This window comes from Gossypium arboreum, chromosome 10 (assembly GCF_025698485.1).
Source record: "Gossypium arboreum isolate Shixiya-1 chromosome 10, ASM2569848v2, whole genome shotgun sequence".
Classification (NCBI taxonomy): domain Eukaryota; kingdom Viridiplantae; phylum Streptophyta; class Magnoliopsida; order Malvales; family Malvaceae; genus Gossypium; species Gossypium arboreum.
The window spans coordinates 121,935,628-122,007,716 of NC_069079.1; the positions used below are offsets into that span (position 1 = coordinate 121,935,628).

Consider the following 72,089-nt stretch of genomic DNA (forward strand, 5'->3'; position numbering starts at 1 on the left):
AGTAATTACAACAATAATAGTACATATAAAATAGTTGAAATATTTAACAAGACTAAAATTTAAATTATAATATTATATATAATTAAAAAATCGTAAAATCTTACTACATCATAATTCGTAAATATCTTCATCCACATCCTGGCGAACCCATTGAAATTGTGCACTAGTACTAGGGATATTTTCATTTAATTTTTGTTCTGGAAAAGGAAAATTTTCTGATCTTTCGACGATATCATCTCTACTTCCATTGCCCATGTCAAACAAGTCTCTAGGGGTGTTTCGGAGTACAACGTACCAACCCTCATCAGTTGGATCTTTCGAATAAAAAACTTGTTTCACTTGAGAAGAAAATACATACGGCTCGTATATCAATTGTTGTCCAGTGTGAATCAAGCGAGAGAAATTCACCATTGTAAAACCAAATTGATCTTTTTTAATTCCGCGAGCAGTATTAACATCAGCCCAATCACATCAAAATAAGACAACTTTCCATTTCCATAGTAATCCAACTCAATAATGACAGTAAGAAGTCCGTAATACTCCACATTTCCTTCAACAGGATTACTGTCCCTAGCACTAGCATAACTTGTAATTAAAGAATTAACAACAATTCCACAATTTTGAGTTTTCCTCATTCTCTCGCGATATTTTGTATAAAATCTGAATCCATTGATGAGGAAGGCACTATATCTCTTTACTACTCTATTTGGACCTTGGAAAAGCCATTTAACTTTGTCATTGACGCCCTTCCCACTCTAAACCTATTGAATCAAAAGTAAATTGAGTAATTATAAATGTTATGAGAAAACATTATTATTTGATAGAAAAATATCGCGATTATGTATAACTCATTAACTTCAGTTGCATACCGTTTGGCTTAACCATTCACGAAAAGATTCTGTGAATAACTTATTAATCTCTCGATGTTGTAATCTTCGGGAACTTGAACGAGATCTCAAGATTTGTTTGTACTCACTATGTTAAAAATAGGTTTAATTGGTTAGAAGATAAACAAATCAAAAAGATGAATATTTATCAAATTCTATAACTTACTTGCGTAATGGTTCAATTGAATCATGGTGAAAAAGAACATATCGATGTGCTAGTATCCGAGATCTATTATCTAATTCTGCAATTTCAAATTTATCGATTGGTTCTCCATAACTTTGAAATAAATAAGTTTTGGCCAAGTTATGATCAGTGAGCCCAGCATTTCTACTTGGTCTATTCAGTCTTATTTCAACATCTTCTAAATATCTAGAACAGAAAGTCATACATTCCTCTGCCAAGTAACCTTCAGCAATTGATCCTTCTGGATAACACTTATTACGACAATAAGACGTCATTTGCACAGGAACCTAAACACGATATACAACATTATCAAAAGTTATAATTAAAGGTATAGAGGTGAATGAATGAATACTTTACAAATAAATTAGCACCTTTCTATAGGATACATCCATCGATAGAAAATTGGTCCACCAAGTATTGCTTCACAAGGGAGATGGATTAGCAAGTGCACCATAATAGTGAAGAAGGAAGGTGGAAAGATCTTCTCCAAATTGCAAAAAGTCAAAGCGGCTCAATCTTGTACTTTCTCAAGTTCGTCAACATTCAAAACTTTGCCACAAATAGCTTTCATTATATTGGATAGTTCAATTATACAGGACATCACCTTTTTTGACATACAGCACCGTAAAGCAACTGGCAATAAATTTTGCATCAAGATGTGATAATCATGTGATTTTAAGGAATATAGTCTTTGATCTTTAAGACTCACACATTGAGATATATTTGATGCATACGCATCTGGGACCTTTATATCCTTCAACACCATGAAAAACACTTTTTTCTCTTCCTTCGACATTGCAAAAATAAAAGGCGGCAACCGATATTTCCCATTTGGAAGTACTTGGGGATGAAGATCACGCCGAATTCCCATGTTAACTAAATCAAGTCGACTCTGAAGATTATCTTTCAATTTTTCATCGACATTCAAAATTGTCCCAATGATGTTCTCGCAAACATTTTTCTCACTATGCATGACATCAAGGTTGTGTCGTAAAATCTGATGCTCCCAATAAGGCAACTCAAAAAAAGTACTTCTTTTTTTTTCCACAAGTCCGCCTCATTAGGATCATCCTCTTCATTAGATTCATCATCAAATTCATCCCTCGATCTTCTCTTTGTTTGCATGTTGGGTGGTTGATTCATCTTCCCATAACTGAAATTGATATCTTTCAACATGAATAAGATTTCAGATCCAATGGTCTACTTAGGAGCTTTTCTGAACTCTATAGTACCATCAAATAGAGTCCTTTGAAATCTAAATTTATGATTTCCATCTAACCACCGACGATACCCCATATAAAAGAACTTTTTCCCATTATATAACCACTTCGAACATGTTTGTGCAGCACAACAAGGACAATCATAACGTCCGTTGGTACTCCAACCAGATAAATTAGCATAAGCCAAGAAATTATTAATAGTCCACAACAAAGCTGCACGTAAATAAAAGTTCTCCTTTCTCAATACATCATATGTCTCAACACCCGCCCATAACTGTTTTAACTCTTTAATAAGTGGCTGCAAATAAATATCGATATCATTTTTGGGACCTTTATCTCTAGGGATAATCATAGATAAGATAAAAGAAGATTGCTTCATGCAAATCCATGGAGACAAATTGTAAGGAACAAGCACTACAGGCCAAGTACTGTATGAAGTGCTCATGATTTTATAAGGATTAAATCCATCATATGCTAGCCCAAGCCTCACACTTCGAGGATCACTTGCAAAGCTTGGAAATTTACTGTCAAATGATTTCCAAGCTAAAGAATCCACAGGATGCCTTAATAATCCATCATTAGTTCGTTGATCATGATGCTACGTCATAGACTCGGCTGTCTTTGATGACATGAAAAGCCTTTGAAGCCTTGGTATTAGCAAAAAATATCATAAAATATTTATTGGCTTCTTTCTTGACTGTGCCTCATATTCATCCTCATTCACATCTTCTGTATTTCTATTCATCCAACGAGATTTACCGCAAACGTGACAAGACTGTTGGTTTATTCGATCACCCCAATACAATATGCAAGCAAAGTTACAGTTTCTATGCCATGGAATATAGATATATCTTATCAAATGAGTCTAGAATATGCGCCAAAATCTCATTAAAACATAGCATGAAGTTTTAGCAAGGATAATCAAATAGTTGGGCTGCTTAGACAACTTGGAAAGTTGATACTCCTACCTGATTCAATACAAGAGTTGCTCAAAGTGGCTGGTAAATTTGGCAGAAAAGAGCACTTGAATCCAAATAGGTTAAATTAAAGAAATAACTAACAGGATTTTTTCAAACCACGAACAAGAACTAGAAAATCACCTTTGTTTATTCACCTGCTTTTGCTTTATTCATTTCTCATTCCTTAACCTTGTAAATGGCAACATAACTTTTCTTTTGTAGTCGACCAAATCACTGGACGTTGAACACATGTAAAGTTAAGCCACCACCTCATTAAACCGGATCCTTAGTAAATAGCATGGAATGCTTTCATAACAATATATTAATGTACAAAAAAATTACGTACTTGCAAGTAGGCATGGTGAAAGCCTCCTTCTCATTTTGTTGTTTTGCTTTTGATACTTGTTTAATGCGCCAAAATCAATTTCAAGGCTGCCGATTTAAGGAAAAATAGTTGGGCTGCTGATTTCAGGTGGAAATTAGGGATTTCAGGGGGAAAAAAGAATAAAGAGATAAGGTTGGGGAAGAAAAGCAAAGGAAAAAAGGGTGTGCTGCAAATTTTAGGAGAAATTTAGGGATTTCAGACTTTGGTTAGGGAAAAAAAATAGAGGAAAGAAGAGGGAAATGAATACATTATCATTGGGTTTGTTGGTTGGAAAAAGGGGGAGAGCAAAATGATGACGTTTTGACTAAAAGAAATCATCATCTTTTGTGGCGTTTATCCACTCACGCCGCTAAATCCCTACCTATTGCGGCGTTTAAGCAAAAATGCCACTAAAAAACCTACAAAATGGCATCGTTATGGCTAAAACAAATAAACATTTTGTGGCACTTTTAGGTAACGCCGCTAAATCCCCACCTCTTGTGGTGTTTTGATGAAAAAGCCACTAAAAAATGTTATTAAATTGCGCCATTTTGATTAAAATAAAGTAACCATTTGCAGCGTTTTTATAAAAAAACACCACTATTTCTTACCTTTTGCGGTGTTTATCATAAAAACGCTGCTAATTTCAATCTAAATTTCTTCTTTGTTTCTATATTTGAAAGGTTTAATTATTTCTTAAATTCCTTTAATTTGTAAAATTTTATAATTGTGTCTGAAAATAATTTTAAATAATATGAAAATCATAAACCCTAACCCCTAAACTCCTAAACCTTAAACCACAAATCCTAAACTATAAATCCTAAATCTCAAAACCCTAAACTCAAACCCTTATTCTATAAACCACAAACCACTAAACCCTTAATTCTATATCTTAAACCCTAAATTAGTTAGATAAATTTGAATATTTTATATTCTTTCAATATTTTAGGAAATCTAAATAACATTTTCAATTTACTAATTAATTTTGTTTCTCTAGAGATGCACAGTTACCATTTTTTAAATTTTAATATATATAAAGTTTATCTATCATCTCTTAAATAAATTAAACTATAATTATAATTTTAATTTATTCATATTAATATTATCTCTTTTACAATTATATAAAAATTATGTACTATATAAATTTAAAAACAATCAGTCATATACCCAAAAACTTTAAAATTATTTTAAATAATAGTATTTTAATTTTTTCATATTTAAAAAATACTATATTCAATCCATTATTTCGATTCAAAAAAATCTATATTCAGTCCATTATTTTGATTTTTAGGATTCATTAACTCAAATACTACTTTACGCACTTTAAATTTTATTATATTTATGGCGATATATAATTAATGATTCACAACTTTAATAGATATATGTTTTAAATATTTACAATAAGTTAAAAGAAATATTTTAAAATTTGATTATGTATATAATTATAAGTATTTGCTTTAATTATAAGTTCGGTCGATTTAACTTCTGTGACCTTGTTCTGTTTTGATGAGGAAATAGAGCTCTTTTTGCAGTATTAGTTTTGGCATCTTGGTTGGGTTGAGAGCTCAGCTATTTGTTTTGGGGCTTTTGATGTTTTTTTGGTTTCTCGGGACTGATGTAGTTTTGTTGCCCCTAGTTTTCTTGACCAGGCCTTTTCGTCTCTCTTGTTAATGGAAGTCAGTTTTCTACCGTTCCAATAAATATAACCACTCCACCACGCTAAGCTTTCCTCTATGTAGTGCTTAATTTTTTTTTGTTTTTTTTGCAGCGTTGTGGTTATTTTTTTTAGCACAGTTGAGCAAATTTTTTCGCGGCGTTTTTGAAAAAGCGCCGCTAATGCTCAATCTATAGCAGCAATTTTCAAAACGTCGCTAAAGCCACTAAAGCTCGACATAAAACAAAAGACGTTGTGTTTAATTTTTTTTGCAGCATTTTTCGAAAAGCGCCGCTAATGCTCAATTTATAGCGGTGTTTTTCAAAAAGCACCCTAATGCCACTGAAGCTCAACATAAAACGATGTCATTGTGCTTAATTTTTTTCGACATTTTTCAAAAAGCACCTCTAATGGTCGACCTACATGAAAGAACATTGTATTCAATGTGTAAAAAACTGTTTCAACAAAGAAACAAACAGTGGAGGCTATTGAAGACAACAATAAGCAAATAGCATTGCTTACAAAGATCATAAAGAGATTCTCTAAGAAGGGAATTAAATTAGATGCTAGAGGGACTAGTAACCGTGACATAAAGACTCACTTAAAGAAAGAGAGTTCAAAAAAAAAAGTTCAATGTTATGAGTATGAAGGATTTGATCTCCTTCAAGCCGTATACACCATAGTCAAAGAATTGAAGAGAATTTTGTGAAATTCATGAAATTTGAGTGTAGAATTGTAGAAGGGAGAAAGTCCGTTCAAGTTTCGGTTAAATTATGAAGCAAGAGGACTCGATAGCTTTGGGTTTGGGTTAAGCTTAGAAAGGCGAGAAAGTTCGTTGATATTTTTTTGCAGGTAAACTACAAAAATAGTCACTTTTATTTGTTTCATGTTACATTTTAGTCATTTATGTTTGAAATGTTACGTTGTAGTCACTTATGTTATTATTTTGTTACGAAGTGATCACTCTTACGTTAAGTTCCGTTATCTCCTTAATGGTAATCCTACGTGGCAATCCAACTAGATTTTAAGTGCCAACTTGGATTTCCTAATGGGATGAGAATAGATTTTTTTATTAAATAAATTTAATTAATTAAAAATTTTAAACCCTAAATATTAGTTAAAAAACCGTTCATCTCCCCCCTTTTTTTAGTTTTCTTTTTCAATGACTAAAAAAGCTATTATCATCAAAAAAATTTATTCACGTACAAAAACAAAAGAGGATTCAATGGAGGGTCCAGGTATATCTTCTTCACCGACAAATTTATGTTCTAAAATTTAAAATGAAGTGATTGTCGAAAAATAAGAATATGGTAATCATTTTTGTTCTTAATCATTGTAACGCCCCAATTTTCAGGAATTCTGTGAATGTTGGCATAGGTTTAATTATGTTAGTGGGCCTCTAGAAGGCCAAAACTTAAGATAGAACCCGACAATTTTAGTTAATTTTTGTTCCATAAGAAAAAGGGGGTGAAATTATGAAATAGAACCTATGTGAAAATGTTTGAAAATGCTATAGGCTAAATTGAAGTGGCCAAATAAATAGGAGTGCAAAATAGGAGGATTTGCATGGAAAACCCCCCATTTTACATGAAGTGGCTGGCCATCATGTTGTTGTAGACAAAATGTGCACTTGATATCCATAATTCATGGTAAAAATTGATAATGGGTTAGGTAAATGTTCCATGATAATGGATTAGGTAAATATTCCATGATAATGGGTTAGGTAAATGTTCCATGATAATGGTTTAGATAAATGTTCCATGATGGGCATTTCATGTCTTTTGTACTAAAGAATTAAATGGATGAAATATGAAATTTTATTAAAAGAAACAGGGGTGAAAAGAACAAAGTTTTGTCCATCTTTGTTCATCATAGCCTAAAGTTAGAGAAGAGAAAGGAGAGGAGATAGCTCTTGAATGTTCGGTCACTTGGGGAAGAAAATTGAAGGTAAATTCATGGTAGTTTGCTTCTATTTTGAGGTTCATGAGTTCTTCTTGATTCTACCTTAACTCTTGAAGCATATTTTGGTTTTTAGTTGTGTTGTGAGCATTTATTCATGAATTAAAATGAAGGAAATGGTTGTTGTTTCATGTTCTTTTGATGAAAAATGGAAGATAGGTGAAGTTGAGCCAAACAAATGAGCATGCATGTGCCTTAGATGCTAAGGGGAAAAATCGGCTAACATGTTGTGCTTTAAAATGATGAAATGGAGATTATACTTATGTAAAATCATAGATATGTGATGATTGATTGGTGATATACATGTTTAAATAACATGCATGCAAGTTATGTGTGAAAGAGTGAATTTGATAATAAATCTGCTTGGGACAGTAGCAGTAATGTGACTTTGGAAAATCGCCATAAATTGTGGGAGATGAATTAGAAGCTGAATAAATTATGTAATTAAATCTTGTTGAGTCTAGTTTCAAATGAAATAAACGAGAACATATTTTGAATTCTGTACAATGAGAAATTTGATTCGTAATGAAGAGTGGTCAGATTAGTCAAACAGTGAAACATGGGAAACTTTAAGAAAAATCTGGTATTGATAGGCCAAACAAAAAATTATGAAAATTTTATGTATATAAGATATATGAGTCTATTTTCAGGGAAAATTAACGGCACTTGATTTGGAGTTTTGTAGCTCCAATTATAAATGATTTAGTGACTGTTGCTCAGGAAGACAGCTTGCAGTGAAATTATGATTATGTGGTAAACATTGACAAAAAATTGTTAATGAGTTGCTTATTGATTTCTTATAAGCTTACTATGATCTGTAGGTGTGGTTGGCCGAATATTGTAAGGGGTTAATACGTAGTTTGTATTTGAATAGTTAGATTAACGTGTTAGTAATCCAATTGTAGGCGGTTCGTGTGGGGATCTCGTCAGCATATCGTCGCAAACAGGTGTGTAACTAACACCCTCTTTCTTAGTCTGAATCGGCAAAAGTCGAAAAGCCGAAATGCCGAAAACCGGTATTTTGTAGATTTGCGAGTGTACGAATGCTCGTGAGGTAAATCGATTAATGTTTTTGGTAAGCTGCAAAATTTGGACTGCAAAGTGCATGATTTCTATACCCTCGATATTTTTGGGCTTAATGGGCCAAAATTGGAATGATAGGCCAACGGGCCCAATTCGGTAAGAACCATCGGTACGTGATTCTGTTAGTACGTGAAAAGTAGGAATATGCGTGAAAAACCCTAAAATAGATAAATTACTGAAATACCTTTAAAAGTGGAAAATTTACAGTTTTACCCCTAGTAGATAAATTACCGAAATACCTTTAGGGTTAAATTGACCCAAATGCATGTTTGACTGTTGTTATTTACTGCATGCCATGTTATTATTTGATGCATGCGATTGGGATATTGACGGAGGAAGTACTGAAAGTGGCTTGTCCACGTACTGGAGGCTTTGCCTCAATTTATCGATAATCGAGCAAAGAAGGTCAAAATCGTGGAGTGTTAATGGGTGGGTTGAGCTATTCCCACATGGAGTGTAGGGCTGGTACGGGTGGAGTGTAGTGGTTGGTGGGTTGAGTAGTCTCCCCAAATGGGCTTGCATATGTTATTGATGTTGCATGTATTTTGAAATAGGCCTATGGGCCACACTGTTATCTGAATAATGGGCTAAGGCCCAGTTTATTGTAATCTGAAAAGGGCTCTGGTCTAGTACCACTATTATCTGAATGGGCTTAGGCCCAATAGGCTTGAGCTGACTTGGGCTTTGAATGGGTTTTCCTTACACACTGAGTTTCCCCAAACTCACCCCTTTTATTTTCATCCACGCAGAAAATCCCCAACCATAGTGGGCTTGGAGTCGTGAGGGATTCGGAGTGGCCACCGCTCGAAAGTTTGGTTTTCTTCTGGTGAACTGGACATCCTATTATTTACGTTGAGGTTTGGGTTTTTAAATGTAATAAGACCGCTTAATTATTTTTGATGGTTTTAATATGTATTACTAAGATAGGTATTACTTATTTTAACTGTTGAAATTGGATCGCTTTAGGGCGCGTTTTCAAAAAAAAAAAAACAACAATTGATTTCAAAATAACACGACAATAAGCAAAGCTTCCGCAATGAAAGTATTTTCCAAAATTAATCACTTTTCCTAAAAATGACTTAATCAAATTGGTTTCCTAGAAATATACATGACGTTAAGGTGTGGCAATGGCGGTGTGCATGTCTAGGATTGGATCCGAAGGGAGCTTGGTACTTAAGTAGTCCGATAGACTCACCTCCTCTTTTCCGGTTTCCTACCTGGTGCACAGCTTCCATTCACTTTAACCTATAATGAAATTATCTTTTAAAACACTAAGTAGGTTTTTCTGGATAAACAATATAAAATGTTTTGAACGCTTCAATGTGGCATGTCGGATCTGGACATAACGTCTAGGCTAGGTTTGGGGTGCTACATTTAGTGGTATCAGAGCCTAGGTTGCAACAACTCGGCTGTGGAATGGGTTTACAAAAACAAAGATTTTTGAAAACGAAAATTTTATAAAGAATGCGAAAAACTCGATTTTCAAAATTTAGATCTTTAGAAGGTGGCATTCCGAATCTCCGTCTCAAGTCTGTAAGTATTACTCTGAACTCTTCTGAATATTTTTTTGACTTATCTGCATCATCAAATCCTGCTAGGATACTCTAGATAGGATGATATCGAAACCATAGGAAAATCGAAAAGAGATCAAACTGTAGCTAGACTTCGATTCTACAAAACAAACTCGAACTCTTCATTCGATTCATAAAACATCTATAATAAACACTTTGGAATATTAATTGATGCATAAAATTCGTAATCAAGATAATACGATATGAGTACAAGAGGTCGTGAACGAGCCGAGGAACCGCCGAGCGAGATCTTCGTCTTGAGACATATCTTTGGCGGTGGATGCACCGTACCACCGCAAGATGAGAGGTAGAGTCTCATGACCACGGTGCCGAGGATGATGCCCTGTCACAGGCAATGCTTCTTGTTCTGGAAAGGGTTTCCGGGGCAAGTACGGGTAATGAAGTTCGGGGATCTATTTCTGAACGACTTCAGGCTAACGGAGTGAAGATCTTTAGGGGCGTGTCTGGTATAGCCCCGAATGTGGCGGAATATTGATTGGAGGCCACAGAACGGATTATGGACGACTTGGACTACTTTGAGGAGATTATGAGTGGGGTATCTGTACTAAGTCCTTTGGGTCACTCGGTTAGGGTAAACAAACTGTATAGGGATGTACCCTTAGAAATTCAAGGTAGGATTTTCCCTGGAGATCTGATGGAGTTATCGGAGAGTTTGATCTCATTTTGGGAATGGACTGGCTTGTTAAGCATAAGGCGACCCTGGATTGTGCTGCTAAACGAATGGTGTTAAGGACCACAAAGGATGATGAGGTTATGGTGATAGGTGAGCGAAGGGATTATTTGTCCAATGTGGTGTCGGCATTAAGAGCCGAGAAGTGGATTCGGAAAGGTTGTGAGGCCTATTTGGCATTTGTAAGTCAGTCGGAAGAGGAGGGACTAACAGTGGATAAGGTTAGGACCGTAAAAGAGTTTCAAGATGTTTTTCTGGAGGAGCTTCCAAGATTGCCTCCGAACCGAGAAGTTGAGTTTGGAATAGATTTATTGCCTGGAACGGCGCCTGTGTCCATCGCACCGTATGGGATGGCACCGAAGGAGTTAGTAGAGTTAAAGGCTCAAATTGAAGAGTTGTTGGATAGGGGCTTCATTAGGTCAAGCGTGTCTCCATGGGGAGCACCGGTGCTATTCGTGAAAAAGAAGGATGGTACGATGCGGATGTGCATTGATTATCTCTAGTTGAACAAACTGACGATTAAGAATAAGTATCCACTACCAAGGATTGATGATCTGTTTGACCAGCTTAGAGCAGCTTCTGTATTTTCCAAGATTGACCTTCGATCTGGATATCATCAGTTAAGAGTCAAGGAGGTAGATATCCATAAGACGGCATTCAGGACTCGGTATGGTCATTACGAGTTTTTGGTTATGCCATTTGGACTAACGAACGCTCCTGCAGCATTTATGGATCTGATGAATCGGGTGTTCCAACCATTCTTGGATCGATTCGTAGTCGTCTTCATTGATGATATCCTGCTATATTCTAAAACTGAAGCGAAACATGATGAGCATCTCCGTATAGTGCTGCGAGTGTTAAGGGAGAAGGAACTCTTTGCGAAGTTCAGCAAGTGTGAGGTAACCTTCTTAGGACATGTGGTCTCTGCCGAAGGGATTAAGGTGGACCCCCAAAAGATTGAAGCAATTTTGGAGTGGAAGCCACCTAAGACGGTGTCGGAAATTTGAAGTTTCCTAGGGTTGGCAGGATACTACAGAAGGTTTGTGGAAGGTTTTTCTGTGATGGCAGCACCTCGACAAAACTCATAAGGAAAGGGTACCGCTTGTATGGATGAGACCCAGCAGGAGGCTTTGAGAAGTTGAAGAAAGTTCGATCAAGCACCTATGTTAATTCAAATGAGTCAGGAAGGATTTTACTGTGTACAGTGACGCATCACATGTAGGCTTGGGCTATGTGTTAATACAGGAGGGTAAGGTGGTTGCATATGCATCACGACAACTTAAACCTCATGAAGGGAACTATCTTACTCATGATTTGGAGTTGGCGGCAGTGATATTTGCACTTAAGATTTGGAGACATTACTTGTACAGGGAGAGGTGTATTATATACACAGACCACAAGGGTCTTAAGTATTTGTTGACTCAGAAGGAGTTGAACCTTAGACAAAGGAGATGGATTGAGTTGCTTAAGGATTATGACTATTCGATCGAGTATCAACAAGCAAGGCTAATGTGGTAGCCGATGCTCTAAGTCGTAGAATCAGATCGATCCGAGAGCAATGTTTTCTCGTCGAGTCAGATGATGATAGAAGTCTGTTGGCTGAGTTGCAAGTGAGGCCAACCTAGGTGGATCAGATTAAGGAAAAGCAGTTGAACGATGAGTCTTTGGTCGCTCATTTTCAACGAGTTAAGGAAGGGGAAACTTCTGAGTTCGGTTTAAATAGTGATGGAGTTCTGTGTTTCCGAGGAAGAATTTGTGTTTCGAGGGACTCTGATTTGAGGCAGACAATATTGAAGGAAGCTCATGGAGGACTTTGTGCCATGCACCCTGGAGGGAACAAGTTGTATCACGACTTACGAGAATTGTACTTGGTGGCACGGACTTAAACGAAAGTAATGTGAGTTTGTAGGAAATGTCGACATGCTAGCAAGTGAAAGTCGAGCATCAATTACCCTCCGGATCTATTACAGTTAGTGAAGATACCACTTTGGAAGTGGGAGAGGGTAACTATGGACTTTGTGAGTGGGCTGCCCTTGACACCATCAAAGAAAGACTCGGTGTGGGTGATTGTTGATAGGTTGACCAAATCGACCCATTTTATACCTGTTCGTACTGACTTTTCACTTCAAAAGTTAGCCAAGTTGTATGTGGCGGAGATTGTGCGACTTCATGGAGTCCCAGTTTCAATTATTACTGATCGGGATCCCAGATTTACGTCTCGATTTTGGCAAAGGTTGCATGAGGCGTTGGGGACGCGATTGAATTTTAGTACGGCTTTCCATCCCCAGACTGATGGTCAATCGGAAAGGGTTATTCAGATTTTGGAGGACATGTTGAGGGGATGAGTGATTGACTTTCGAGGTAGTTGGGAGGATTACTTGCCGTTGGCAGAATTTGCGTACAATAACAATTACCAGGTGAGTATTCGAATGGCACCGTATGAAGCAATGTATGGACGAAAGTGTCGTACACCTAGTTGTTGGGCCGAACTAGGAGAGCGACAAGTTCTTGGACCAGAGTTGGTAGCTGATACAGAGGATAAGGTCAGAATAATTAGGACCGGTTAAAGAAGTATCGATAGGCAAAAGTCGTATGCTGATTTGAAGCGTAAGGAGATTGAGTACTCGAGGGTGATATGGTCTTCTTAAAGGTTTCTCCTTGGAAGAAGATATTAAGGTTGATAAGAAGGGCAAGTTGAGTCCGCGGTTCATTGGGCCTTATCGGGTTTTGAAGCGAGTAGGCCCAAGTGGCTTATCGCTTGAATTGCCTCGAGTTAGACAGATTCACGATGTTTTCATATCTCCATGTTAAAGCGTTATCGTCTTGACCTGCTCATGTCCCGCCATTCGCGAAATTGAAGTTCGATCGATTTGACCTTTGAGGAGGAGCCTGCAAATATTGGCTTGGCTCGAGATGTTAAGGTTCTCAGAAGGAAATCTGTCCCGTTAGTGAAAGTACTTTGGCGTAATCCTGGAAGGGAAGAAGCTACTTGGGAATCAGAAGAGACTATACGTCAACAATACCCTCAACTAGTTGGATCAGGTAAATTTCAAGGACGAAATTTCTTTAAGGAGGGTAGAGTTGTAACGCCCCAATTTTCGGGAATTCTGTGAATGTTGGCATAGGTTTAATTATGTTAGTAGGCCTCTAGAAGGCCAAAACTTAAGATAGAACCCGGCAATTTTAGTTAATTTTTGTTCCATAAGAAAAAGGGGGTGAAATTATGAAATAGAACCTATGTGAAAATGTTTGAAAATGCTATAGGCTAAATTGAAGTGGCCAAATAAATAGGAGTGCAAAATAGGAGGATTTGCATGGCAAACCCCCCATTTTACATGAAGTGGCTGGCCATCATGTTGTTGTAGACAAAATGTGCACTTGATATCCATAATTCATGGTAAAAATTGATAATGGGCTAGGTAAATGTTCCATGATAATGGATTAGGTAAATATCCCATGATAATGGGTTAGGTAAATGTTCCATGATAATGGTTTAGATAAATGTTCCATGATGGGCATTTCATGTCTTTTGTATTAAAGAATTAAATGGATGAAATATGAAATTTTATTAAAAGAAAAAGGGGTGAAAAGAACAAAGTTTTGTCCATCTTTGTTCATCATAGCCTAAAGTTAGAGAAGAGAAAGGAGAGGAGATAGCTCTTGAATGTTCGGTCACTTGGGGAAGAAAATTGAAGGTAAGTTCATGGTAGTTTGCTTCTATTTTGAGGTTCATGAGTTCTTCTTGATTCTACCTTAACTCTTGAAGCATATTTTGGTTTTTGGTTGTGTTGTGAGCATTTAGTCATGAATTAAAATGAAGGAAATGGTTGTTGTTTCATGTTCTTTTGATGAAAAATGGAAGATAGGTGAAGTTGAGCCAAACAAATGAGCATGCATGTGCCTTAGATGCTAAGGGGAAAAATCGGCTAACATGTTGTGCTTTAAAATGATGAAATGGAGATTATACTTAAGTAAAATCATAGATATGTGATGATTTATTGGTGATATACATGTTTAAATAATGCATGCAAGTTATGTGTGAAAGAGTGAATTTGGTAATAAATCTGCTTGGGACAGCAGCAGTAACGTGACTTTGGAAAATCACCATAAATTGTGGGAGATGAATTAGAAGCTGAATAAATTATGTAATTAAATCTTGTTGAGTCTAGTTTCAAATGAAATAAACGAGAACATATTTTGAATTCTGTACAATGAGAAATTTGATTCGTAATGAAGAGTGGTCAGATTAGTCAAACAGTGAAACATGCGAAACTTTGAGAAAAATCTGGTATTGATTGGCCAAACCAAAAATTATGAAAATTTTATGGATAAAAGATATATGAGTCTATTTTCAGGGAAAAATAACGGCACTTGATTTGGAGTTTCGTAGCTCCAGTTATAAATGATTTAGTGACTATTGCTCAGGAAGACGGCTTGCAGTGAAATTATGATTATGTGGTAAACATTGACAAAAATTTGTTAATGAGTTGCTTATTGATTTCTTATAAGCTTACTATAATCTGTAGGTGTGGTTGGCCGAATATTGTAAGGGGTTAATACGTAGTTTGTATTTGAATAGTTAGATTAACGTGTTAGTAATCCAATTGTAGGCGGTTCGTGTGTAGATCTCACAAGATATCGTCATAAATGATGTGTAACTAACACCCTCTTTCTTAGTCCGGATTGGCAAAAGTCGAAAAGCGAAATGCCGAAAATCGGTATTTTGTAGATTTGCAAAAAGCGAATGCTCGTGGGGTAAATTGATTAATGTTTTTGGTAAGCTGCAAAATTTGGACCAAAGTGCATGATTTACGTGCCTCGATATTTTTGGGCTTAATGGGCCAAAATTGGAATGATGGGCCAACGGCCCAATTCGTAAGAACCCTCGACGTGATTCTCGTTAGTACGTGAAAAGTAGGAATATGCATGAAAAACCCTAAAATAGATAAATTACTGAAATACCTTTAAAAGTGGAAAATTTACGCTTTACCCTAGTAGATAAATTACCAAATACCTCTAGGTTAAATTGACCTAAATGCATGTTTGATCGTTGTTATTTATCGCATGCCATGTTATTATTATCGATGCATGGGATTGGGATATTGAAGGAGGAAGTACTGAAAGTGGCTTGTCCACGTACTGGAGGCTTTGCCTCAATTTACTGTTAACTGAGCAGCAAGGCTGCAACTGTGGAGCGTTGGGTTGGGTGGGTTGAGCTATTCTCCACATGGAGTGTAGGGTTGGTACGGGTGGAGTGTAGTGGTTGGTGGGTTGAGTAGTCTCCCCAAATGGGCTTGCATATGTTGTTAATGTTGCATGTATTTTGAAATGGGCCTATGGGCCATACTGTTATCTGAATAAGGGGCTAAGGCCCGGTTTATTGTAATCTGAAAAGGGCTCGTCCAAGACCACTGTTACACTGAATGGGCTTAGACCCAATAGGCTTGAGTGACTTGGGCTTTGAATGGGTTTTCCTTACACACGAGTTTCCCAAACTCACCCTTTTATTTTCATCCACGCAAGAAATCCCCAACCATAGTGGGCTTGGAGTCGTGAGGGAATTGGAGTGGCCACCCGCTCAAAGTTTGGTTTTCTTCCGTGAACTGGACATCCTATTATTTACGTTGAGGTTTGGGTTTTTAAATGTAATAAGGCTGCTTAATTATTTTTTATGGTTTTAATATGTTTACTAAGATAGGTATTACTTATTTTAACTGTTGAAATTGGATAGCTTTAGGGCGCGTTTTCAAAAAAAAAAAACAACAATTGATTTCAAAATAACACGACAACAAGCAAAGCTTCCGCAATGAAAGTATTTTCTAAAATTAATCACTTTTCCTAAAAATGACTTAATCAAATCGGTTTCCTAGAAATATACATGACGTTAAGGTGTGGCAATGGCGGTGTGCATGTCTAGGATTGGATCCGAAGGGAGCTTGGTACTTAAGTAGTCCGATAGACTCACCTCCTCTTTTCCGGTTTCCTACCGGTGCATGCTTCCATTCACTTTAACCTATAATGAAATTATCTTTTAAAACACTAAGTAGGTTTTTCTGGATCAACAATATAAAATATTTTGAACGCTTCGATGTGGCATGTCGGATCCGGCCATAACGTCTGGGCCGGGTTTGGGGTGCTACAATCATTGTATTTTCCAATTCTTCACGTTCTTGAATAATTAGTTTCTCAATCCGATTTTTTTTTATCTGAATCGGCTTGTTTGTTCACAATCCCTTTGTGGGTATCCCTTTTTTTCTGATCTAAAATTCTTTTAGTTGTTAATATTCATATCAAGATTTTAATTTAGGGTTTTCATTAAACAATAAAAAATCCAATCTTTTGTTTTTCAGTATTGAATAAAAGAGATAGAGGAATGCAAAGAAGACATACCTGAACCCTCCATTGAATCCATCTTTATGAAGCAGTCAATTTGATTTCAACTATTTTGATCTTAATAATAGTTTTTCCAATCAAATGAAAAAAAAACCATTGAAAAAAAAAGAAGATACTAAAGAAAAATTCAAAAGAGGAGATGAACAGATTTTTAAGTTAAGGTTTAGGTTTAAAAATTTTAATTAATTAAAATTTTTAATTAAAAATCTATTTTCATCCCATTTAAAAATCCAAGTTGGTATCTAAAATCTAGTTGGATTGCCATGTAGGATTACCGTTAGAGAAATAATGAAACTTAATAGTAGAGTGATCACTTCGTAACAAAATAGTAACATAAGTGACTAAAACGTAACATTTCAAACATAAGTGACTAAAATGTAACCTGAGGCAAACAAAAGTGACTATTTTTGTAGATTGCCCATTTTTTTTGCTTTCATGTTTGAATTTTGGTTGCTAAATTTATTGATAGTTAGTAATTGTGGATCGAAATATTTGGTGTTGGGAATTTGAGTTTTGGCATAATGTAATACTTAATACTTGCATGAGAATAAGGTAATATTTAGCCTAAAATTCTGAACTTAATTTGATATATTGATTTAATTATTTCATATTTGGAAATTTTATGTTATATTATGGAATTAAATTTTAATCTAAATTGAGTTAATATTTGACCATTATTGCAAATTCGAATTATAGAAACAATCCGTTGCTAAAATGAGATGTCTGCTTTACTCGAATTTGAAACTTTTGGTATGTATATAACTTCAATGAATTTTATTATGTTTAAATCTTATTTGAATATATGCATGTGAATATATGTCATGAACTTGGTAAACATAAGTTAGAATAGTTGAATATAGGTGGCACTATCACTAGGATCTAGTAGTATTTAGAAGCGAATTCAGGGGGTTTGATAGAGGTTGGGGCCTCCCCTAACAAAATAAATTAATTTAGACTCTTTTATAATTTATAAAATTTTAAATAAATAATAAAATTATTCTTTCACCCTAAAAACTTATAAAATTATTAATTTAATTTTTTAAAAATTATAAAAATATAGATTATTAAAATGATGAAATTACATATTTACTATAATAAATATATAAAATTTAATTCCGACCCCTTAATAAAAATTTGGCTTCATCCCTCACGATATTGCCTATTTTTATTATTTCGTGTTTGGATGGTTTTGTATTATGTGTACGAGATATGTGTGCATTTCTGGAGTTTAGGCACTTATGAGCTTGGTGTATTTGGTTGGGGCGTTGTAAGTCATTTCGATATTTGAAATTCCATCATCTGCATGTTCACACCAATTTTCCAATTGCTAACCATCGCGCTTTGTTATATAAAAAAGAGTAATAAAATAATCTGGATGATTAGATTATTTCTTAAACAATTATTAAATAAATGTATTCACAAATACAGGCATTAAATTGAATTACGTTAGTTAAGTGATAAAATGTTAAGAAATTTGATAAGATACATGCAATATATGTTTAATTGTAATGTGATACCATCACCTTATTGATTTGGTAAATAAGTGGTCAAACTGATAAGTATGCTTGTGTGTAATTTATGTGCCATGCATGTGACTGCAATTATATTATGTGTTTAAAGTCCTTAGAAAAACCATAATTAAATTACTATGTTCTTCACTGATTAACATTTCACTTCATTTCTGTTTGGAGGTCGATATTGACAAATTACTTCTATCTATCTAGAATTTATCTCAAAACATTAAAAATTTGTCAGAAAGAACAAATAATAATAATTAAAATATAATTGATGAAGAGTGTTATATAAATATTTTATTATTAAATTAATATCCATCAACATTAAAATGAGTCGATGTACTTTAATATTTTAATAGTAATTAAACGTAGAGTTTTATATCGTATATACTTTTTATGTCTATAAATATAAATTTTGGAGAAGCTAATCAATAAAATGCATACTTCTCTTTTGTTCTTATATTTCTCTTATTATTTGCTCTTTTTATTCTTTTAGGATAAATCTCAAAATTCTACATGAACTTCAAATTTGTGCAATTATACACGTTGTTGAGTATGATTCCTATTTCAGTCAAATTTGAGAAATAATTTTTCAATTAAATTTTGTTTATTTATTTCAATCAAACTCTGATTAGTCTAGATTCTTTTATTATTATTTGACCTATGAATTGAACCTATGAATTGAGCCTATAAATAGGCTCTTTTACAACCTCAGAAAACACAACCATTAGAGATTAGAACTCATAACATTTTTAGAAAATTTTGTGTTTACGTTTTGAGGGTTCTTTATTTTTAGGGTTTAGTTTTTATCTCTATCTTTTGTACTCTTTGTTCTTTTTCCATTATAGTAAAATTATCTTTACCCGTGGTTTTTTATCCTCTTTGGATGGGTTTTTCCACATTAAATTTGTGTGCTCAATTTCTCAATTTCTTCTGTTATTTTTACTTATTTGTTGCTTAATCGGGTCAATTAACAACATGTGATATTAGAGCTAATTCAATTTTTGTAGATCAGCCCGTTCAGAGATGACAGCAACAAGGTTTGAAATTGAGAAGTTCGATGGTGTCACAAAATTTCAATCTGTGGCAAGTTAGGATGATGACAATTCTAGTTCAAACTGGCCTGAAAAAGGCTGTTATCGAGAAAAAGCCTGAGAATCTAAATAAACCAGAATGAAAGAACTTGATGAAAAGACCTTGTTTGCAATGCAGTTGTGCCTCGCGAATACAGTATTATAGGAGGTATTGATGGAGAAGACCTCATCTGCCTTATGGAAAAGGTTAGAAACTCTTTATACGACTAAGTCTCTGCCTAACTATTTAATGTTGAAACAACGTCTATTTACGTTTTGCATGAACGAAGGTGAGCTTCTTAGATATCACATCAATCAATTTATTACTTTTTTAAATGATTTAAAGAACGCTAAGGTTTAGATTGACAATGAAGATAAACTATTATTGTGCTCTTTACCCCCTTTATACAAGTCTTTTAAGGAGATCTTGATTGATGGAAGAGACAAACTCTCATTCGAAGATATGAAGGGTCATTTGTTGAGTAGAGACAAACTTGACAATGAGCTTGGTTCAGAAAGCAAGACAGATAGGCAAGTTTCCGTTTTGGTAGCGTCAAAGAAGCAAGACAAAATGTGTCGCTATTGTAAAAGGTTAGGTCACGTCAAAGCAGATTGTTATAAACTGCGAAATAAAAGAGCTACTAAAAGTAATGAGGAAGATGTAGCTGCTGCTAATTTGACCGATGAAAGTAGTGATGATTTCTTGTTAGTGTCAACAAGCGATAACTCCAAGCTTACGTCCAAGTGGATCCTAGATTCGGGATGTTCTTTCCACATATGTCCCAATAAAGAATGGTTCTCTACATACAGTTTGGTTGAAGGTGGAGTTGTGCCACTACACCAAAATAGGGTTTTAGGGGTATTTTTAGCGACGTTTGAATAGAAAACACCACTAAAAATCGAATAGATCGAGTATTAGAGGCGTTTTTATGAAAGCGCCACTAAAGATCGAGCATTAGCGACATTTTTAAGGAAGCACCGCTAAAGATTGACCTATAGTGGCGCTTTTTTAAAAACGCCGCTAAAAGATTAAAGAGAACGACATCATTTTTTCTAAGCTTCAGTGGCATTAGTGGCACTACCCAAAAAATGCCGCTATAGGTCGATATATAGCAGCGCTTTCTTAAAAACGCCGCTAAAAGATTAAACAGAACGACGTCGTTTATTTTGAGCTTCAGTGGCATTAGCGGCGCTTCCTCAGAAAATGCCGCAATAGTTTGGGTTTTAGCGGCGCTTTTTGAAAAACGCCGCTATAAATCTAAACTATTTTAAGGTTAATGGATTATGAGTTTAAGGGTTGGGGTTTAGGCTTGATGGTTTATGTTTTATGATTTAAGGTTTCAGAAATTATAGTTAAGGATTTAGGGTTTAGATTAATTTTTGTTTTTAATTTATATATGAAATTAAATAATCTCTTATATAATTGTAAAAGAGATAATATATTAAAATTGTAACAAATTATTTATTGAAAAATAAATAAATAAAAAGTAATGATTGATATGGATATATAGGTAACTATCTATTTTGGATAGGACCAAATTATAACAAATTAAATAAGGTCTTATTTTTATTTTGAATTGATTTTATTTTGATCATATCTAAAAGCGACTTTATAAACAATATAAATTAACTACACCATTCACTTAGCTATAGGAAAGTTAATTTCATTTTAGTTACTTAATTATGAAAAGTTACACTTTGATAAATAAACTATTTAGAAGTTTTCATTTAATTAAGTTACGAAGCTGTTAAAATCAATGTTATATGGCTTTCTCTAAACCCTAACCCCTAACCCCTTAAATCAATAACCCTTTAAATCTCAAACCCTAAATCTATAATCGTAAATCATAAATTATAAACCTTAAACCCTAAATATTAAACCTTGAATCTTAAACCATAAAACCCTAAACTATAAACAGTACTAAACCCTTAAACCCTTAAATATAGATTCCTAAATCATAAAACTGTAAACCTAAATCAGTAGACCTTAAATTATAAAACATCTTAAAACTATAAACCCTAAATCTTAAACCTTAAACCCTAAATCCAAAACCATAAAACCTTAAACTATAGACAGTAAACCCTCAAATACTACTTAAATACTAAATCCTAAACCTGTAAGAATAAATTTCATATGGATATATATTGATATATATATTAATGTGAAAGAACGACACAAACATATAAAAAATGGGAAACCACATTTCAATCTCTATTCTCTAAATATTCAAATTTTATATTACCATGTAATGTTTTAATAAAAAGTTAATATTATTAACTGCTTAGATTAATTAATAATATTATAAAAATATATAGACTAAATGATATTAAAAATTAAAGTATATGCAAATAAATCTGAAATTTAAATATATTAGAGAGACCAAATTAAAATTTAACCATGTATTAATAGTAAATAATAATAACAATAATAATAATAATAATAATAATAATAATAATAATAAAAGAGAAAAAAAAGGATTTATATTGCATACTTAGTGGCGTTTTAGAAAAAAACGCCGCAACCATGTATTAATACTTTAAACTATGTCGTTTTGAAGCTTTGTTATTAAACGTCGCAAAAGGTGTGATTTACCGGCGTTTTCACTAGAAAACGCCACAAACATCTATTAGTAGATTGCAAAACGACGTTGTTATTACCAAGTTATTAGTGGCGCTTCTTGGAAAAACGCCACAAAACATCTAAAGAGATCTCAAAACGTCATCATTTTATAGCCTTTTATTAGTGGCGCTTTTATAAACGCCACAAAAGATGTGAAATACAGGCGTTTTCGCTAGAAACGCCACAAAAATCTATTAATAGATTGCAAAAACTGCGTCATTTTATAGCCTTTCTAATTAGTGTCACTTTATAAAAACGCCACAAATATTTTTGAATAGATTGAAAACGTCGTCGTTTTTTTGAACCCCATTTGCCTTTTACTTTCCCCAGTTCAGTTTACCCCGATTATTTTCTTTACTTCATATGTTTTAGAAATCCCTAAAATTTCCCATTACTTCCAAACCCTAATTTTAGAAATCCCCTATAATTTCCCCCAAAGAGATATCCTCAAATCATTTTCCCCGAAGTCCCTTTGATTTGCTCAGGTATCAGTATTTATCCCATAACCCCAAATCAAAAATTTTTATTTTGCACCCTAACTGCGTCTTCGTGTTCCCCAACTTAAACTCGATCTCATTCCCCCATTTACCTAATTTCTTCTCTCATTTTCCCTAACTGTGTCTGCGTCTGCGTCTGCGTCTGCCTCTTCTCTACGCCGCTGCAGCTGGAATTTCGAGTCCTATACTATAGGTATTGTGTTCATGTTGTTCATATACAGCAGTTACTGTTTGCCCATTGATGCCATATTGTTTATATATTTAATATATTACTAATTCATGTTTTAATCATTTCATTGATGCCACATGTATTTAAATTATATGCAGGCTAAATGACATGAGAGCTGAAGTTGTGATTAGGCTTTTAATTTTGACGAGAATTACTTACGCTTGTTGATTAGACTTCGTATTCTAGTAGCTTTCATAAGAAATTTCACTTTTGGGCTTTGACTGCTTGATTTGCTTTGCATTCTCTCTTGCTTTGCTGTTGTTGCTGATTTATTTTGAAAATAACAATCGAGCAAGCAGAAAATCTGTTTTTCCAATAATATTTGAATATGGTTTGAAGTAGACATCTATATCGTGTCACCTGTTTAAAATTCTTAAATTGGCTGAATCGAACTACTTAATATGTTGGTTGAGAAAATGTAATCTTTGTTGGCTGTTGTATTTCATCTTTATAGTTTGATTCCATTTTGTTTTTATAAGTAGCTTGACCAAACCAAATTCCGTTTACTAGTTTTTCATTTTCTATTCGTTGACTTGGGCTATAATCATTTTCATTTATTATTCCTCGTATTATTTTTTTTCATCTCCACAAATTCTTTATATGGAATGCTTTGTTTATTACCCTTTTAACGTGAATAATTGATAATGGCTCATGATAGTTTATGCATGCATCTGGTTATAATTTTAACATACGTTTTTTCAGGAAAATATGGAGCTTTGGAAAGATGGTTATCAGGGTGATGTTATCGGGGAGCACACAACAGATGTTCTTGTCACTGAATTTGTATGTTTCTTGTTGTCTAATCTTTTCTTTTCTTTTTTTCTTACTTTTTTCCACCTTAGAAAAGGTTATCAAATCCTAAAATCATTACTGTTGGGAGGGTTTTACCTAAATACTATCCTTGAGACCGTAAAATGAATGAGTATACATATGGTTATACCAAGAAAAAGAAAAGCTCGATGTTTCCACATATCATCACACACTAATTATGTCAGTTATCTTAGTGTAATTTCATTTGCATATGTTTCAAGGACTAGTCTAGGGACTAGGAGTATTCATTTTCTTGGTAATTTGATACTAGCCTGCTAGATGTAAGCATCAAAACCATGTGTTGTCCTAAAAATCAAAATCATGAAATCCAATGAAATCGATTTCATTATAGCGATTAATTAGATTGTTTTGGTTTAAAACAATTACATTTTGAATTACATTTTATTGGTTCAAAATCATGTAATTGTATTGAAAAAGGTAAAATTACCAGCAGTCCCTATATTATATCTAGGATTACATTTTGGAAAAAATTAACAAACCGATCCCTATATATTAGATCAAATAAGTCTTTCGCTAAAATTAAGTGAATTAAATATTTTTCTTCAATAAAAGGATCAAAATGCAATTTGAAGTATAAAGTAAGGAACCCATCCCTATTTTCTTCTAGTTTTTCTTCCAATTGCTTGTGAATATATGTATATAAGTTACCATATTAAGCAAATACATATAATATGAATATATGTATAATAATATACCACGCAGATAGTAACACCGTATTTAGTAAACCCATGTTAATCTAATTTCAAAGGGTTTTGAATTTCCATTTTAGTCTATAAATTTTCAAGTTTATTACTGTACATTTTTTAATGTAAAACTCAAATTACTATTCTTGTTTATCCTCGGATTATTTTTTAATTTCATGGTCGTTCATTGTTTGCGGTGTAATTTAATTTGCTGGAATTGACTCTACCATCCAATTTACAATTTGTAAGAGGTATGTATATTTAATTTGCTAAATCTTTATTTGATGTCTCTCCATTGAAATCTACCATGTATTCCATGAGCTAAGTGAATTTTTGCTCAATTTGAAAACCTTTTAATTTTTGCTAAATATCCTTGTCTGAAGCACCTAGCAATCTCAGTTCATTCAATTTTTGTTCAATAATTTTTTTCTCAAAATTAATGTCTAATATAGGGACTATTATACACTTTTACCAAAAAAAACCATTATTTTTCGCCAACCTGTGGATACATGATCCAAAACTTTTAATTTCACACATTTCTTGGCGAAATTTGCAACAAATTTAGCTCCAAATGTATTGAGACCAAGTCCCACATCATATCTACATGAAAAAATAAGAATAAAAACATCAAATATAATTTAAATTATAATTAAAAAATAATTTTCTAATATTTAATATACTGACAACATACATTCAAAGGCATAGTTAGAGTGGCAGACATTAACTATCATTTGATTTACTGAAAGACAATATATATAAATATATATATATATATATATTACCTTTCGTCAAAGTTGGTTGTTGCAGCAAGGTTAACCACATCAACTTCATTCAACATCTCTTGTACTAAATTACAATCTTTAATGCCCAAATCTTCATGAGATATATCTCCAGGAATTAGTGTAATATTCTCAGATATAAATGAATTGAAATTTTTCTCGCATTTTTCTTTCAGAACTTTGAACAAATCCATTCCTATAATCTATCACGAATAAAAAACGATATCGTATGTTATTTAATTTTTTAATTTCATGGTTGTTCATTGTTTGCAGGTGTAATTTAATTTGCTGGAATTGAGCTGGAATTGACTCTACCATCCAATTTACAATTTCTATGAGGTATGTATATTTAATTTGCTAAATCTTTATTTGATGTCTCTCCATGGAAATCTGCGGTGTATTTGTCACGTCAATTTTTCTACCCTATTTTTGTAATTTGTGATTAAATATTTCTATATTTCTATCACGATTTTTAATAAATTAAATTATTCGTATAATATGTCCCATCTCCGATACAAATATTTAATATATTTTTATAATTAAATTTAAATTATTATTGAAATATGCTCGTCTGCTTTTTCACAAATATTATCGTCCGTTTATGATTTAAGTTAAAACTTTTATTCAAAATAAATCATAGCTTTTAAACTAAATACGGATGTTCACACAATGCTTTAACATGTACTTAAGAAAAGATGACTTGTAAAAAGAAATTAAATTAAGTGTGGACTATTGTACATCTATATTTTAACTGCACATGTGATTTGTCAAATAAAAGCAAAACACATGTCTATATTAAAACAATGTTCAATCTTATTTTAATTAATATAATTTGGATTAATTTATTTAAATATTATTTAATTAATATAATTTGGATTAATTAATAATATAAATTGGATTAATTTATTTAAATATTATTAAATTAATATAATTTTATAAATATTATTTAATTAAAATAATTTTTTTCCATGTGATTTTTCACATTGTCAAAATTTATTTTTATTTTTTTTCCGAGGTATAAAAATGGAATGTTGAAGTAATAAATTTATTGTCAAGTTTAATATATAAGAACATATTAAATCTAAGAAAATGGAATGTGAAAATAATTAAAATATTATATCATTTTAATATATAAGAATTTATACTTGTATAAATTATTAATGTGCAAAATTTATAAGATTCTAAAAATATATATACTTGAATACATCACTAGTACATAAAATATATACTTGAACTTACATAACTCACATAACTTACATAACTTACATAACTTACATAACTCACATAACTCACATAACTTACATAGCTTATATAACTTACATAACTCATATAACTTACTTACATAACTCACATAACTTACATAACTTACATAACTTACATAACTAATACAACTTACATAACTTACATAACTCACATAACTCACATAACTCACATAACTTACATAACTTATATTTACATAACTTACATAACTCACATAACTCACATAACTTACAGAACTTACATAATTTACATAACTTACATTATACATAAATATATATCATATCATAACTTACATAACTTAATTAGAGTTATAAATAAACAGCTTACCCGTGTAATTTATTGTCAACTTTAGAATTCAAGAACTACGAAATGGATAGGAGTTGGATGAAATTGTCAAGGGTAAGCAACGCCTATCGAAATGGAGTATAAACTTTTCTAAATTTTGCATTTCAAAATGCAAGCCAAGAGAATATGATTCTTTGCCTGTGTAAGAAGTGTGGCAACATCAATTGGAATTTACGTGAAGTTGTCTACGAACATCTAATTGTTGATGGCTTTATTCGGGGGTATAAAAAATGGATTTTCCATGGAAAGTGTACATCTAGTGGAACTTCTTCAACGATTAATCTAACTTATCCTGACACTGATTACCACCAGTATGTTAGACAAGATGACATGGAAGGTATGTTGCGGGATGCATTTAATATGCACAGTCATGGTGAGCAATCGTTTCCACCTGACTTTATTGCATCCGACGATTGTAATATTGGTGGCAATGTTTTTTGCGAAACGGGAACAAGTGCACCTGATGAGGAGCCAAATGAAGAAGCGACGGAGTTCTACAATTTACTTAATGAAATGAACGAAGAACTTTACTAGGGATCAAAATATTCGAAATTGTCCTTCTGCATTCGTCTATTTCACTTAAAATGTTTGGGAGGGTGGATCGAAAACTCTTTTACAATGCTGCTAGAGTTTCTGAGAGAGATGTTTCCATTTGCAAAAATCCTCCAGTCTTGTCAAGATATGAAGAGACTAATAAAAGATTTGGACCTTAGGTACGATAAAATTCATAGTTGCCCAAATGACTGCATGTTGTACTGGGGTGATCAGAAGAACCAACAATCTTGTCATGTTTGCGGTAAGTCTCATTGGATGAATGGGAAAACAGAAGATGTGAATGGGGATGAAGGTGGGGTACAATTAAGAAAGAAGCCAGTCAAGGTTATGCGATATTTTCCCCTAATACCAAGACTTTAAAGGCTTTTCATGTCGTCAAAGACTGCCGATTCTATGAGGTGGCATAATGAACAACAAACCGATGATGGATTATTAAGGCATCCTGCTGATTCTTTAGCTTGGAAATCGTTTGACAGTAAATTTCCAAGCTTTGCAAGTGATCCTCGGAATGTGAGGCCTGGGCTAGCAGTGATGGCTTTAATCCTTTTAAAATCATGAGTACTTCAGACAATTACTTGGCCTGTAGTGCTTGTTCTTACAATTTGCCTCCATGGATTTGCATGAAGCAATCTTCATTTATTTTATCAATGATTATCCCTGGAGAGAAAGGTCCCGAAAATGATATTGACATCTATTTGCAGCCACTTATTGAAGAGTTAAAACAGTTATGGTCGGGTGTTGAGACATATGATGTATTAAGAAAGGAAAACTTTAATTTACGTGCAGCTTTATTATGGACAATTAATGATTTCCCTACTTATGCTAATTTATCGGGTTGGAGTACTAAAGGACGTTATGCCTGTCCTTGTTGTGCTGCGTAAACTTGTTCGAAGTGGTTGTATAATGGGAAGAAGTTCTCTTACATGGGCCATCGTTGGTGGTTAGATGGAAATCATAAATTTAGATTTCAGATGACTCTATTTGACGGTACTAAAGAGTACAAAGGAGCTCCTGAGCAGACTGTTGGATCTGAAATCTTGTTTATATTAAAAGATATCAACTTTAGTTACGGAAAGATGAATCAACCACCTATCACGCAAATAAGGAGAAGATCGAGGGATGAATCAAATGATGAATCTGACGAAAAGGATGATCCTAATGAGGCAGACTTGTGGAAAAAATGAGTATTTTTTTTAGTTGCCTTATTGGGAGCACAATATTTTACGCCATAATCTTGATGTCATGCATATTGAGAAGAATGTCTGCGAGAACATAATTGGGACAATTTTAAATGTCGATGGAAAATCAAAAGACAATCTTCAGAGTTGACTTGATTTAGTTGACATGAGAATTCGGCGTGATCTTCATTCTCAAGTACTTTCGAATGGGAAATATCGATTGCCGCCTTCTATTTTTTCAATGTCAAAGAAAGAGAAAGAGGTGTTTTGCATGGTGTTAAAGGATATAAAGGTCCCAGATGCGTATGCGCCAAATATATCTTGATGTGTGAGTCTTAAAGATCGAAGATTATAGTCATTAAAATCACATGATTACCACATCTTGATGCAAGATTTACTCCCAATTGCTTTACGGTGCTGCATGTCAAAAATGTGGTGTCCTGTATAATTGAACTATCTAATATAATGAAAGCTATTTGTGGCAAATTTTTGGATGTTGAAGAACTTAAGAAAGTACAGGATCGAGCTACTTTGACATTATGCAATTTGGAAAAGATCTTTCCACCTTCCTTCTTCACTATTATGGTGCACTTGGTAATCCATCTCCCTCACGAAGCAATACTTGGTGGACCAATTTTTTATCGATGGATGTATCCTATAGAAAGGTGCTAATTTATTTGTCAAGTATTTATTCATTCGCCTCTATACATTTAGTTACAACTTTTGATAAATATTGTATATCGTGTTTAGGTTCCTAAGCAAATTGAAATCTTATTGTCGCAATAAGCGTTATCCAGAAAGATCAATTGCTGAAGGCTACTTGGCAGAGGAGTGCATGACCTTCTATTCTAGATATTTAGAAGATGTTAAAACACGATTGAATAGACCAAATAGAAATCTGGGCTCAATGCTCATAACTTGGCCGAAACTTATTTATTCCAAAGTTATGGAGAACCAATTGGCAAATTTGAAATTGCAAAATTAGATGATATATCGTGGATACAAGCACATCGATATGTACTTTTTCACCACGATTCAGTTGAACCGTTACGCAAGTAAGTTCTAAAATTCTTCACATATTTGTCGTTTTGATTTTTTTATCTTCTAACTAATTAAACTTGTTTTTAACATAGTGAGTACAAACAAATTTTGAGATCTCGTGCATGCTCTTGAAGATTACAACATCGAGAGATTAATAAGTTATTCACAGAATCTTTTCATGAATGGTTAAGCCAAACGGTATGTAACTAAAGTTAATAAGTTACATATAATCGTGAAATTTAGTTAATCAAATAAGAATGTTTTTCCATAATACATTTATAATTACTTAATTTACTTTCGGTTCAATAGGTTTGGAGTGGGAGGAACGTCAATAACGAAATTAAATGGCTTTCCCAAGGTCCGAGCAGAGTAATAAAAAAAATATAGTGCATTTCTCATCAATAAATACATATTTCATACAAAATATTGCGAGAGAATGAGGAGAACTCAAAATTGTGGAATTGTTGTTAATTCTTCAATTACAAGTTATGATAGTGCTAGGGACAGTAATCCGGTTGAGGGTAATGTGGAGTATTACGGACTTCTTACCGATATTATTGAATTGGATTATTATGGCAGATGGAAAGTTGTCTTATTTCGGTGTGATTGGGCTGATGTTAATACTGCTCGCGGAATTAAAAAAGATCAATTTGGTTTTACAATGGTTAATTTCTCTCGCTTGATTCACACTAGACAACAATTGATGGACGAGCCATATGTATTTTCTTCTCAAGTGAAACAAGTTTTTTATTCGAAAGATCCAACTGATGAGGGATGGTATGTTGTACTCCGGAACACCCCTAGAGACTTGTTCGACATGGGTAATGGAAGTAGAGATGACATCGTCGAAAGATCAGAAACATTACCTTTTCCAGAACAAAACTTAGATGAAAATATCCCTAGTACTAGTAGACAACATCAATGGGTTCGACATGATGTGGATGAAGATATTTACGAATAATGATGTAGTAAGATTTTACGATATTTTAATTATATGTAATATTATAATTTTAATCTTGGTAATGTTATATTATTTAACTATTTTATATGTACTATTATTGTTGTAATTTGTTACTAAAATTTTAACTATTTTATGTGTATTGCAGGAAAAATGCGTAGAAGAAGATTACGAGATTTAAGTATTGTCCGAATACTCCAAATTCGGAAGAAGCAAATAGTGAACAAAGAGACAGCTTGTTGGATCTTGAATGTGCCGAGACACTTGACGAGCCCGCAAATTTCAAAGTAATGTTAAGTTTATTTTACATGTGTTGACTTTTATTATTGATTTATTTGTCAATTTTAATATAATAATAATATACCATTTTTCAGCTGAAAGTGGTGGGACGCGCAGAGGTCGAGGACGTACGCTGCTTAAAGATTTATACGAATTAAATCCTATCGAGCGTGTCAAAGTAAGTAGAAATAGTTATGGTCAGCCTATTGGATCTGAAGCTCGACTTTTAGCAGGCTATTTGGGCATTATATCATGAAATGCCAATATGTTGCCTATCAACTACGAATCATGGCATCACATGCCTGATAGCAACAAAAATCAAGCTCTGGATAATATTAAGGTAACAAAACATGAATGTAATTTATAATACTTTGGTTTAAGTTTCATTTATATTTACATTCTAAACTTGTGTTTTTTTAGGAGAGATTTGCTTTAGAGGTCTCCGATGACTATATCAAGAAGGCATTGGGAAAAAATGGAGAGACCATAAAAGCAGTTTGAAAAAACTATATTTTAAGAAAGACATAAGCCTCGAGAAAAAATTGAGAAATGTCCCGCCGGGAATGCTGAGGTACCAATGGGAAGATGTGATTAGATTCTGGAATTCAAAGAAAGGAGAGGTATTACGTATTTCCAAACTCTTATATATAGTGTTTACTATATACATAATAATAATTTTATTATGTAGGACCGTGAGCGGGTTGGAACAAGCTGCAGACAAAAACAAAAATTCACACACATGGCAAGGCCGAGAAGTTTTTCTTCTGTAGCTGAGGCCGAGGTATTATGAATTTATTAATTCTTTCAAATATTAATAACTTTCTACTATTAAATAATATTTTTACTACTTTATTGTAGGAAATCTCTTCTGGTAAAAAAGTTGGACGCCTTCAGCTTTTTGAGATTACGCATAAGAAGAAAGATGGATCTCCTATGACATCTGAAGCTGGAGAAATTATGGTATATTTACTTAATAAAATTTGATTTATTATAAATATTTTTAATGTTTAATTAATTATGGTTTAATTCGTCATTAATAGTTTTAAATAATGTTAAGTTTATGTTCCATTCCTTTTTATTATATATTTCGTTTCTAACTCTTTAATTGATTTTTTAGGAGAAACTAAAGGAGAAGAAGGCGGAGTATGAAGCGATTGCTTCGACTGATAGTTCTGTTAATCTTGAGAACATTGATAACAGAATTATCAATGAAGTTTTAGATCCTGAAAGGTACAGTCGGGTTCGATTTCAAGGATTTGGTGTTACCCCGACCCAAAATTTTGGATCCAGCTCCCAGCAATACATGCCTTCCGGGAGTCAAGCTCAAGCTGAAGTTCAAAGATTAAGAGACCAGATAGCTCAGATGCAAGCGAACATGGTTGAGCAAATTGCCGAGGTTCAAAGAAAATATGAAGAACTCCAGCAACAACTTAGAGCGGAGGCAGCAGAAAAAGAGGCAGCGGCAGCAGCGAGGGAGGCAACGATAGCAGCAAGGGAGGCAGAGCAGAGCAGAAAGTACGATGAGCTTCAATTGCGGCTTGAAAAATGATACTGATGTTTGGCGATTGCAAAAAGTGCCATCTTAGGCATTAGTTTTCTCCTTGTAAGAATGTTTTTAACATTGTCATATTTAACATTTTGTAAGAATATTACTTAATTTATTAATTATATCATAGATCTTTCATTGAATTTGAAGTATCATTTAGATTTAATGTTTTTGATTATATTTTTTATGCTATATTTGCTGTTTTTGGTTGAATTTAATGTAGGAAGGGCTGAATATTGGTGAAAAATGTACATTTCAAATCTGCCAAAATTAGCGGCGTTTATGAAAAAAGCGCCGGTAAAAGTCTTGATCTTTTGTGGCGTTTTTTTCAAATAAACGCCGCAAAATTTGACGGCGTCTCCTATAGCGGCATTTTTTGCGGCGCTTGGGAAAACGCTGCTAATAGTTTTTGCAGCACTTTAAAGGTTAAAAAAACGCCTCTAAAAGTCTGTTTTCTTGTAGTGTGCACATGGGAAACGATTCATCCAGTAAAGTAATTGGTATTGGTACTGTTAAAATTAGGATGCACAATGGGACGATTAAGACACTCTCAGATGTCAGGTATGTACCTGATTTACTAAAGAATCTCATCTCCTTGAGTATTTTAGACTCGTAAGGATGCACAATCAACATTGAGTTGAGCGACATTAAGGTATCTCGTGGAGCTCTTGTTTTGTTAAAAGGTAAAAGGACTGACAGTATTTATATTCTAGAAGGTTCTACAGTGACTGGTGAAATCGAACGTCCCTCATCCATTACGGAGTTGAAGTCAACTCGTTTGGAGCGGAGGCAACTTGGTCATAGGAGGGAAAATGTATGACTGTTTTATTGAAGAGATGTTCTCTTTTGGATGCAGGTTTTGAAAAGTTAGGACACTGTGTTCGTGAAAATCACACCCAGGTTAGTTTTGATTTGGCAGTGTACAAGTCGAAGGTTAGAAGTCTTCCAGTTTCTAAGAACATATTCAACTCAATTAATTCCCTGCATAGTTCAAGATAGGCCCATGTGGGCTTTAGCAAAGATGGCATTGTAGAAATATGAGTCAAGGTGGAGATTTGTTGAGTATGACTCCTATTTCAACCAAATTTGAGAAATATCTTCCAGTTAAATTCTGTTTATTTGTTTCAATTAAACTCTGATTAGTCTAGATTATTTTATTATTATTTGACCTATGAATTTAGCTTATAAATATGCTCTTTTACAACATTAGAAAACACATCCATTAGAGATTAGAACTCATAACACCTTTAGAGAATTTTGTGTTTACGTTTTGAGGGTTCTTTGTTTTTGGGGTTTAGTTTTTATCTCTATCTTTTGTACTTTTCGTTCTTTTTTTATTATAGTAAAATTATCTTTACCTGTGGTTTTTTATCCTCTTTCGAGGGGTTTTTCCACGTTAAATTTGTGTGTTTAATTTCTCAATTTCTTCCATTATTCTTACTTGTTCGTTGCTTAATCGGGTCAATTCACAACACACACAAAAATCTAATTGTAGTTCAAATGTATTCTTGAAACTTTAATTTTGATTTGATCATGCACATTTAAATAAATAAATACATCAATTTAATTTTTTGGTACAAAAAAAGGAAACAAGGAAACTAAATTCTAATTACCCCTTCTCCACAATTGTCCCTATGGAGTAAAGGTTCAAGGCTCACTGGGGCCATCTCAAGACAAACCAAACCTCTCTCGTTGTTTTGAGCTAATTTCGCTAAGTGGCCTGCGCAACTATTTCCTTCACAATGAATGTGTTGAACCTCAGTCACCCATCCTTCATCTATCAAGTTAAAACAATCTTTAATCAAAGTACCTAGAGAATGATTCTTCTCAAGAAGTCGTTGAAAGGATTGAACCACCAGCAGTGCATCTAACTCACCTATGAGTCCACGAATCCCTAAGGATTTTGCGAGACAAAGACTGACTCGCACCCCCCATAACTCCGCTTGAAGGCTATTCTTTATCCCAATATTCAACATAAATTCTCCAATTCAATGAGCCTCGCTATCACAGATGAGACCCTCGACTAAAGCTAAGTATTAGCGAGATTTTATAGCCCCATCTGTGTTGAGTATGTAACTTCCTTGAAGTGGTTTGTCCACTTAATCTTGTGTGGGCCTCAAACTAACCTTGGAGTGACAACACTCATGAAAACAAAGATGTTTGTAGCAAACTTCTGAGCATATAGCAACACTGGCGAACTTATTGGGTTTTTCCCTTGAAAGACAATTATTTCTACTATTCCAAAGTCTCCAAATAATGGGAATAAATAGAATACCCCCAAGGCAAATTAAATTTTATTTAGCATTTGGATATGTTATTTCGTTGCATTCAAACATGTAATGGAACAAAGAAGAAATCGGGCTACCAAGTAATGACCTTTGATTTTGACCCACCATTGATCGATGTTGATCAACCATTGACTGACTTTAATTGGATGTTGATTGACGGTTGACCAATCACTAATGTTGAATTTTAAATATTTTCATAAATATAAATTTTCTAAAATATATACATTTTTTGCAATTTTTTAAAAATATTTATTTTTAAAAATCTATATTTTTTATTTTTTATTTTTAATGTTAAACTTTTTGAATTTTTAATTTCTAAACTTTATATATATATATGTCTATATTTGAAATTTTGATATTATTTTGAATTTTAGAATTTAAAATTTCAAGAAAAATTAAATTTTATGAAAATTTTCTAGAAAAAAGTATTTATTTTTATTGCAATTCTCTAAAACTAAATACCTATTTTAATTTATACAAAATTTTGAATTTTATATATTATTTTGAAATTTATATTTAGATTTTAGATTTTTATAAAAAATTTAACTTTTTTATTTTTTGAATTATTTATATATCATATATAATTATTTATATATTTTAATTAATATAATATATAATATTAAAAAAAAAAGGTGACATGGGGCGTTATGATTGCGCCATGTAGTAATTTTGATTTTTCTAATCCCGTGGACCAATTTAGATAAGGTGAATAGTTTAAGTGTCGATTGAAAAAAAAAATAGATATCAACATAAAAATGCATACATTATTAGAGAGCGAAACTCAATATTAAGCTTTAAATCTATTATGAATTTACATTTGATATTATACCAAATCCAAATCTTATACAAATATGCAAACAATAATTGAATATTGAATCTTTCTTTTATAATACATTCCATCCATTACTTTATTTTTACTGCAAAGTTCCTTCAATTCTAGGAAAACACAATTTGATGGTATTATTATTTTTGGTATTGGTATCATACATATAAGTATTAAAGAAAAATATTTGGTATTAGATTAGTACAGATTTTAGACTTTATAAGTACAGATGAGGGATTAACAAATGTTTTATAGAGATATTAAAAAATTTTAAAAAAATATTTTAAAAAATAAGTGACAATTTTAAAAATTTCTTATAGAATAAAAAGGAGAGAGTAAATTGTCAGTATATCAAATGCTAACCCGAAGTATAAATGCATTGTCAAGATTAAAATTAAACCTTTTAAGAGCCAAATATGAAGGACTTATATAATAGCTTGTTAAAGATTGACTCATATAAACAACGAAATAGAAAAAGTAGAAAAAATCGAACACAAATATTACGTGGAAAACTCCTACGAAGAGGGAAAAAACCACGGACAACGGAAATTTCACTAATTTGGCAAACGAATGAAGAGTACAAGATGAAAAAAATCCAAACCTAAAGAACAAAATCCAAAATAAACTCACAAAGAAGGTGTAAAATGCAAATACAAGATAGTTGAAGTCATGAAGCAACAATTTCTAAACTACCAAAACAATAGACCAAGCCAAGTATTAATATGTTATATAAACACTTCAAAACAAAGAGAGAGAAAGATCTGCAAATGTACGATAAAAGATTAGCTTACACTGTTATGGTTTTAAACATACTTCATCATACATCCTAATCCCATTCCCATTCCCATTCCCATTCCTCAATTCTACCATTTCACAACGTCAACAAGGGGTCGAACAACGTTCTTAATATTGAAATTAGGGTGCTCCCACTCCACTACTTCCCACCAATCTAATGGACGCACTTGGATTCTCTGGAGAGATTTAGAAAGAGATAGTTCTCCTTCATCATCAATCTCAAGCTGTGGAAGATATAGAAGAATACGCTTTAGCTTTGGACAATCACTTATTGTAATGGATTGGAGAGAATCACAAACCATTACTCCATTTTCACTACAAATGCGCTGCAATTGTACCAGTTTCCCCAATTCAAACGACCTCAGTTTGGGGAAAGGGAATTTGATGGTATCATTACTGGAACCCAATCTTTTTTCTTCGGATTCTGTTATTATTTCTTCCAATTCACTACAACACATAACACGGATCTCTTCCAGGTTGCTTAGAACCCAATCAGCTGAAAACAATTTCTTAATTTTACCACAATACCATATACTGATCCTTCTAAGGGAGGAAAATATGCCTACTGATGATTCTCCAGCTCCAACTTCAACTATGACTTTCAAATTCTCTACTCACTTAGATCCAGAGACTCGAGTGCTTGAAGCTGATCACACTTGCATGAAATTACAGATTCCAACTCACTACAACCACGAAGTTCACATCCTTTCAAGTCAGTTGCATCCCTCAATCCAATATCGTTTATACTTCTCACACCCCTGCACTCCAATAGACTTAATTCCTCGATACCGTATGGAAGTATAATTTCATCTCCAACATCAATTTTAATCCCTTCAAATCTAAAAAAATTTCTAGAAGTCAGGGGGCGAAAACAGGGGATTCTAGAACATACCCAAATGGAGTATTTATAAAGCGTTTTTCTCTTACTTGCAAACGTGTTCAAGTCACCCACGTTATCAAACCAGCCCACAAAAACCTCCAACTTATTCAATTCCCTTAACTCTTCCGCGCTTCTCAATTTTGAATGAATTGTCAAATACTGAAGCCGGCATAGTTTTGAGAGTGATCCACTAGGAATCCTCATTCGATGAGAGGTAAATTCAAGATTGAAATATCTAAGATTTACCAACATTTCCAATCCTTGAAGGATTTCATCGATTCCACTTAATCCAAGATCCAATTTCTTCAATGCTTGAAGCTTCGGTAGACAAGGCAAACTCCTTAATTGCACACATCTTCTAAGCAACAATATTGTGAGTTTCTCCAAACTAGAAATAGAACTCGGCAAACTCTCTAAAGGAGTATAAGAAAGGTCAAGAATCTTAAGGTTAGGAAAGTGCTCAAAGAAATATTCTGGAATTTCTTTCAATGCATTCCATAAGAGCAACAATGTTGTGAGTTTTGGAAATTTCAAGCATTTCACGGTTTGAGGAATTGTTGAGATGGAATTGTGATTTAAAGAAACCTTCTCCAAATCTTCACCTCATTCTTCCTCGTTTGGTAGCTCTTCCAACTGCATACCATCTTTTACCAGAAATCTTTTCCTTGTGATATGCAATGCCATATCTCTAACAAGATCATGCATTTTTATACGTGTCCTATCCTGAACCCTCTCTAGCAAACAATTTTCTTCAAGCTTTTTCAAAATGGAATGACCGCTACCCTCCATTGCTTTTCTACTTCCTATTTCATCTATAAGCTCTTCTTCCATCCATTTTTCAATTATCTCATCTTTATAGATTTCATAATCTTCAGGATATAATGCACAATACAAAAGGCAATCTTGGTCTATTCGTTGTAGACGATCATAACTGAATTTTAAACATCTATGCACTGTATCTTCCATATCGTTGATGTTTCTGATGTAGCCTCGTAATTCAGCTATAGCATTTTCCCACATACGAGGATCGGATTTTCCCGCCATACAACCAGCCAGTGTGACAACTGCTAGTAGAAGTCCATCACATTCCCTCACAGCAAGTTTCATTAATGATTCTAAAGTTGGATTGGGCAACATGTCTTGTCCAACTTTGCTTAAGAATAAGTTCATGGCTTCCTCCATAGAAAAACAAGGAACTTTAACTTTCTCAAATCCCATTGATTGAACAACCCTTTCTGAATATGTGGTCAACACTAATTTGCATCCATTATTTGTTGTTGGCTCAAGGATTCCAACATCCTCAAGGGAAAAGCTTCTCTATTGAAGCTGATCTCCATGCAGTTGGTATGAAGCAAGTGCAGCTGGAAGCTGGCCATGCAAGCTCGTGACAAGCATGCAGCAACCTTGGTTTTGTGTTGCTGTTAGATTTGAACTATTATTTTGTTCATTTTGAAATCTAGTTTGCTATAAGCTTTTTGATTGATGTAATTTGATGTTGATGGAGCTGTTAACCAGCTTTGTGTTAATGTACAAGTTAAGTTTTTGTTATTTGGAAAGCTTAGTGGAAGTAGGTATATGTTTAGGTAGAAATTTGACTTGGAAGTTTTTTTTTTATTCTGATATATGTAATGGCAACATGCCAATAGTTATGCATGAATGAAAATTATCAGATTTTCTTCCATATGCTCCATTCTTCCTTTGCCTTCTAAAAATTCTAAGTTCTGCTCTCCATTCTTGACAGTAGCTAAAAGTTTAAACTTCAAGCATTTTTTCTTCATATTTTACCCGAGTATAATACGTTGCTGCTGGTGCTCTGTTTAAAATTCTTACTTTACCCGATTAAAGTGTGTTGAAAATCCAACAATTGGTATCAAGAGCTTTCATCTTAGAGGACCTGTTGTTGAAAATTAAATGGCTTCATCAGGTTTTTCTCCTGCAGCACCACTAGTTTTTAATGGTGAGGGGTTCCACATATGGGTTGTCAAGATGAGGACTTACCTACAAGCCTTTGATCTGTGGGAAGTTGTCAACACTGATGTCTAGCCAGCTCCACTTCGAGCCAATCCAACAGTGGCTCAAATTAGACAACATGCAGATGAGAGGACCAAAAGGCACAAGGCCATGTCATGCATTCAGAACTGTGTTTCTGATGTTATTTTCACCAGAATCATGGCTTGTGAGACTCCCAAGCAGGCCTGGGACAAGCTCAAGGAGGAGTTCCAAGGCACTGAAAGAACTAGGCAGCAGCAGCTATTAAACTTAAGAAGAGATTTTGAAAATCTCAAGATGAAGGAAGAAGAGACAAGAAGCAAGACTCAGACAGATAATGGTCGTGGTCAACAAAGATAAGATTGTTAGGAGAACAGTTCAGTGAGGCAAGAATTATGGAGAAGGTGCTCTCAATATTGCCTGAAAGATATGAGGCAAAGATCTCATCCTTGGAGGATTCGAGAGACCTGGCAACCATCTCTCTAACAGAGCTCATTAATGCTCTTTATGCTCAGGAACAAAGGAGAGCCAGTAGAATGGAGGAGCACCAGGAGGGAGCTTTTCAAGCCAAAGCTAAAGCAAACTCAAGTACCACTGCCTATAAGGGCAAGAAGAACTGGAAAAATAGGCCTAAGCCTGATGCTGCAAGAGGAGGAGATCGACTCTGCAGATTTTGTAAAAGACCTGGTCACCCAGAGGCCAGATGCTGGTTCAGACCAGATGCTACATGCCAAAATTGCAAGAAGAAAGGCCATGTTGAGAAGGTCTGCAAAGAGAAAGGGAAACCTGGTCAAAATCAACCACAACTCAAGAGTGAAGAGGCTAGAGTAGCTGAACAAGGCAATGACAGTGAAGAACATGTCTTTGCAGTTTCATGCTTAGCTACAAAAAACAAGGTCATCAAAGGTTGGCTTCTTGACAGTGGCTGCACTAACCACATGTCACCAGATGCAACTATCTTTAGAACCCTGGACAGAAGCTACAAAACCAAAGTGAAAATAGGCAATGGTCAGTTCATCAAGGCTGAAGGAAAGGGAGATGTCCACATATGTACCTCCACTGGAGACAAAGTCATCACAAATGTGCTTCTGGTACCTGAGATTGATAGAAACTTACTCAGCATTACTCAGCTACTGGATAAGGGTTATTCTGTTGTGTTCAAGGGCCAGGAGTGCAAAATCTCAGATCCAAATGGAATAAGCCTCATGACAGTCACTATGAGTGACAAATGTTTTGAAGTCAACTGGTCAGGTGACTCAGCCCATGTTGCTTCAACAGAAAACACCAAGCTTTGGCATCAAAGACTTGGTCATGCCAATTTTAGATCATTGGCTCAAATGGCTAGCAAGGAACTGGTTGAAAACTTCACCAAGTCAGTACGAGGTGAAGATGTCTGTGAGGTTTGTCAAATTGAAAAGCAAGCCAGGCTTCCATTCCCTGCAAAAACATCCTGGAGAGCTTCAGCTAAGCTGGAATTGGTGCATTCAGATGTCTGTGGCCCTATGAGGACAGAATCTTTGAATGGAAGTAAGTATTTCATTCTCTTTATTGATGATTATACCAAATTCTATTGGATTTTCTTTTTGAAACACAAGTCAGAGGTAGCTCAAGTATTTGTGAAGTTCAAGGCTCCAGTTGAAATAGAAACAGACTCCAAGTTGAAGACAATCAGCTCAGTTCCAAGCATTATACAATAAAGCTGGTGTTAAACATCAGTTAACTAATGTCTATACACCTCAGCAGAATGGGGTCAGTGAAAGAAAAAACAGAAGTCTATTGGATATGGCCAGATGTCTCTTGTTTGAGAAGAAATTGCCTAAAAGCTTGTGGGCTGAAGCAGTTAACACTGCAGTCTACTTACAAAACAGGCTTTCAACCAAAGCCTTAAAACAAAAGACTCCATTTGAAGCCTGGTTCAGATTCAAACCTTCTGTAGAGCACCTTAGGATGTTTGGTTGTCTGTGCTATGCTCACATACTAGCTGTGAAAAGAGATAAACTATCAGAAAGGGCTCAACCTGAGATTCTGATGGGCTATAGTGCTGTTAAGAAAGGCTACAGGATCTTGGATCCTTTGACCAATAAAATCCAAGTGAGTAGAGATGTAATCTTTGATGAACATGCTTGCTGGAACTGGGATAAGGGTGAACCTGAGGCTACTGCTGAGGACCTGATAGTGGATTAGACTGAAGATGCTGAAAATGGTCCTGATATGGATCTGAATGATGAACCTGTCAGAGGAACAAGAACTCTTGCTGAGATTTATGAAAGAGCTTAAATGGCTCAAGTTGAACCAAGTAGTTTTGAAGAGGCTAATGCTGATGAGGGGTGGAGACAGGCAATGGCAGATGAGATTGCTATGATCGAAAAAAACCAGACTTGGATACTAGTTGACAGACCTACTGACAGAAAAGTCATTGGAGTAAAATGGGTCTACAAGGCCAAACAGAATGCTGATGGAAGTTTGAATAAACTGAAGGCTAGACTTGTGGTGAAAGGTTTCAATCAAAAATATGGCCTGGATTATTTTGAAACATATGCACCAGTTGCTAGATTAGACACAATAAGGCTGATTGTTGCTTTTGCAGCTCAAATGCATTGGAATGTCTATCAACTAGATGTAAAATCAGCTTTTCTAAATGGATTTCTTGAGGAGGAAATTTATGTCGAGCAACCACAGGGGTTTGAGGTATCTGGCAAAGAAGACATGGTGTGTAAACTAAGAAAGGCCTTGTATGGCCTAAAGCAAGCTCCTAGAGCTTGGTATGCTCGAATTGACACTTACTTGCTCAGTTTGAATTTCCAAAGAAGTGTCAATGAACCAACATTGTACATCAAGAAAAATGATTCTGAAACTCAGCTTGTGGTGTCATTATATGTGGATGATTTACTAGTCACAGGAGGTGATGAATCTGTTTTAACAGATTTCAAGACAAAGATGAGGAAAATGTTCGAGATGACTGACCTGGGGCTGATGACATACTTCCTAGGAATGGAAGTAAGCCAGAAACAAGGAAGAATTTTCTTGAATCAGAAATCATTTGCCTTGAAAGTGTTGACAAATTTTTCAATGATGAATTGTAAGCCAACTCCTACACCTGTTGTAGTTGGGATGAAATTATCGAGCCATAAGGGTCATGAGGAAGTTTGTGAAACCACTTATAGAAGCTTGATTGGTTGTCTCTTATACTTGACTGCAACGAGGCCAGACATCATGTTTGCAGTAAGTTTACTCTCTAGATTCATGCACTGCTACAATGTGCTGCATTTTCAAGCTGCAAAAAGAGTGCTAAGATACATTAAAGGTACTCTAAATCATGTTCTGTTATTTAGCAAGGCTGAAAAACTAAAGTTGACAGGTTACACAGATAGTGATTGGGCTGGTTCTAAAGACGATATGAAAAGCACATCAGGATATGCTTTCACATTAGGATCAGCAATGGTTTGTTGGAGTTCCAAAAAACAGTCTTTAGTGGCTCAATCAACAGCTGAGGCCGAGTATGTAGCTGCTGCTAGTGCAGTAAATCAAGCCATTTGGCTAAGGAAAATCCTAGCAGATTTGAACCTTTCCCAAAAGGAAGCAATAGAGATACTTCGTGACAGCAAGTCTGCTGTTGCAATTGCAAAGAATCCTGTCTTCCATGGAAGAACTAAGCACTTTGACATAAAGTTGCATGTAATAAGGGAGATGGAGCAAGCTTGTGAAATAAAGCTGGTTCATTGCAATTCGGAGGCTCAAATAGCTGACATTTTGACTAAGGGTCTAAGTACATCAAGGTTCAACAAGCTAAGAAAACTTATGGGAGTTTGCAGCATGGAGCTCAAGGAGGAGTGTTGAAGCTGATCTCCATGCATTTGGTATGAAGCAAGTGCAATGAAGCTGCCATGCAAGCTCGTGACAAGCATGCAAAGAACCTTGGTTTTGTGTTGCTGTTAGATTTGAACTAATATTTTGTTCATTTTGAAATCTAGTTTGCTATAAGCTTTTTGATTGATGTAATTTGATGTTGATGGAGCTGTTAACCAGCTTTGTGTTAATGTACAAGTTAAGTTTTTGTTATTTAGAAAGCTTAGTGGAAGCAGGTATATGTTTAGGTAGAAATTTGACTTGTAAGTTTTTTTTTATTCTGATATATGTAATGGCAACATGCCAATAGTTATGCATGAATGAAAATTATCAGATTTTCTTCCATATGCTCCATTCTTCCTTTACCTTCTAAAAATTCTAAGTTCTGTTCTCCATTCTTGACAGTAGCTAAAAGCTTGAACTTCAAGCATTTTTCCTTCATATTTTACTCGGGTATAATACGTTGCTGCTGGTGCTCTGTTTAAAATTCTTACTTTACCCGGTTAAAGTGTGTTGAAAATCCAACATTCTCCATACATCATCCAATATTAGCACATACCTCATTTGTCCTCTGAACATTTCTGATAACTTCCCTGCACGGACGATTGTACTTTCATCATCTGACAAGTTTCTCTCTAATTGAGAAGCGATGTCCTTTTTGCAGCTTTCGAATATCGAAAACTTGAGATACGGTTACCCAAATCAATTTTCTAAATTTACTCTCTTCCAACAACCTATTATGGACATCCTTCATAATGGTTGTTTTCCCGATTCCGCCCATCCCCCACACACCAATCGATTCAACTGCTTCTCCCATCAAGTACTGATAAATTTCTTCTCTAACATTGGTCACACCTACTACTTCTGGTGTCGGTAGATTAACCTCTTTGGTAGAGGGGTCATTAACAACCAAGCCCCCAGAGAAATTTCCTTCAGCATGCACTTCCTTCATTGCCAGAGTCGCCTCATCAACAAGCTTCCCCAAGCATGAGCGGAAGAGATATGTTCCTTTACTGATTTTATCTTCAACATGTTGAGCATGACCAAGCTTTTGCTCTACTTTCTCAAACCATCTTTTAACTTCCTGCTTTGGCGTTTTCCCGAAGTGATGCTCGTCTTCCAACTGCTGCTGAAAATCTGCCTTCTTGGCACGCAAATCCGCTTGTGCTTGATTGAAATCATCAACGTATTCCGTGAATTTCTTTTGGTATTTTAGATATTTGCTAGCATTACAACTGATGAACTTAATAACATCAAGGATTGGCCCAGTGAGTTCAGCCATTAAAAAGGTCTAGCTTTCCTACATCAAATTTAGCATAGTAATGATTAATTTTAAGAATATTAGAAAATCAAAACTACAATTACAATAATACAAATAGAGCCACTTGAGCTTGTTTAAGTGGTTGAATCCTCTTAACCATATGCAGAACTTATAATTTCAAACCAAATTCACTAAAATTACAGACATGATGGGAGGATACACCATAGGTCCCAACTCCAAACCACCAGATCTAGTCTTCAAATAATACATCTTTCCTTACAGACACAATAATGCAGTTCATTTTGACATATATGCATATGAGATCCACATAAAGGGACTGAACAAAATGATATATATGCAACATACGTAAGATCACATAAGACTTGGGTGTATATGTGTGTTAGCACAACTTGTTTTCCACATTTTGGTGAATTTAGAGATAATACAAGAATAAAAGGCAACACAAGTAGCAGAGTATAAGATGCATGCTATGGCCAATTTATTGAAGCTTACTTGAATCTAGCTTGGAATAAAGAATGAAGGTGCCAAACTCTTTTCTCCACTTCAAAAGATCCAATTAAAGAAGGAATTAATAGCGTTTGCTTAAGAATAGCTGGAATCAACGACTCCAAGAACAATCTTCAGTATTGTTCTTTTATTTTTTTTCTTAGACAGTAGTAGTTGAATAGTGGGCCGATGGGTCAAATCTTAGGCAAAATATTGCGTTGTAGCTGGTTGATCAACCATGGATCCGAATCTCAAGGCAATAAAAGTGTTGGATTTATTAAACAAAATACCATATAAATTAATAGCAAAGGCAAGCGTGCCTACGACATGCCAAAAAAAAAAACCTTCATGTGCACAACTCATTTTCTATTGTTTGTGACCGAGAAAACCCCAAATCAAAAGTACGACCAATACAATTTCGACCTCTCTAAATTAGGCTTTCATTCATATTTCGAAGCATGTCTCCATATAGGAATAAGGTTTGTGTTCAAAGTTGGAAATATTTTTTAATTATAAACCTTTAGCTATGGTGTGTAATAGAGGAGACCATGGGTCGGGCCAAATTCAGCTAAAAATTTAGGCCCGTTTATTAGGCCGAGCCTGATGGGTCTAAAATTTTGCCTAAATCTGACCCGGCCCTTCCATATTAATTTTTATATTATTTTTATATAATTTTAAAAATATATAATACATCAAAAATACTAAAACATCAAAATAAATATTTCCCAACAAATTGAAATTAAATTTTAAAAAATATGTATACTTAAATAGGACTAAGATAGATGCAACTTAGCAAGAAAATATATTTAAAATAATAACAAAATTAACAATAAAATAAGTTTTATACAATATCCAAATAATAATAAAAAATAGTAGCAACATAATAATAAAATGGTAGCAAAATAGGGAGCAAACAACAAGAAAATAATATTAAAAAATAGATTTTTTTGTCCTTTAGTAGATTCGGGCTAGGTCGGGCTTGGGCCAGGGCCAAAAATGTCTTACCCGAGGCCCGGTCCTTTTTTAAACGTGTCTTATTTTTTTGTCCAAACCCATTTTTCGAGCCTATATTTTTTCCTAAATCCTCCCACATTTCGGGTGTGCCGACGGGCCTTCGGGCTAGGCCGAGCCATGATCAAGTCTAGTGTGTAATTGCATATATAGTGAAATTCCTATGTGACTACAGAATTTTAATTGTTGAATGCCATGTGCTTTGATCTTTAGCTGCACTATCCATTGAAAGAACTTGTACGGAAGCTGATTGCTGAAACGCACTGTAACAGCTCGATTTAGACCCTAAACGGAACGGTAGTTTCGAGACCACGAATCCGAGTCATAAAAATATTTTAAAATTATTTTCTGTGTTTATTTCGTGTGAATTTATATCTATAAAATTTTCGTGATTTAATTTCGTCGTTTAGGTGTCCGATTAAATAAAAGGACTTAATCGCGTAAAATGAAAATTTGGTAATTATTTCTAAAAAGGGTCTAATAGTGATTGTTCTTTTAATATGGAGGTTTTATGTTGCAATTAAACCATTAACATATATAGTGGACGGTAATAGTTAATTTTATAATGGTTTTATATTATATTATAAAGGTTATATATGTAAATTAGTTAATAAACTTATATTAATTAAAAACAAAAGTTATCATATTCATTATTTTATCTTTGATCCTAAACCGAATAAGGAAAGAATAGAGAAGAAACCTAGTTAAGCCATCTTCCAAGCTAAAATCAAGGTTCGTTCTTTATCGGTTTTTGATAATTTCTACATTTTTTAGATCGTTGCTTCGAGTACTACAAAACCTATGCTTGAATTTTTTATTTTGATAAATATTTTGAGTTGTGCCATTGTTGATATCTTGTGATTTTTTTTGTTTGATGATGAAAAATGAAAGATATGTTTTAGAATAACATATTTTGTATTGGAGTTTTTGATGATTTTGAGTAATTAGGACTTAATTACAAAAATAATAATTTGAGGGACTAAAATGTGAAATTAATGAAATATATGGGCTTGTATAGATATGGGTACCATTCAGCCTAACATGGGTACTTTGAAATTTTGTATATTTTGTGTTTTGTGCAATAGGGACTAAATTGTAAAAATTGTAAATGGCAGGGTAAAATGGTAATTTGCTCATTTATTTTTTTTGGACTAAATTCAATGAAAATATGTTTGAATGAGCTTAATTTGAATATGTTTAGATCAAGAACCAAAGAAATCGGATTTGGACCGGGGAAAACGAAAGTTGTCAACTAGCAGCCCCGTCCCATTTTACGACATCCGAGGTAAGTTTATAAGAAAATAGACGTGTTTAATTGTAGTTAAATGTAAATATTATATGCTGTTATGAAATGTGTGAACATATATAAGCTTTGGCCGAATATGATTAAGCTTGGCTATCACATCTCCGAATTGGTTTCGACCGAGTTACGACGTCCGAAAGTCCCGTATGAACCTTAGGAATAGTTAGGATACGTATGTCATGACATAGGATTCCGATATGTGTGTGTGAGTAAGACCACGGCATCAATATGTGATTTCGATATGTGTTTACTAGTAAGACCCTGTCTGGGACAATGGCATCGATTTGTGGCTACATATAAGACCACGTCTAAGATGTTGGCATTGTATGATTTATGTGATTATCCAAGTGTTCTATCCAATTCCGAATGGTTCATCGGGCAAAGGTAAATCGCAATCGAATGTGTAAATAAGTTAAAAAGCCAGGTATGGTTTAGCTTGTTAGCTATTGTTAATAAGGTATGTGTGAGACTTGAAATTTGATAAGTTTTATGTGATGCAAAAGACAAATATATATGAAATAAACAAGTATATTTGATTTGAACAAATGTTATGCATATTAAGGAATAAATTTTGGATATATATATATATATATATATATGTGACCATATATGTGTTCGGCCATACTAGTAGTAAATGTACATGATATTATTAGTTAGATTCTTGTGCTTATGCAAATAAATATATACATGTGTTTGATAGTATAGTGATATTTTAACCTAGAAAGTTGATTTTACATTCGGTTAATATGGTTGTGATAGCATTCGGCTATAGTAGTATTATGCATAAAAATGTTATCATTTATTTCACTTGTAAGTTCGAAGTTAAGATTGGCAATGTTATTATAATCCGGCTTAACTTGAAATGAATTGATTATATCTTGGAATTTCTTATTTGCTTTAAATTTACTAAGCTATGTTAGCTTACTTTGTGTATGTGATTCTTTGTTTTATAGATTTTGGATTCAAGTTACAAGCTCGCAAATCGTCAGCAAAGTCTATCACACTATCTACAGCTTCTGTATTTAAATAATCAAACTCGTATTATGGCATGTATAGGCTGGATTATATTTTGAGAGTGCTGAAAGTTGGTTATGTATATAAGCCATGCGAAAATGACTAAATTAATATATTAGTGTTCGATTATGATAGGTAAGACTTATATTAATCTCGATTACTTAGTTGTGTGCCTTAAATGCATACTATATGTGATGAGCACCATATGTTTTGATAATGGCTTGCGTACTATTTTAAACTAGGTTGTGTAAATTCTTAGTCAAATGCTTAATGACTTTGTCTATTGGTAATTGATGTTGGAATTTTGGATGTGTATGTGACTATTTAAATAGCAGGATTCGGCCATGAAAGTGCATTGGCACAACGTGTGTTTAGTATGTTTATTTATGTGTGATGGATAATATTAAATGCGGCATTGTTTCAATTATGGTGTTGTTCCACTAGGGTCGGAAGCGTGTAAATTATTGTATTAAAAAATCACACAAAGTTCAATTCCCAGGGAAGAGAGGTGGATCACATGGATCTCTTAAATACCAAGCCTTTCCTTAGTGAGAATATCCCTTCTATAGTAATTTAATAGCACAATTAAATACTACTATTATACCCTCAAATATTGAAAGAAAAATAGGACAAGAAAGAACAAAAGAGTTTTAACGAGGTTCGGTAAATTATACCTACATCCTCGGGCACTAACACCAGATGATAACTTTATTATCTCCAAAATATTACAAACAAATAGAATTCCTTACGAATTCTCAAATGGGAGAAGAGAGAAAACTAAGAGAGAAAGATTGGTTGGGGATGGTTGAAATGAGAAATGGTTAGGCCTATTTATAGTTAAGGTTCAGGGACTAACTTGCAAATGGCCTAAAAAATTAGAGACCAAAATTGCAATTATCCCATTCAACTTTAAACTCAACTTGCCAACCACTTTTTACTTTCTTCTTTCGGTGCCAATTGCACCTCCCACCATTTTTGACTTTTCAACAATCTCCACCTTGAAGATTTGATTAGGATAATCACATCTTCACACACTTCCTTCAACTCCCCAAATTCGATAAAGCTATCTTTTGTAGTGCCTCCAAATGCGCTCTCGAGCGCCATACAACTGAAGGTGCTCAAATTCTCAGGATGTTAATCAAGTTCAAATAATGATTAAACTTGATTGTTTTTACCACCTTGGTCATCATATCTGTGGGATTATCTGCTGTCGAAATCTTCTAAAGTAGAATTTTTCCTTTTTCAAAGACTTCCCGCACAAAGTGATATCTTACGTCGATATGCTTGGCTCTTGAATGATAGACTTGATTTTCGCTAAATGAATAGAGCTCTGACTGTCACAATATAGACTAATGTGACTTTGAACAACTCCCAAGTCTTTCAACAATCCATTAAGCCAAATAGGCTCCTTAATGACTTCAGAATCGCCATATATTCGCCTCAGTAGTAGACACGATTCATCAGAGATCGTAAGGTAGATTTCCAACTCATTGGGTCTTTAGCAAGAGTAAACAGATACCCCGTAGTTGAACGACGTTTATCTAAATCACCAGCAAAGTCGGAATCAACATATCCAACTACAAACTAACCAAGTACTTCATTCTTCTCAAAAACTAAACCAATGTCTACGGTTTTTCGAAGATATCGTAGAATCCATTTCACAGCTTGCCAATGTCCTTTTCCAGGATCATGCATATACCTACTCACAACTCTAACAGCTTGTGAAATTTCAGGCCGTGTACACACCATCGCATACATCAAACTCCCAACTATATTAGCATATGGGACTTTTGCCATATATTCTCTTTCTTCTTCAGTTTTTGGAGATAATTGAGCACTAAGTTTCAAATGAGAAGCAAGTGGGGTACTTACATGTTTTGTGTTTTCATTTACACCAAAATATTGTAATACCTTTTTCAGATATTGTTTCTGATTCAAACAAAGCTTGCCTCTCTGTCTATCTCTACTTATCTCCATTCCGAGAATCTTCTTGGCCTCACCTAGATCTTTCATCTCGAACTCTTGATTCAACTGAGCCTTCAGCTTATCTATCTCATTTTGGCTCTTCGAAGCGATTAACATATCATCAACATACAAGAGTAGATAAATGAAAGATCCGTCATGCAGCATCTGTAAATACACACAATTGTCATATTTGCTTCTAGTGTACTTCTGCCTTCTCATAAAGCTATCAAATCGCTTGTACCACTGCCTCGGGGATTGCTTCAATCCATATAGCGATTTGTTCAGCTTATAAACCCAATTTCTACCACCAGCATCTGTGTATCCTTCGGGCTGAGTCATATAGATCTCCTATTCTAACTCATCATGCAAGAAAGCCGTCTTAACATCAAGTTGAGCTAGCTCCAAATTCAACTGTGCTACCAAGGCTAACAAAATTCTAATGGAGGAATGCTTCACAACAGGGGAAAATACATCATTGTAGTCAATTCCCTCCTTCTGAGGGTAGCCTTTAGCTACCAATCTTGCCTTGTAGCGAACATCTTTCTTGCTAGGAGATCCATCTTTCTTTGTGAATACCCACTTGCATCCGATTGCCCTTTTACCTTTCGGTAATTGCGCCAATTCCCAAGTATTATTCTTCCGGAGAGACTGCATTTCTTCATCCATGGCGCTTTTCCATTTGTCACTTTCTAAGCTTTGGATTGCTTCTTGATAAGTGACAGGAATATCATCATCAACAACGGGAAGGGCGTAGGCCACCATATCAGTAAATCGAGCAGGTCTACGAATTTCTCTCCGTGGCCTTGCAACTGCAACTGATTCTGGTGTACTTAACAGTTCATGGGTCAGAACCTCTTCAACCTCTAATTCCTCCATTGTGGCTGGAGAATTAGACTCATTAACTGGGCAAATCCCCATCTGCTCAAACTCCACCTATTTTGGAGTACACTCTACCTGCTGTGGAGTATCGCTCGTCTGAATATCTTTATCTGCTACCTTTTTCAATGTGATAGATTCATCAAAGGTAACATCTCTCTCTGAGATCATTTTCTTTGTGCTTAAGCACCAAAGACGAAATCCCTTCACTCCGTAAGTGATTCCCATAAAGAGAGCTTTCTTTGCCCTCGGATCTAACTTTGACTCCTTCACATGGTAATATGCAGTGGATCCAAACACATGTAAGGAATCATAATCAGAGTCGGTTTTCAGCACCATACCTCCATAGGAGTTTTTCTTTCTAATGCAGATGATGGCAAACGATTAACAAGATGGCCAGCGTATGTCACGGCCTCAGCCCAAAATTGCTTGCCAAACCCAGCATTGGACAACATACATCAAAATTTCTCTAGCAATGTTCGATTCATACGCTCTGCCACTCCATTCTGCTGTGGTGTATCCCTAACTGTGAAGTGTCGAACAATACCATACTCTTGGCACACATCGAAGAACGAATCACTTTTATATTCCCCTCCATTGTCCGTCCTAAGCCGCTTGATTTTCTTGCCAGTCTGGTTTTCGATCATAGTTTTCCATTTAAGAAAAACTCCAAGCACTTCATCCTTAGTTCTCATGGTATACACCCAAACTCTTCTGGAAAAATCATCAACAAAAGTAACAAAGTAGTGTTTTCCTCCCAACGAAGGTGTTTTGGAAGGCCCCCACACATCTGAGTGAACATATTCCAAAATACCTTTTGTATTATGGATAGCAGTGCCGAATTTCACTCTCTTTTGTTTTCCCAGAACACAATGCTCTCAAAATTTTAATTTGCAAGCCTTTGCACCTTTCAACAATCCTTTCTTTGCCAGAATTTGCAAGGATTTTTCACTGGCATGTCCCAACTTCATATGCCACAACTGCATTGAGTCCAATTCTTTATTACCAGAAGCTACAGCGACTGCTCCAATAACTGTACTACCTTGGTAGTAATACAAGTTATTTTTCCTGATGCCCTTCAATATCACAAGTGCGCCAGATGTCACTTTTAAAACCTCATCTCTCATAGTAACAACTGAACCATTAGATTCCAAGGCTCCCAATGAGATGAGATTTTTCTTCAAACTAGGCACGTACCGAACATCAGTCAGAACTCTGGTTGATCCATCTTGATTCTTTAATTGGATTGAACCTATCCCAACAGTTTTACAGGCATTGTCATTGCCCATATAAACAACTCCTCCATTTAGTTCTACTAAATCAGAGAACCACTCCCGGTTAGGGGACATATGATAGGTACAACCCGAATCTAATATCCACTCATCTAAATGGAATGACAATGATGATGCAACCAGTGATAGTTCAGAGTCACTAGTATCATGCTTTGCAACACAAGCATCTACAGCAGCTTTTCCCTTATTCTTCAGCTTTGGACAATTTTTCTTCCAGTGGCCTTTCTCATGACAAAAGGCACATTCATCTTTCCCAAGTCTGGACTTTGACTTTGATCTCCACTTTTGAGTTTTCTTCCGAGTGTATGAACGACGTCGGACAACTAAAGCTTCTGTATCTCTGATTGAGTTTTTCTGTTTGTCCTTCTTTCTTTGTTCATAACTGTATAAGGCCACACAGACTTCGCTCAGAGATATATCACTCCTGCCATGAAGTAGAGTAGTTTCTAGAACTCAAACTCCTCGAAGTGACCCCAACATCAAAGCCAAATCTTCATCTTTGAATGTCTCATCCATATTTAGCAAATCAGTGACTAACTGATTAAATTTGGTAATGTGATCATTTATTGTGGTACTTGGGACGTAAGTGAAGCGAAACAGTCTTTTCTTCAAGTGGAGCTTATTTTGACTGTTTTTCTTTAAAAATTTTTCTTCAAGTGCCACCCACAACTTATTTGCAGAAGTCTCCTTTGAAAAAGCATACCTCTGCTCTCGAGAAAGGTATGATCGAATTGTGCCACATGCCAACTGATTGATCGCCTTCCAATCTTTCTCCTGTACATCATCTGGCTTCTCTTCATCAATGGCAATGTCTAGACCCTGCTGAAAAAGGGCATCTAGAACCTCACTTTGCCACATACCAAAGTGGCCCGTGCCATCAAAGATCTCCACGGCCAATCTTGCATTTGCAATTGCCGGTCTTGTCCACATGGACGATGTTGAAGCTCCTAAACCGACCGTTTTCTCCATAATCTTTCAATATACCTAAGGAAATCTTTTCTGATGTGGAAAATCAGTTTAAACTGCCACCACAGAGCATACTACGATTAACCTTCGGCTCTGATACCACTTGTTGTTCCAATAGGGTCGGAAGCGTGTAAATTATTGTACTAAAAAATCACACAAAATTCAATTCCTAGGGAAGAGAGGTGGATCACATGGATCTCTTAAATACCAAGCCTTTCCTTAGTCAGAATATCCCTTCTGTAGTAATTTAATAGCACAATTAAATACTACTATTATACCCTCAAATATTGAAAGAAAAATATGACAAGAAAGAACACAAGAGTTTTAACGAGGTTCGGTAAATTATACCTACGTCATCGGGCACTAACACCAGATGATAACTTTATTATCTCCAAAATATTACAAACAAATAGAATTCCTTAAGAATTCTCAAATGGGAGAAGAGAGAAAACTAAGAGAGAAAGATTGGTTGGGGATGGTTGAAATGAGAAATGGTTAGGCCTATTTATAGTTAAGGTTCAGGGACTAACTTGCAAATGGCCTAAAAAATTAGGGACCAAAATTGCAATTATCCCATTCAACTTTAAACTCAACTTGCTAACCACTTTTTACTTTCTTCTTTCGGTGCCAATTGCACCTCCCACCATTTTTGACTTTTCAACAGATGGGTGGTTATGTTCTAGCTTGGTTAGTTTGATTAATAGGTGACAAATAATGTATGTGGTTCATGATTGACTTAGTCGACTAATTGTTATATATATTTGATGTTTAAATGTTTGGTATAGCCTTGGCTTTTGAGTAAATGCGCATCTTGCAGGCATTTATGGTGAATAAGTTATATATAAATGTTTTGTTTTATATTAAGTCTATATCAAGGGAGTAATCATAATAAATATTTGACTTGTTTTGATAATATATACATTCGGTCATATAGTTCATTATTAAAGCCATTGAATTTTACAAATTTTGAAGCTTATTTATGAATTAGGTTGAGACATGCGTACGTGATATTTAGACTTGTTATATTATTTTAGGTCTTCGCATACCTTGTATGTTTGTAAAGTGTTTATGATTATGAGTGCTTATTACCTGTATACATATGGTTATAGGAACTTGTTAAATAAGTGTAAGTAGTGAATGTGAATAATGTAATATATATATATATATATATAAAGGTTAGTCGATTAGATTAAGAAATGAAGTGAGTTAACTTATAACCAAATGTTTTCTTTCAGTGGTATCCTTTAGTAAAACATATGAGGTTCATAAAGATTACCATGCTAATGTCGTATATATGAAATTGTTGATATATTATATTTTAAATAGTTATATGTGAACGATATGACTATATATACATATGATGTGAAATGTTCTAATTTAAGAGATGTATTAATTTATGAAATAAATTTTAATTAACTATCGAGACTTATGTATGTGAAAAATTATACATATGATATGTACTAGTTTGAAATTGTGTTTTATTCTGTGATGCCTTATGACCCTATTCCGGCGACGGAAACGGGTTAGGGGTGTTACACACACGATCTCAGGTTTTTATTTTTTCTTTATTATATTGATTACGATTTATATATATTTACTGTTTGGAGTTAAATCTGTTTGGACCAAATGATAGTAGTTAAATCTGTTTGGAGTTTTATTTTGCTAGTTGCTACTAATTTCTTAGTCAAGTTGCTTGCAAAATGCTTATTTTACCTTACACAATACTATGTTATAATATTTGTAACTAAAATTAATATTATATTTGTATCTAAAATTAATATTATATTATAAAATATTGTTTATACAATGTTTTTTTTTGAACAAGACTATTTATCCAATGTTTTGTCTCTTATTTTAGGGGACATTTTATATTATAGTTATTTCATTTAATTTTATTTTATATTATAAAATTAAGTTTCACATCCTCTTGCAATTATTCCAAATATTTCAATCTTATCAATAGCAACATTTAATTAAAATTATGTTTCTGAATGTACATAATCATAATATATAAATTTTTCATTGACTCATAGGTTGGGTTTCATTTAGTTCATCTTAAAATATTATTATAGTGACTGACTATAATAAAACTTACGTAAACACATGTAAAGATCCTATACTTTTATTATTAATTTTAAAACGTTAAGATATTTTTTAAAATACCATCGACTTTGGCGGCGTTGACCATAACTTACATAACTTACATAATTTAAATAAATTTAATTTAATATATATAGTTTAAAGTTTAAATGTCATAACTTACATAATTTACATAACTTACATAATACATAAATATATATCATATCATAACTTACATAACTCACCCAACTTACATAACTTAATAACTTATATAAATCATATCATAACTTACATAACTCACATAACTTACATAACTTACATAATACATAAATATATATCATATCATATCATAATTTACATAACTTAATTATACTTATAAATAAACAACTTACTCGTGTTATTCATTGTCAAGTTTAGACTTAAAGAACCGAAATGAATAGGAGTTGGATGAAATTGTCAAGGGTAAGCAACGACTATCAAAATGGAGTACAAACTTTTCTAAATTTTGCATTTCAAAATGCAAGCCAAGAGAATATGATTCTTTGCCCGTGTAAGAAATGTGGCAACATCAATTGGCATTTTCGTGAAGTTGTCTACGAACATCTAATTATTGATGGCTTTATTTGGGGGTATAAAAAATGGATTTTCCATGTAGAGTGTACATCTAGTGGAACTTCTTTAACAATTAATCCGACTTATCCTGATACTGTTTACCATCAGTATGTTAGACAAGATGACATGGAAGGTATGTTGCGGGATGCATTTAATATGCACAGTCATGGTGAGTAACCGTTTCCACCTGACTTTATTGCATCTGATGATTGTAATATTGGTGGAAATGTTTTTACCGAAATGGGAACAAGTGCACCTGATAAGGAGCCAAATGAAAAAGCGGCGAAGTTCTACAATTTACTTAATGAAATGAACTAAGAACTTTACGAGGGATCAAAATATTCGAAATTGTCCTTCTGCATCCGTCTATTTCACTTAAAATGTTTGGGAGGGTAGACCGGAAACTCTTTTACAATGCTGCTAGAATTTCTGAGAGATATATTTTCGTTTGCAAAAATCCCTTATTGTCAAGATATGAAAAGACTAATAAAAGATTTAGGCCTTAGGTATGATAAAATTCATAATTGCCCAAATGATTGCATGTTGTATTGGGGTGATCAGAAAAACCAACAGTCTTGTCATGTTTGCTGTAATTCTCGTTGAATGAATAGGAATACAAAAGATGTGAATGCGGATGAAGGTGGGGCACAGTTAAGAATGAACCCAGCCAAGATTTTGTAATATTTTCCCCTAATACCAAGACTTCAAAGGCTTTTCATGACGTCAAAGACAGTCGATTTTATGAGGTGGCATAATGATCAATAAACCGATGATTGATTATTAAGGCATCCTGCGGATTCTTTAGCTTGGAAATCATTTGACAGTAAATTTCCAAGCTTTGCAAGTGATCCTTGGAATGTGAGGCTTGGGCTAGCAGCTGACGACTTTAATCCTTTTAAAATCATAAGTACTTCGTACAGTACTTGGCATGTAGTGCTTGTTCCTTACAATTTGCCTCCATGGATTTGCATAAAGCAATCTTCTTTTATATTATCTATGATTATCCCTGGAAAGAAAGGTCCCGAAAATGATATTGACATTTATTTGCAGCCACTTATTGAAGAGTTAAAAAAATTATGGTCGGGTGTTGAGACATATGACATATTGAGAAAGGAGAACTTTAATTTACATGCAGCTTTGTTGTGGACAATTAATGTTTTCTTGGCTTATGCTAATTTATTTGGTTGGAGTACTAAAGGACGTTATGCTTGTCCTTGTTATGCTACGCAAACTTATTCGAAGTGGTTGTATAATGGGAAGAAGTTCTCTTATATGGGGCATCGTCGGTGGTTAGATGGAAATCATAAATTTAGATTTCAGAAGACTCTATTTGACAGTACTGAAGAGTACAGAGGAGCTCCTAAGTAGACCATTGGATCTAAAATCTTGTTTGTGTTAAAAGATATCAATTTTAGTTATGGGAAGATGAATCAACCACCTAACAAGCAAACAAATCGAGGGATGAATCTGATGATGAATCTGATGAAGAGGATAATCCTAATGAGGAGGACTTGTGGAAAAAAAGGAGTTTTTTTTTAGTTGCCTTATTGGGAGCACAACATTTTACGCTACAATCTTGATGTCATGCATATTGAGAAGAATGTTTGTGAGAACATAATTGGAACAATTTTGAATGTAGATGGAAAATCAAAAGACAATCTTCAGAGTCGACTTGATTTAGTTGACATGGGAATTTGGCGTGATCTTCATCCCAAGTACTTCTGAATGGGAAATATCGGTTGCCGCCTTCTATTTTTGCAATGTCAAAGGAAAAGAAAGAAGTGTTCTGCATGGTGTTGAAGGATATAAAGGTCCCAAATGCGTATGCATCAAATATATCTCGATGTGTAAGTCTTAAAGATCGAATACTATATTCATTAAAATCACATGATTATCACATCTTGATGCAAGATTTACTGCCAGCTGCTTTACGGTGTTGTATGTCAAAAAAGGTGACGTCCTGTATAATTGAACTATCCAATATAATGAAAGCTATTTGTGGCAAAGTTTTGGATGTTGAAGAACTTGAGAAAGTACAGGATCAAGCCGCTTTGACTTTATGCAATTTGGAGAAGATCTTTCCACCTTCCTTCTTCACTATTATGGTGCACTTGCTAATCCATCTCCCTCATGAAACAATACTTGGTCGACCGGTTTTCTATCGATGGATTTATCCTATAGAAAGGTGCTAATTTATTTGTAAAGTATTCATTCATTCATCTCTATACATTTAGTTACAACTTTTGATAATGTTGTATATCGTGTTTAGGTTCCTAAGCAAATTAAAGTCTTATTGTCGTAATAAGCGTTATCCAGAAGGATCAATTGCTGAAGGCTACTTAGCAGAGGAGTGTATGACCTTTTGTTCTAGATATTTAGAAGATTTTGAAACACGATTGAATAGACCAAGTAGAAATGTTGGGCTCAATGATCATAACTTGGCCGAAACTTATTTATTCCAAAATTACGGAGAACCAATCGGCAAAGTTGAAATTGCAGAATTAGATGATATATCTTGGATACAAGCACATCGGTATGTTCTTTTTCACCACGATCCAATTGAACCATTATGCAAGTAAGTTCTAAAATTTGATAAATATTCATCTTTTTTATTTGTTTATCTTCTAACCAATTAAAACTTCTTTTTAACATAGTGAGTACAAACAAATCTTGAGATCTCGTTCACGCTTCCAAAGATTACAACATCGAGAGATTAATAAGTTATTCACAGAATCGTTTCATGAATGGTTAAGCGAAACGATATGTAATTGAATTTAATAAGTTACACATAATCGCAAAATTTAGTTAATTAAATAATAATGTTTTTATATAATACATTTATAATTACTCAATTTACTTTCGATTCAATAGGTTTGGAGTGGAAAGGACGTCAATGATGAAGTTAAATGGCTTTCCCAAGGTCTGACTAGAGTAGTAAAAAGATATAGTGCCTTCCTCATCAATGGATTCAGATTTCATACAAAATATCGCGAGAGAATGAGGAGAACTCAAAATTGTGGAATTGTTGTTAATTCTTCAATTACAAGTTATGCTAGTGCTAGGGACAGTAATCCTGTAGAGGGAAATGTGGAGTTTTACGGACTTTTTATTGACATTATTGAGTTGGATTATTATGGCAAATGGAAAGTTGTCTTATTTCGATGTGATTGGGCTGATGTTAATACTGCTCGCGAAATTAAAAAAGATCAATTTGGTTTTACAATGGTTAATTTCTCTCGTTTGATTCACACTGGACAACAATTGATGGACGAGCCGTATATATTTTCTTCTCAAGTGAAACAAGTTTTTTATTCAAAAGATCCAACTAATGAGGGTTGGTATGTTGTACTCCGGAACTAGAGACTTGTTTGACATGGGTAATGGAAGTAGAGATGACATCGTCGAAAGATCAGAAACTTTGCCTTTTCCAGAACAAAACTTAGATGAAAATATCCCTAGTACTAGTACACAACATCAATGGGTTCGCCATGATATGGATGAAGATATTTATGAATAATGATGTAGTAAGATTTTACGATTTTTAATTATATGTAATATTATAATTTAAATCTTAGTCTTGTTAAATATTTCAACTATTTTATATGTACTATTATTATTGTAATTAGTTACTAAAATTTTAACTATTTTATGTGTATTGTAGGAAAAATGCCTAGAAGAAGATTACGAGATCTAAGTATTGTTCAGAATACTCCAAATTTGGAAGCAACAAATAGTGAACAACAGACTGCCATTGGACCTTCGAATGTTCCGGAAACACTTGACAAGTTTGCAGAAATTCAAAGTAATGTTAAATTTAATTTACATGCGGGTTGACTTTTATTATTGATTTCTTTTTCAAATTCTTATATTATAATATACCATTTTTCAGCTGAAAGTGGTGGGATGCGTAGAGGTCGAGGACGTACACTGCTTAAAGATTTACAAGAGTTAACTCCTGTCGAGCGTGTCAAATTATCTAGAAACAATCTTGGTCAGCCTGTTGGATCAGAAGCTCGACTTTTAGCAGGATATTAGGGCATTATAGCACGAAATGTCAATATGTTGCCTATCAACTACGAATCATGGCATCAAATGCCTGATAGTAACAAAAATCAAGCTCTCGATAATATTAAGGTAACAAAACATTAATGTAATTTATAATACTTTGGTTTAAGTTTCATTTATATTTACTTTCTAAACTTGTGTTTTTTTAGGAGAGATTTGCTTTGGAGGTCTCGGATACTTATATTAAGAAGGTATTGGGAAAAAATGGAGAGACCATAAAAGCACTTTAAAGAAAGAATATTTTAAGAAAGATATAAGCCTCAAAGGGAAATTGCGAAATGTCCCGCCGGAGATGCTGAGGTACTAATGGAAAAAAGCGGTTAGATTCTGGAATTCAAAGAAAAGAGAGGTATTACGTACTTCCAAACTCTTATAATTATTTTAATTTATGGTATTTACTATATACGTAATAATAATTTCATAATGTAAGATCGTGAGCGAGTTGGAACAAGTAGCAGGCAAAAACAAAAATTCACGTATACAGCAGGGTCGAAAAGTTTTGCTTGTGTAGCTGAGGCCGAGGTATTTTGAATTTATTAATTATGTCAAATATTAATTACTTTCTATTAAATAATATTTTTACTACTATATTGTAGGAACTCTCGTCTGGTCAAAAAGTTGGACGCCTTCAGCTTTTTGACATTACACATAGGAAAAAAGATAGATCTCCAATGACTTTAGAAGTTGGAGAAATTATGGTATATTTACTTAATAAAATTTGATTATTTATTTTAAATATTTATAATTTTTAATTATAATGGTATAATTCGTCGTTAGTAATTTTAAATAATGTTAAGTTATGTTGCATTTGTTTTTATTATATATTTCGTTTCTAACTCTTTGATTGATTTATTAGGAGAAACTAAAGGATAAAAAGGCGGAGTATGAAGCGATTGCTTCGAGTGATAGTTCTGTTAATATTGGGGACATTGATAATAGAATTATTACTGAAGTTTTGGGTCCTGAAAGGTATGGTCGGGTTTGAATTCAAGGATCTGGTGTTAATCCAACCCAATATTTTGGATCCAACTCGCAGCAATACATGCCTTCCGGGAGTCAAGCTCAAGCTGAAGTTCAAAGGTTAAGAGATCAGATGGCTCAGATGCAAGCGAGCACAGTTGAGCAAATTGCTCAACTTAAAGCGAAGGGAGCATCACTTAAAGAGGAGGCAGCAAAGAGGGAAGCAGAGCAAAACAGAAAATACAACGAACTCCAGCTACAGCTTCAGAATATGATGCTGATGTTTCAACAGTCCCAGAAGCCACCATCTTAGACGTTTATTTCCTTATTGTAAGAATGTTTTAACAATATAACTTTTAACATTGCTGTAAGAATATTTTGTTATTTCATTTATAAATATATCTTTCGTTGAAATTTTGAAGTATCATTTAGATTTACTGTTATTGGTTGGATTTGATGTTGCTTGAAGTGTCATTTAGATTTGCTGTTATTGGTTGGATTTGATGTTGCAAGAAGGATTGTATATGAATGAAATTAGGATATTAGAAATATGCTAAAATTAGTGGCTTTTTTAGCAAAAACGCCGCAAAAGAACATACATTTAGCGGCATTTGCAAAAAAAGCGCCACTTAAGGCCACGTTCTTTAGCGACGTTTGTACAAAAAGCGCCGCTAAAGGCCACATTCTTTAGCAGCGTTTGTACAAAAAGCGCCACTAAAGATTACGTTCTTTAGCGGCACTTTCATGTTCTTTAGCGACGTTTCTTGACATAAACTCCACAAAATGTTAGCGGCATTTTTTGTGGCGCTTGTAAAAGTGCTGCAAATAGTTTTAACGGCATTTGTAGGCCAAAAAAAACACCGCTAAAAACCTGTTTTGCTGTAGTGATAAAACAAGGAGAAGAGAGTTTTTTTTACATGTATCACGCCGGAAAGGGAGAGAAACAAACGTTTCTCCTTTCTTTGCACCGAGTTTGGTCCATCTTTCGGGGACTTCGGTCTCAAATCCACGTTCCATATGCGACCGACTTCGAAAAGAGCTGAAAAAGCCCAATTTTGTGCACCTCCGACCACCACCTACGGCGGAGCCCAAGCTGGATGTGGGGAGGCTTAAGAGAGTTCTTGCCAAGGTTTTCTATGATTTTTTTTCAAAAAGTGAGTGTCAAAATGAAGGAAAAAAAATTTTGGGCTTAAATAGGGGTCACTAAATGACACAGTTTCATTTGGCCCCCTACACACCCAAAACAGCGTCGTTTTAGGGGGCTAACCCATGACCCGACCCATTCGCCCGAAGGTCCGCGTTGCAATGCAGTTTTTTATTTGTTTAATTTTTCCCCCACAATTTTATTTCGATCACAATTTGGTCCTCTGACCATTGGGAGAATGGACATTGGAACAGTGTCGTTTTGGAGACAGGGCGTATTTGCCCGATTAGTCCCTCCTTCGTAACGCGCGTTTCAATTTGGTCCTCCCTTAAGCTGTGCATTTTGGAGAGGAAGGGAAAATTCCCTTTTAGTCCTTTCTTATTATTCGCGCATGCGATTTAGTCCTTTTCTCTCTTATTTATTTTTTATTTGCTCTGAATTTCAGCTTTAAGTTTCAATTTAGTCCATGTTTCCTTATTTTTGCTATTTTATTTTCAAATCAATTAGTTTAATATTATTATTACTATTATTATTAACGTATCATTATTCTTGTTATCATTTTTATATTTATGTATTAATATCATTATTTTTTATATTATTATTATTATCACTATTGTCTTTACGATTATTATTATTAATGCATTATTGTTGTTCTTTATTTTTTTATTTTCTATTATTATTACTATTACTATTAGTTATTATTATTATCATATTATTAATCAGTTTTGCTTTGTTATTACTATTATCATTCTGTTCCTTTTATATTTATTTACTTAAATTTTATACATATTTATCTTATTTTGTTATTCATTTATATCCTTTTATACTTTTAAAACTTTAAACTTTTATTATATTATTATTAATATCATCATTATTATTAATATTATGATCTTTTTAATTTACGTTACATTATATTTATTTATTTATTTCTTCAACCCTTTTAAATAATTTAAATACCTTAATTTATATTATTTTTGTATTTTTATATTTTGCCATTATTGTTATTATTATTTATTTATATATTTGATTTCAAATTGCATCCATAATTTCATTTCTACTTTCACTTGTTTCCTTGTTTTCGATATTTTACAAATTATTTTCCCTTATATTTATTTGCGAAATTGTTTCTTTGTTTGCATTATTGGATTAGCATTGTTCTTTATGCACGAGTGTCATTGATACTATTGTTGTCATCATTTTTTTGGTTCTTGTAAATGTTGAAGTAGTGTACATTATGCTATTTTTATGCGTTATTATTAATATATTCGTTATTCCCCTTTGCTAACATGACATTTCATTCCCACATTGTTTTAGAAATTACATTAACCCATAAAAAAGAGAAAACTTAAATCAGTGATGTTTTGCATTTTGGAAATTCGAGAAAATCGTGTCCTAACTTACGGGGTTTTGATTTTTCTCGTCGAATATAAATAGCCACATATCCGTCCAAATTTTAAAATATATGTTTTCTTAAAAATAAAGGCAATATTCCTTGTTTAGAAGTTCGAGAAAATCGTGCCTAACTTACAGGGTCTCGATTTTCCTCGTCAATCTAAATAGTCGAATAGTCCTTCAAATTTCAAAATACATGATTTTTAAATAAGATAATGACAATATTCCATGTTTGGAAATTCGAAAGATCGTGCCCTAACGTATTGGGTTTCCATTTTTCTTGTTTAACCCAAATAACCGAATGTCCTTTTAAAATTAAAATGCTTGAGTTTCGGAAATCAAAAGACAAGCTTATTCTCGAGGGTTTAAAATGTCGTGTCCAAACGTACTAGATGTGACATTTTATTGCTTAGGGACAAGAAGGTCTTTAGCATCCGCTTCTATTTATCCAAATATTTTTGTAAAATTAACATTAATAAAAAAGGAGGATCGTATTTTTAAATTCATTATGGATTTTTAACTTTCGACATTAAGATAATAATTAATCAATAAGGTACCAATTTTGGGCGCAGCGAGGGTGCTGATCCTTCCTCGTACGTAACTGACTCCTGAACCTGTTTTCTCAAATTTCGTAGACCAAAATCGTTGTTTTAGTAAATCAAAACGTTTTTTAAAACGATTACATTACGAGGTGATCTGATCACACCTCAATAAAAAGGATCGGTGGCAACTCCATTTTCATTTTTTTTAAAGTCGATGACCATTTTCAAACATACAAAAAAAATGGTTTCGACAGCTTGGCGACTCCACTGGGGACAAATAAAAGAGTTAAGTCATAAAATTGATTATTTTCTACCTTTTGTCGAAAATTAAAAATTTGATTTGAAAAAACATTATTCTTTTGTTGCATTTGTTTGTGATCCTTATGATTGCTGTGGTTTGAGTATCGTAGAATACTTTTGCATTGCATTGCATGACCGTTGTGGTTACACGTTTTAAGTGGGAGTGAGAAACTATGCCTTCGTAAGGTTTTCACCTCCACATGGGCTAGTGGACTGCTTCTGGGATACATCTGTACCTATGTCTTCGTGAGATTTTCATCTCCGCATGGCCATAGGGAAATGTATTCCCCTAAACTGAACTCAATCCATGTGAGCCTATAATAGGTAAGGATTGAGGAATTTGCTGGTTTAGGTACCCTTACTTTAAAACCGAGCCACATATAATGAACCCTAGAAGGCCACCCTAGGTAGAACCACACCAAACACTAGGGGTCACTCGAATAGGTGCTCTGTTTGTCATTTATGTTTTTGTACTGATGTGTTTCTTTTAGGATTGAATTGCATTTTCCTCTTAGAGATATTTTCTTTATATTTCATCCATCTTTGTTACGATCCTCATTATTATGGTTTATAATTGTTGTATTGGTTTGAGTTTTGGCATCCTTCTGCACATTGCATCGCATGATCGGTTGATTTTACCCTTTTAAGTAGGAGTGAGAAGTTATTCCTTCGTGAGTTTTTCACCTCCATGTAGGATAGTGGATCGCTTCCAGGATACATTCGTACTTATGTTTTCGTGAGATTTTCATCTCCATGTAGCCATAGGAAAATGTATTCCCCTGAACTGAACTCGATCCATATGAGCCTATAATGGATGAGGATCGAGGAATCTGTCGATTCAGGTACCCTTACCTTAGAACTGAACCTCATATAGTGAACCCTAAGAGTCCACTTTAGGTGGAACCATGCCCAAAATCTAGTGGTCACCCGAATAGGTGCTTTATTTGTTATTTATTTCTTCTATGCTGACGTGTTTTGTTTTGTTTTGTTTATGATTGCATTGTATTGCATCATCATAGAAAAGAGGTGTTGATTCACATTCAGTTGCTAAATGGAGAGTTTTTCATGGAAAACGGATTTCTTGATAAAGTGGATTATAATACGGCCGCCCAAATATGGTCCAAGTAAACACAACGAGAGAAAGCTGATAGTTCGTGGAGAAATACACGACTTTGTTTCTTTGGCTGGGGATTCAAGCTGGCAAAGATTATTCAAGAGCCGTCAACTTCCTTAAAGAAGCTAACGAACATCATGGGGATAAGTGAGCAATGGGTCGCGGGCCGGACCAATCAAAAAGGAACTAGTGGAGGCATCTATTGGAAGTTTATGATATTTGACCTTAAGAAAGGGATCGATGTCTTCGCTTGGAATATGAGAGCAAGGCTGCATAGTAATCCTTTTTATGTAAAGAAATTTGTTTTCTGGAAAAGTTCTTCTAATGGAGGTGAATTCAGAATCAATGCCTCTCTTTCTTTTTGCATTCATCCCATACATCAGCATTGCATTACATCATTTGCATTAGATTTTCACAAAAGGACCCTGATTAAGTAAAATTATTTCAATTAATCAACTAAGCATCATTATGGTACTCGCGCAAGAACAAAAGCCATGGACCAAAAGTTGGAGAGAATAAAGCAAATACAAATACAGATGTAGGAGCAATTAGCCAAAATTCAATAGGACATGTAGGATCAAATGCAAGAATTCCAAAGGAATGTGATGGCCCAGTTAACCTAGTTACTAGTCGAAGAACTTGAAAAAATGAAAGGCCCGGTGGTCGACAGTAGGGATGATAATGAAAACCTTATCTATCCCCAAGATTTTACCCCAATAAATGTCCCGACCCAACCAGGTGCGTATCTGCAAGGGGTACCCGTCATTATTAGACCCTAATATCAGACTGATACCTAGATACCGTTGAATTTCTAGACAAGTTCAGGTTTTAACCCGGAGGATGATCTAGCCAATCCTGTTGTCCTTGATCTGGATGGTCTAACGGAAACAAAAAAAAGGCAAGAGTGGAGCACCCAAATTAATACTTTAAGGGCCCCGAAGAAGAAAGAAAATGAAGTGAATAATATGAGTAGGTATACCAAGGGCTATTCGAAGCTAATTACAGTAAGCCAGCCAAGGAGTAAAAAGCTTGGAAATTTGAATAGTCCTTCAAATTTCAAAATACATGATTTTTAAATAAGATAAATGCAATATACCATGTTTGGAAATTCGAAAGACTGTGCCCTAACGTACTAGGTTTCGATTTTTCTTGTTTAACCCAAATGACCTAATGTTCTTTTAAAATTAAAATGCATGAGTTTCGGAAATCAAAAGACAAGCTTATTCTCAAGGGTTTAAAACGTCGTGTCCTAACGTACTGGATGTGACATTTTATTACTTCGGGACAAGAAGGTCTTTAGCATCCGCTTCGATTTATCCAAACATTTTTGTAAAATTAACATTAATAAAAAAAGGAGGATCGTATTTTTAAATTCATTACGGATTTTTAACTTTCGACATTAAGACATTAATTAATCAATAAGCTACCAATTTTGGGCGCTGCAAGAGTGCTAATCCTTCCTCGTACGTAACCGACTCCCGAACCCATTTTCTCAAATTTCGTAGACCAAAATTGTTGTTTTAGTAAATCAAAACGTTTTATTGAAACGATCACATTATGAGGTGATCCGATCACACCTCAATAAAAAGAATCGGTGGCGACTCCATTTTTTTTTTCAAGTCGACGACTATTTTCAAATATACAAAAAAATGGTTTCGACACATAAAAATCACAAGTTGTTCATCATTAGTCTAACACGTTCAGATATCGCATATAACATCCATATATCAGTCTTAAAGCATCAGATATCCTCTTACGATCAAATTCAGATCATAAATACATTGTGAAGGTCAGTGCTCATGTTGGGCAACACTCACAGCCTTGAAAATAAGATTCGGATCCTATTCATATGCCACACAGCTTAGACACATGCCCATGTCCTTGCTTGTGTGGCTCACACGGCTTGGGCACACACTCATGTCGTCTGTCCGTGTGGTTTTAAATCATAAATAGTGAGTTACACAACCTGAGCACACACTCATGTCCTTGCCCGTGTGGCTCACACGGCCTCAGCACACAACTATGTCCTTGCATGTGTGGCTAACATGGCCTAGGCATACCCCATGTCATTACTCGTGTATCTCACGCGACCTGGGCACACGCCCATGTCCTTGTCCGTGTGGTTCTAAAGCATAAATAGTGAGTTACATCGCCTGGACACACGTCCATATCCCTAACCCTGTGGCGTTGATAGTCCCATTTTTTGACAACTGAAAATGTTGAAAAAGAGGGGTTTCGGCACCTACCTGATACGGACTCGATACAGGAACAACAAGGATGAATTTTCGTCCCCTCACACGAAGTCAACAGTACAAACTTAGAACGTTGAAATAACGTTACTCTTGAGAACTTCATAGTTTGATTGAAGATTAACTTGACGTAACAATTACAGAAGGATTTAACAATAAAATAACAGAGCAGAAGAAAGAAGAAAAATAATAATATTGAATGGAGAAGAGCAAAAACAAAGAAAGAAAAATAGAAGGAGAAGAGAACCTTCTGAATATCCCCTTCGGGAGTTAATTAACTTGTTTTCTTTAAAAATCAAACAAAACAACTAAATTGCGAAATGGTGCAAAATATTTCCCCATTGCATATACAGAGACTCAAACGCAAGACCAAAGGATATACAAACACTTAACCATTGAACCATCAAGCTCATTCTTATCATTAGTTGATTGGAAGTAGAACTTATGCCAGATGATCAAGAATAAGGGTTGGATAAAAATAACAAAATTTCAAGGAACAGGGTTCGAACACAGAACCTCTCACACATGACTAAAACACTTAACCACTGAACCAGATCAATTTCCTTGTCAAAAATTTCCAAAATCTAAACTCAAAATCGAAGGATGACCATATTTGATTTCAAAATCCAATTTATTGTAACATTGTTTTTGGGATGTTACAACTATAATCTTGAGAATAATTGGGAATTAATTAAGGGTACATGAAAGAAAAAGGATAATAATAGATGAATTTATAAAAATAGGGGAGATTGATACGAGAATTTATAAAAATTAGGTTAGCAAAATCTTAAATTTACTATTTAATCAAATTTTCATTTTGATATTTTTATACGTTTTTATTTTAATATGCACAATTTATTACATTTATCAGTTGTATATATTAATAATATTGTTAATTAAGATGGTGTCACAAATTAACTCGACACCAACTTAAGATTAATGGCAACACCATGATAAATAATTATATTCATTTAGTAATCTTAATATGATGTATTCATGTGCTTAAATTTAGTTCTACTTACAATTTAATCTAATTTTTTAATATTGTATATATTTCATATGTTATTTTTAATTAGTTTCAAATCATACATTTCACTATTTTTGTATGTTATTTTTAAACCAATTTTATATTCTAAATACATAATTTTTACACACATACATATATGATAGAGTTTCTAGTTTTATTTAAATATATTTAATTTAATAAGCCAAATTTCATCATTTAAGGTATTTTTATCCGATCAAAATATACTACTTGGATAATATATATTACATATATTAGATTTGGAGAAGGATCAAAGCCTAAAAATATATATGAAATAGAAAAGATATTTAAGACAAAAATATTGCAAATAAAAATTTACCATGCGAAACTTATATTATTTCTAATTATCGAAGAGAAAAAACCTATATAGTGTTAAACATATACAAAGAGATCTTAATCTAATTGAGGCAGGGATGGTAATGGAGCGAGGTGGAGCAGATATTATTAAATTCATCATTGTGTTATAGTTGACACGTTTTGTTCCATCATCCACCTTGCTTTATTATGGATGTATAATTTTGAAAATTACTATCACTTTCGTAGATGTTGGATGCATCCATTCCCAATTGACCCCACCCCACCCCGCTTTGCTTCAATTTAATTTTTGTTACATTTTTAAAGTCAAATAAATACTTAAGCATATTTCTTGAAAACATTTTAAACATAAAATATATGGTTTTTTTCTATATTATGTTATTACATCTTTAATTTTTAATAGTTTATATATATAAGGATAAAATTGTAATTTAATATTGTTGGGGATCGACCCGATTAAGCAACGAACAAGTAAAATAGCGGAAATTTTGAAAAATTGAACACACAATTTTAACGTGGAAAACCCCTTCAAAGAGTATAAAAACCATGGCAAAAGAACGAAAAGTACAAAAGATAGAGATAAAAACTAAATCCCGAAAACAAAGAACCCTCAAAACGTAAACACAAAATTCTCTAAAAGTGTTATGAGTTCTAGTCTCTAATGGGTGTATTTTCTAAAATTGTAAAAGAATCTATTTATAGACTAAATTTGTAGGTCAAATAATAATAAAATAATCTACATTAATCAGAGTTTGATTGTAACAAATAAACAGAGTTTAACTGGAAAATTATCTCAAAATATGAGTCATACTCAACAAATACAGTGGAGTGGGTCAGAATGGGGTAAGTAATTATCATAATAACTACATATTCACTATCTAAAAGAAAAGTTCACCTTCCACTTGCATCCACTTTTCAAAAAAAAATTTTACTCTATTTGGAGTAGATTAACTCAGAATTTATTGAACAATTTGAATTTGAATTTTATCATCCCTAAATTGAGGCTTAAAATTGTCAAATAATGAGAAAATTATAAACAAATTAATAAATACGTGCGAGCAAAGACACATTAATGTCTATTTTGATTAATCTACTAAGAATATGCTTAGTTATTATGCTTCCCAAAATGGGATTAAAATTTTAAATATAATATGTATGGTATATATATCCAAATTAGTATGGTTTTCACTCACGCTTTTGCATTAGGTTAATTATTTGTTTCGACTAAATTATAATATAAAATTTTAAAGGTTATAATTTGTTCAAAGTTTTTGTACTCTTCAGATATTTAAAATTTAATTTTTATATTTTTGTTTTTAAGAATTTAGTTTATATACGTTTAATTTAAAATTTAAGTCAATTTGTTAATATTGCTAGAATTCTTTTGTGCTAGTATGGCACTTTGAAAAAATAAAATAAACTTGGTATCCATATAAAAAAATTAACATTGTAACGGATCTGAATTTAATAAAAATTTTAACGGTGCTAACAATTCTTAAAAATTCACATAATCATTTTAATTAGAATAGAGTATTTAGACTAACTAATGACATTATAAAATTGATGTATCAAATTTTATCAAAATTAAATGATTGAATCTCAAAATTTGAATGAAATATTGATATTAAATTAAAATTTAACCACTCTTATAATCTAAAAACTAGAGGGATTGAAATTAGAATTTATCCATAATGTTTTCATATATATAACGGACAAGCGTCCATTATAGAAGGCCTTGGGGTCTTTCCTTTACACTTTTATTTAAGTTGAATTACTTGTCAAAATATGTAAAATATCTCAAGAATTGGTGGTCCTGAAATGAAAATACAAAATTTTCTTCAATTGATTTACACACAAATTATTAAAAATATGAAAATGCCTTTGTTTCTACTTAATGTTCTCACTATTCTTATATCTTTCGATCCAACAAAACTACTGAACAAAGTAAGCAATATGCCAAAATAAAGAAGATGTAAACGATTTTTGTTAATATAATTTGGATATAATAATTTTATATCTGTGAAATTTTGCTTAAAGAAGGATTATATTCAACAATCCAATCGAATTATCTATTGATTAAAACCTAAATATTTCTTTACAAGTACGGATATTTGCAAATTTGATAATAATTTAAATTAGTACAAATCACTCTCTTCAAAACAATCCTCACTTATAAACAAAAATAAATCACTGCTATATAATTATGTTTTATCTTTAATTTCAAAAATATAAATTCAAATTTAATATTATTGAACAGAGATAAAATTTTTTCAAAATAAAAATCATTGTGAAAACCAACTGTAATCCTCAAATATTAAAAAAAATCATTTCATTCATGAACATGGAAATTTTTTTTTATGATGAATAATTATTAGGGTCATAGTGAAAACTAAAAAATGACTCCCAAAATTCTTACCACACTACAACAGTGACCCCTAAAGGCACATTTAGCATATAAATATTTGAATAGCATGTAAACGACCCTTATTCAATTATGCGTGAGAGAAGAAAAAACTAAAATTAAAATTTATGGTTTTCTTCAAAACAAAATTAAAATTTATGAATGAAAAAATAATTAAATTCGATATTAAAATCAACTTTCGTTGTAATTTTTTTTTTTTTTGCGAATGAAACAAAATTATTATTTAAAAATAACATAGAATTTTCACAAAAACTCGAAAGTAATTTCCAGACAAAAAAATTTCTACCATAAATAATTATTGAAGGTTTGAACAAAATCTTGACAATTATGTCAAATTTATGATCATATGAAAATATTACCTTATTTATTTTTATAAAATGTAAAAATGAATACTTGCACATGCACATATAATAACACTAATAATAGAATTATTTTATTATGAAAGCATGCTTTTCAATTTTAATAATCAATACTAAATAGTGACATAATATCAATAATAATATACATATTTAAACAATAATCTTACACAAACTAAGTGACATAAAAAAAAAAAGTTAAAATGACCCAACAAACAAAAGACTTGGCTGGTATACTGCTTGGCCCATTGGCCTGTTGCTTCTCTTTGGGCCAGTTGATTGCTCCCGTCCGGGAATGGGTTGTTTCTGCAATTTACTTCATTTT

At 33.7% G+C, this 72,089-nt stretch overlaps 1 protein-coding gene and 1 pseudogene across 1 annotated transcript; both read right to left on the reverse strand.

The window, feature by feature from the left end:
- Positions 1-735: 735 nt before the first annotated feature.
- Positions 736-25,385, reverse strand: LOC128282159 (alcohol-forming fatty acyl-CoA reductase-like). The gene is made up of 4 exons (XM_053020329.1): positions 25,195-25,385; positions 24,922-25,012; positions 1,277-1,358; positions 736-761 (listed from the first exon to the last, which is right to left on the reverse strand). The coding sequence occupies exons 1-4, from the start codon at positions 25,383-25,385 to the stop codon at positions 736-738; spliced, it is 390 nt and encodes a 129-aa protein (XP_052876289.1).
- Positions 25,386-36,327: 10,942 nt separating this feature from the next.
- LOC108475182 (probable disease resistance protein At4g27220) lies at positions 36,328-44,256 on the reverse strand (annotated as a pseudogene).
- Between the last annotated feature and the right edge of the window lie 27,833 nt (positions 44,257-72,089).

Excerpts from the sequence above, each read along its gene's own strand:
- LOC128282159 (XM_053020329.1), bottom strand. The coding sequence starts at position 25,385 with ATGGATTTGTTCAAAGTTCTGAAAGAAAAATGCGAGAAAAATTTCAAT. Across the intron at positions 25,013-25,194 it reads ACAACCAACTTTGACGAAAG|ATATGATGTGGGACTTGGTC; the intron begins GTAATATATATA and ends TTTTTCATGTAG. Across the intron at positions 1,359-24,921 it reads AATTAAAAGTTTTGGATCAT|GTTCCTGTGCAAATGACGTC; the intron begins GTATCCACAGGT and ends TATCGTGTTTAG.